This window comes from Schistocerca americana, chromosome 10 (assembly GCF_021461395.2).
Source record: "Schistocerca americana isolate TAMUIC-IGC-003095 chromosome 10, iqSchAmer2.1, whole genome shotgun sequence".
NCBI classification, from domain to species: Eukaryota; Metazoa; Arthropoda; class Insecta; order Orthoptera; family Acrididae; genus Schistocerca; species Schistocerca americana.
The window spans coordinates 6,769,675-6,841,763 of NC_060128.1; positions in this window are offsets into that span (position 1 = coordinate 6,769,675).

Sequence of the window (72,089 nt, forward strand, 5' to 3'; positions counted from 1 at the left end):
ATGCAATTTCTGTGTTTCATCGTCAATAAGAAGGTCCAAGGGATACAGTAAACCTGAAGTGAAGCATCGGAATCTAAAACTGGACGCACAGGAGAGGTTCAAATCATAGAAAGTGAGTGTGTCAGTCCTCTTGTACTTAAGTCGACATTGTGCCATTTGTATTAAATTCGGATTCAGTTTCTAGGTTTCATCGTGAATAAGAAGGTCCAAGGGATACAGTAAACCTGAAGTGAAGCATCGGAATCTAAAACTGGACTCACAGGAGTGGTTCAAGTCATAGAAAGATAGAGTGTCAGTCCTCTTGTACTTAAGTTGCCATTGTGATTTTTGTATTAAATTCGGATGCAATTTCTGTGTTTCATCGTCAATAAGAAAGTTAAAGGGATACAATAAACCTGAAGTGAAGCATCGGAATCTAAAACTGGACTCATTGGAGAGGTTCAAATCATAGTAAGTTTGTGTGTCAGTCCTCTTGTACTTAAGTCGGCATTGTACCTTTTGTATTAAATTCGGATGCAAACTCTGTGTTTCATCGTCAATTAGAAGGTCCAAGGGATACAGTAAACCTGAAGTGAAGCATCGGAATCTAAAACTGGACACACAGCAGAGATGCAAATCAGAGAAAGTGAGAGTGTCAGTCTTCTTGTACTTAAGTCGGAATTATGAATTTTGAATTTAATTCCGATGCAATTTCTGTGTTTCATCGTCAATAAGAAGGTGCAAGGTATACTGTAAACCTGAAGTGAAGCATCGGAATCTAAATCTGACCTCACAGGAGAAGTTCGAACGATGGAAAGTGAGAGTGTCAGTGGTCTTGTACTTAAGTCGGCATTGTGCCATTTGTATTAAATTCGGATGCAATTTCTGTGTTTCATCGTCAATAAGAAGGTCCAAGGGATACAGTAAACCTGAAGTGAAGCATCGGAATCTAAAACTAGACTCACAGGAGAGGTTCAAATCATAGAAAGTGAGAGTGTCAGTCCTCTTGTACTTAAGTCGACATTGTGTCATTTGTATTAAATTCGGATGCAATTTCTGTGTTTCATCGTGAATAAGAAGGTCCAAGGGATACAGTAAACCTGAAATGAAGCATCGGAATCTAAAACTGGACTCACAGGAGAGGTTCAAATCATAGAAAGTGAGAGTGTTAGTCCTCTTGTACTTAAGTCGCCATTGTGCCTTTTGTATTAAATTCGGATGCAATCTCTGTGTTTCGTCGTCAATAAGAAGGTCCAAGGGATACAGTAAACCTGAAGAGAAGCATCGGAATCTAAAACTGGACTCACAGGAGACGTTAAAATCTTAGAAAGTTAGAGTGTCAGTCCTCTTGTACTTCAGTCGGCATTGTGCCATTTGAATTTAATTCCGATCCAATTTCTGTGTTTCATCGTCAACAATAAGGTCCAAGGGATACAGTAAACCTGAAGTGAAGCATCGGAATGTAAAACTGGACTCACAGGAGAGGTTCAAATCATAGGAAGTGAGAGTGTCAGTCCTCTTTTGCTTAAGTCGGCATTGTGCGTTTTGAATTTAATTCCGATGCAATTTCTGTGTTTCATCGTCAATAAGAAGGTCCAAGGGATACAGTAAACCTGAAGTGAAGCATCGGAATCTAAAACTGGACTCACACGAGATGTTCAAATCATAGAGAGTGAGAGTGTCACTAATCATGTACTTAAGTCGCCATTGTGATTTAGGTATTAAATTCGGATGCAATTTCTTTGTTTCATCGTCAATAAGAAGGTCCAAGGGATACAGTAAACCTGAAGTGAAGCATCGGAATCTAAAACTGGACTCACAGGAGAGGTTCAAATCATAGAAAGTTAGAGTGTCAGTCCTCTTGTACATACGTCGGCATTGTACCTTCTGTATTAAATTCGGATGCCAACTCTGTGTTTCATCGTCAATTAGACGGTCCAAGGGATACAGTTAACCTGAAGTGAAGCATCGGAATCTAAAACCGGACTCACAGGAGAGGTTCAAATCATAGAAAGTGAGAGTGTCAGTCCTCTTGTACTTAAGACGGCGTTGTGCGTTTTGAATTTAATTGCGATGCAATTTCTGTGTTTCATCGTCAATAACAAGGTGCAAGGTATACAGTAAACCTGAAGTGCAGCATCGGAATCTAAAGCTGACCTCACAGGACAGGTTCGAATGATGGAAAGTGAGAGTGTCAGTGCTCTTGTACTTAAGTGGCATTGTGCCATTTGTACTAAATTCGGATGCAATTTCTGTGTTTCATCGTCAATAAGAAGGCCCAAGGGATACAGTAAACCTGAAGTGAAGCTTCGGAATCTAAAACTGGACTCACAGGAGAGGTTCAAATCATAGAAAGTGAGAGTTCTCTTGTACTTAAGACGACATTGTGCCATTTGTATTAAAATCGGATGCAGTTTCTGTGTTTCATCGTGAATAAGAAGGTGCAAGGTATACAGTAAACCGGAAGTGAAGTATCGGAATCTAAAACTGGACTCACAGGAGAGGTTCAAATCATAGAAAGTGAGAGTGTCAGTCCTCTTGTACTTAAGTCGCCATTGTGCCTTTTGTATTAAATTCGGATGCAAACTCTGTGTTTCATCGTCAACAATAAGGTCCAAGGGTTACAGTAAACCTGAAGTGAAGCATCGGAATCAAAAACTGGACTCACACGAGATGTTCAAATCATAGAAAGTGAGAGTGTCACTAATCATGTACTTAAGTCGCCATTGTGATTTTGGTATTAAATTCGGATGCAATTTCTTTGTTTCATCAACAATAAGAAGGTCCAAGTGATACAGTAAACCTGAAGTGAAGCATCGGAATCTAAAACTGGACTCACAGGAGAGGTTCAAATCATAGAAAGTTAGAGTGTCAGTCCTCTTGTACATACGTCGGCATTGTACCTTCTGTATTAAATTCGGATGCCAACTCTGTGTTTCATCGTCAATTAGACGGTCCAAGGGATACAGTTAACCTGAAGTGAAGCATCGGAATCTAAAACTGGACTCACAGGAGAGGTTCAAATCATAGAAAGTGAGAGTGTCAGTTCTCTTGTACTTAAGTTGACATTGTGCCATTTGTATTAAATTCGGATGCAGTTTCTGTGTTTCATCGTGAATAAGAAGGTCCAAGGGATACAGTAAACCTGAAGTGAAGTATCGCAATCTAAAACTGGACTCAAAGGAGGGGTTCAAATCATAGAAAGTGAGAGTGTCAGTCCTCTTGTACTTAAGTCGCCATTGTGCCTTTTGTATTAAATTCGGATGCCATTTCTGTGTTTCATCGTCAATAAGAAGGTCCAAGGGTTACAGTAAACCTGAAGTGAAGCATCGGAATCTAAAACAGGACTCACACGAGATGTTCAAATCATAGAAAGTGAGAGTGTCACTAATATTGTACTTAAGTCGCCATTGTGATTTTGGTATTAAATTCGGATGCAATTTCTGTGTTTCATCGTCAATAAGAAGGTCCAAGGGATACAGTAAACCTGAAGTGAAGCATCGGAATCTAAAACTGGACTCACAGGAGATTTTCAAATCATAGAAAGTGAGAGTGTCAGTCCTCTTGTACGTAAGTCGGCATTGTGCCTTTTGTATTAAATATCGGATGCAAACTCTGTGTTTCATCGTCAATAAGAAGGTCCTAGGGATACAGTAAACCTGAAGTGAAGCATCGGAATCTAAAACTGGACTCACAGGAGAGGTTGAAATCATAGAAAGTTAGAGTGTCAGTCCACTTGTACTTAAGTCGGCATTGTGCTTTTTGAATTTAATTCCGATGCTATTTCTGTGTTTCATTGTCAATAAGAAGGTCCAAGGTATACAGTAAACCTGAAGTGAAGCTCGGAAGCTAAAACTGGACTCACAGGAGTGGTTCAAATCATAGAAAGTGAGAGTGTCAGTCCTCTTTTACTTAAGTCGTCATTATGCGTTTTAAATTCATTTCCGATGCAATATCTATGTTTCATCGTCAATAAGAAGGTCCAAGGGATACAGTAAACCTGAAGTGAAGCATCGGAATCTAAAACTGGGCTCACAGGAGATGTTAAAATGATAGAAAGTGAGATTGTCGGTCCTCTTGTACTAAAGTCGCCATTGTGATTTTTGCATTAAATTCGGTTGCAATTTCTGTGTTTCATCGTCAATAAGAAGGTACAAGGGATACAGTAAACCTGAAGTGAGGCATCGGAATCTAAAACTGGACTCACTGGAGAGGTTCAAATCATAGAAAGTTAGAGTGTAAGTCCTCTTGTACTTAAGTCGGCATTATACCTTTTGTATTAAATTCGGATGCAAACTCTGTGTTTCATGGTCAATTAGAAGGTCCAAGGGATACAGTAAACCTGAAGTGAAGCATCGGAATCTAAAACTGGACTCACAGCAGAGGTTCAAATCAGAGAAATTTAGAGTGTCAGTCCTCTTGTACTTAAGTCGGAATTGTGCCTTTTGAATTTAATTCCGATGCAATTTCTGTGTTTCATCGTCAATAAGAAGGTGCAAGGTATACAGTAAACCTGAAGTGAAGCATCGGAATCTAAATCTGACCTCACAGGAGAAGTTCGAATGATTGAAAGTGATAGTGTCAGTGCTCTTGTACTTAAGTCGGCATTGTGCCATTTGTATTACATTCGGATGCAATTTCTGTGTTTCATCGTCAATAAGAAGGTCCAAGGGATACAGTAAACCTGAAGTGAAGCATCGGAATCTAAAACAGGACGCACAGGAGAGGTTCAAATCATAGAAAGTGAGTGTGTCAGTCCTCTTGTACTTAAGTCGACATTGTGCCATTTGTATTAAATTCGGATTCAGTTTCTAGGTTTCATCGTGAATAAGAAGGTCCAAGGGATACAGTAAACCTGAAGTGAGGCATCGGAATCTAAAACTGGACTCACAGGAGTGGTTCAAATCATAGAAAGATAGAGTGTCAGTCCTCTTGTACTTAAGTTGCCATTGTGATTTTTGTATTAAATTCGGATGCAATTTCTGTGTTTCATCGTCAATAAGAAAGTTAAAGGGATACAATAAACCTGAAGTGAAGCATCGGAATCTAAAACTGGACTCACAGGAGAGGTTCAAATCATAGAAAGTGAGAGTGTCAGTCCTCTTGTACTTAAGTCGACATTGTGTCATTTGTATTAAATTCGGATGCAATTTCTGTGTTTCATCGTGAATAAGAAGGTCCAAGGGATACAGTAAACCTGAAATGAAGCATCGGAATCTAAAACTGGACTCACAGGAGAGGTTCAAATCATAGAAAGTGAGAGTGTCAGTCCTCTTGTACTTAAGTCGCCATTGTGCCTTTTCTATTAAATTCGGATGCAATTTCTGTGTTTCATCGTCAATAAGAAGGTCCAAGGGACACAGTAAACCTGAAGTGAAGCATCGGAATCCAAAACTGGACTCACAGGAGAGGTTCAAATCATAGAAAGTTAGAGTGTCAGACCTCTTGTACTTAAGTCGGCATTGTGGCTTTTGTATTAAATTCGGATGCAATCTCTGTGTTTCGTCGTCAATAAGAAGGTCCAAGGGATACAGTAAACCTGAAGAGAAGCATCGGAATCTAAAACTGAACTCACAGGAGAAGTTAAAATCTTAGAAAGTTAGAGTGTCAGTCCTCTTGTACTTCAGTCGGCATTGTGCCATTTGAATTTAATTCCGATCCAATTTCTGTGTTTCATCGTCAACAATAAGGTCCAAGGGATACAGTAAACCTGAAGTGAAGCATCGGAATGTAATACTGGACTCACAGGAGAGGTTCAAATCATAGGAAGTGAGAGTGTCAGTCCTCTTTTGCTTAAGTCGGCATTGTGCGTTTTGAATTTAATTCCGATGCAATTTCTGTGTTTCATCGTCAATAAGAAGGTCCAAGGGATACAGTAAACCTGAAGTGAAGCATCGGAATCTAAAACTGGACTCACAGGAGAGGTTCAAATCATAGAAAGTTAGAGTGTCAGTCCTCTTGTACATACGTCGGCATTGTACCTTCTGTATTAAATTCGGATGCCAACTCTGTGTTTCATCGTCAATTAGACGGTCCAAGGGATACAGTTAACCTGAAGTGAAGCATCGGAATCTAAAACTGGACTCACAGGAGAGGTTCAAATCATAGAAAGTGAGAGTGTCAGTCCTCTTGTACTTAAGACGGCATTGTGCGTTTTGAATTTAATTGCGATGCAATTTCTGTGTTTCATCGTCAATAAGAAGGTGCAAGGTATACAGTAAACCTGAAGTGAAGCATCGGAATCTAAATCTGACCTCACAGGACAGGTTCGAATGATGGAAAGTGAGAGTGTCAGTGCTCTTGTACTTAAGTGGCATTGTGCCATTTGTATTAAATTCGGATGCAATTTCTGTGTTTCATCGTCAATAAGAAGGCCCAAGGGATACAGTAAACCTGAAGTGAAGCTTCGGAATCTAAAACTGGACTCACAGGAGAGGTTCAAATCATAGAAAGTGAGAGTTCTCTTGTACTTAAGACGACATTGTGCCATTTGTATTAAATTCGGATGCAGTTTCTGTGTTTCATCGTGAATAAGAAGGTGCAAGGTATACAGTAAACCGGAAGTGAAGTATCGGAATCTAAAAGTGGACTCACAGGAGAGGTTCAAATCATAGAAAGTGAGAGTGTCAGTCCTCTTGTACTTAAGTCGCCATTGTGCCTTTTGTATTAAATTCGGATGCAAACTCTGTGTTTCATCGTCAACAATAAGGTCCAAGGGTTACAGTAAACCTGAAGTGAAGCATCGGAATCAAAAACTGGACTCACACGAGATGTTCAAATCATAGAAAGTGAGAGTGTCACTAATCATGTACTTAAGTCGCCATTGTGATTTTGGTATTAAATTCGGATGCAATTACTTTGTTTCATCGTCAATAAGAAGGTCCAAGTGATACAGTAAACCTGAAGTGAAGCATCGGAATCTAAAACTGGACTCACAGGAGAGGTTCAAATCATAGAAAGTTAGAGTGTCAGTCCTCTTGTACATACGTCGGCATTGTACCTTCTGTATTAAATTCGGATGCCAACTCTGTGCTTCATCGTCAATTAGACGGTCCAAGGGATACAGTTAACCTGAAGTGAAGCATCGGAATCTAAAACTGGACTCACAGGAGAGGTTCAAATCATAGAAAGTGAGAGTGTCAGTTCTCTTGTACTTAAGTTGACATTGTGCCATTTGTATTAAATTCGGATGCAGTTTCTGTGTTTCATCGTGAATAAGAAGGTCCAAGGGATACAGTAAACCTGAAGTGAAGTATCGCAATCTAAAACTGGACTCAAAGGAGGGGTTCAAATCATAGAAAGTGAGAGTGTCAGTCCTCTTGTACTTAAGTCGCCATTGTGCCTTTTGTATTAAATTCGGATGCCATTTCTGTGTTTCATCGTCAATAAGAAGGTCCAAGGGTTACAGTAAACCTGAAGTGAAGCATCGGAATCTAAAACAGGACTCACACGAGATGTTCAAATCATAGAAAGTGAGAGTGTCACTAATATTGTACTTAAGTCGCCATTGTGATTTTGGTATTAAATTCGGATGCAATTTCTGTGTTTCATCGTCAATAAGAAGGTCCAAGGGATACAGTAAACCTGAAGTGAAGCATCGGAATCTAAAACTGGACTCACAGGAGAGGTTCAAATCATAGAAAGTGAGAGTGTCAGTCCTCTTGTACGTAAGACGGCATTGTGCCTTTTGTATTAAATATCGGATGCAAACTCTGTGTTTCATCGTCAATAAGAAGGTCCTAGGGATACAGTAAACCTGAAGTGAAGCATCGGAATCTAAAACTGGACTCACAGGAGAGGTTCAAATCATAGAAAGTTAGAGTGTCAGTCCACTTGTACTTAAGTCGGCATTGTGCTTTTTGAATTTAATTCCGATGCTATTTCTGTGTTTCATTGTCAATAAGAAGGTCCAAGGGATACAGTAAACCTGAAGTGAAGCTCGGAAGCTAAAACTGGACTCACAGGAGTGGTTCAAATCATAGAAAGTGAGAGTGTCAGTCCTCTTTTACTTAAGTCGTCATTATGCGTTTTAAATTCATTTCCGATGCAATATCTATGTTTCATCGTCAATAAGAAGGTCCAAGGGATACAGTAAACCTGAAGTGAAGCATCGGAATCTAAAACTGGGCTCACAGGAGATGTTAAAATGATAGAAAGTGAGATTGTCGGTCCTCTTGTACTAAAGTCGCCATTGTGATTTTTGCATTAAATTCGGTTGCAATTTCTGTGTTTCATCGTCAATAAGAAGGTACAAGGGATACAGTAAACCTGAAGTGAGGCATCGGAATCTAAAACTGGACTCACTGGAGAGGTTCAAATCATAGAAAGTTAGAGTGTCAGTCCTCTTGTACTTAAGTCGGCATTATACCTTTTGTATTAAATTCGGATGCAAACTCTGTGTTTCATGGTCAATTAGAAGGTCCAAGGGATACAGTAAACCTGAAGTGAAGCATCGGAATCTAAAACTGGACTCACAGCAGAGGTTCAAATCAGAGAAAGTTAGAGTGTCAGTCCTCTTGTACTTAAGTCGGAATTGTGCCTTTTGAATTTAATTCCGATGCAATTTCTGTGTTTCATCGTCAATAAGAAGGTGCAAGGTATACAGTAAACCTGAAGTGAAGCATCGGAATCTAAATCTGACCTCACAGGAGAAGTTCGAATGATTGAAAGTGAGAGTGTCAGTGCTCTTGTACTTAAGTCGGCATTGTGCCATTTGTATTACATTCGGATGCAATTTCTGTGTTTCATCGTCAATAAGAAGGTCCAAGGGATACAGTAAACCTGAAGTGAAGCATCGGAATCTAAAACTGGACGCACAGGAGAGGTTCAAATCATAGAAAGTGAGTGTGTCAGTCCTCTTGTACTTAAGTCGACATTGTGCCATTTGTATTAAATTCGGATTCAGTTTCTAGGTTTCATCGTGAATAAGAAGGTCCAAGGGATACAGTAAACCTGAAGTGAAGCATCGGAATCTAAAACTGGACTCACAGGAGTGGTTCAAATCATAGAAAGATAGAGTGTCAGTCCTCTTGTACTTAAGTTGCCATTGTGATTTTTGTATTAAATTCGGATGCAATTTCTGTGTTTCATCGTCAATAAGAAAGTTAAAGGGATACAATAAACCTGAAGTGAAGCATCGGAATCTAAAACTGGACTCATTGGAGAGGTTCAAATCATAGTAAGTTTGAGTGTCAGTCCTCTTGTACTTAAGTCGGCATTATACCTTTTGTATTAAATTCGGATGCAAACTCTGTGTTTCATCGTCAATTAGAAGGTCCAAGGGATACAGTAAACCTGAAGTGAAGCATCGGAATCTAAAACTGGACTCACAGCAGAGATGCAAATCAGAGAAAGTGAGAGTGTCAGTCTTCATGTACTTAAGTCGGAATTGTGCCTTTTGAATTTAATTCCGATGCAATTTCTGTGTTTCATCGTCAATAAGAAGGTGCAAGGTATACAGTAAACCTGAAGTGAAGCATCGGAATCTAAATCTGACCTCACAGGAGAAGTTCGAACGATGGAAAGTGAGAGTGTCAGTGCTCTTGTACTTAAGTCGGCATTGTGCCATTTGTATTAAATTCGGATGCAATTTCTGTGTTTCATCGTCAATAAGAAGGTCCAAGGGATACAGTAGACCTGAAGTGAAGCATCGGAATCTAAAACTGGACTCACAGGAGAGGTTCAAATCATAGAAAGTGAGAGTGTCAGTCCTCTTGTACTTAAGTCGACATTGTGTCATTTGTATTAAATTCGGATGCAATTTCTGTGTTTCATCGTGAATAAGAAGGTCCAAGGGATACAGTAAACCTGAAATGAAGCATCGGAATCTAAAACTGGACTCACAGGAGAGGTTCAAATCATAGAAAGTGAGAGTGTCAGTCCTCTTGTACTTAAGTCGCCATTGTGCCTTTTCTATTAAATTCGGATGCAATTTCTGTGTTTCATCGTCAATAAGAAGGTCCAAGGGATACAGTAAACCTGAAGTGAAGCATCGGAATCCAAAACTGGACTCACAGGAGAGGTTCAAATCATAGAAAGTTAGAGTGTCAGTCCTCTTGTACTTAAGTCGGCATTGTGCCTTTTGTATTAAATTCGGATGCAATCTCTGTGTTTCGTCGTCAATAAGAAGGTCCAAGGGATACAGTAAACCTGAAGAGAAGCATCGGAATCTAAAACTGGACTCACAGGAGAAGTTAAAATCTTAGAAAGTTAGAGTGTCAGTCCTCTTGTACTTCAGTCGGCATTGTGATATTTGAATTTAATTCCGATCCAATTTCTGTGTTTCATCGTCAACAATAAGGTCCAAGGGATACAGTAAACCTGAAGTGAAGCATCGGAATGTAAAACTGGACTCACAGGAGAGGTTCAAATCATAGGAAGTGAGAGTGTCAGTCCTCTTTTGCTTAAGTCGGCATTGTGCGTTTTGAATTTAATTCCGATGCAATTTCTGTGTTTCATCGTCAATAAGAAGGTCCAAGGGATACAGTAAACCTGAAGTGAAGCATCGGAATCTAAAACTGGACTCACAGGAGAGGTTCAAATCATAGAAAGTTAGAGTGTCAGTCCTCTTGTACATACGTCGGCATTGTACCTTCTGTATTAAATTCGGATGCCAACTCTGTGTTTCATCGTCAATTAGACGGTCCAAGGGATACAGTTAACCTGAAGTGAAGCATCGGAATCTAAAACTGGACTCACAGGAGAGGTTCAAATCATAGAAAGTCAGAGTGTCAGTCCTCTTGTACTTAAGACGGCATTGTGCGTTTTGAATTTAATTGCGATGCAATTTCTGTGTTTCATCGTCAATAAGAAGGTGCAAGGTATACAGTAAACCTGAAGTGAAGCATCGGAATCTAAATCTGACCTCACAGGACAGGTTCGAATGATGGAAAGTGAGAGTGTCAGTGCTCTTGTACTTAAGTGGCATTGTGCCTTTTGTATTAAATTCGGATGCAAACTCTGTGTTTCATCGTCAACAATAAGGTCCAAGGGTTACAGTAAACCTGAAGTGAAGCATCGGAATCAAAAACTGGACTCACACGAGATGTTCAAATCATAGAAAGTGAGAGTGTCACTAATCATGTACTTAAGTCGCCATTGTGATTTTGGTATTAAATTCGGATGCAATTTCTTTGTTTCATCGTCAATAAGAAGGTCCAAGTGATACAGTAAACCTGAAGTGAAGCATCGGAATCTAAAACTGGACTCACAGGAGAGGTTCAAATCATAGAAAGTTAGAGTGTCAGTCCTCTTGTACATACGTCGGCATTGTACCTTCTGTATTAAATTCGGATGCCAACTCTGTGTTTCATCGTCAATTAGTCGGTCCACGGGATACAGTTAACCTGAAGTGAAGCATCGGAATCTAAAACTGGACTCACAGGAGAGGTTCAAATCATAGAAAGTGAGAGTGTCAGTTCTCTTGTACTTAAGTTGACATTGTGCCATTTGTATTAAATTCGGATGCAGTTTCTGTGTTTCATCGTGAATAAGAAGGTCCAAGGGATACAGTAAACCTGAAGTGAAGTATCGCAATCTAAAACTGGACTCAAAGGAGAGGTTCAAATCATAGAAAGTGAGAGTGTCAGTCCTCTTGTACTTAAGTCGCCATTGTGCCTTTTGTATTAAATTCGGATGCCATTTCTGTGTTTCATCGTCAATAAGAAGGTCCAAGGGTTACAGTAAACCTGAAGTGAAGCATCGGAATCTAAAACAGGACTCACACGAGATGTTCAAATCATAGAAAGTGAGAGTGTCACTAATATTGTACTTAAGTCGCCATTGTGATTTTGGTATTAAATTCGGATGCAATTTCTGAGTTTCATCGTCAATAAGAAGGTCCAAGGGATACAGTAAACCTGAAGTGAAGCATCGGAATCTAAAACTGGACTCACAGGAGAGGTTCAAATCATAGAAAGTTAGAGTGTCAGTCCTCTTGTACTTAAGTCACCATTGTGACTTTTGTATTAATTTCGGATGCAATTTCTGTGTTTCATCGTCAATAAGAAGGTCCAAGGGATACAGTAAACCTGAAGTGAAGCATCGGAATCTAAAACTGGACTCACAGGATAGGTTCAAATCATAGAAAGTGAGAGTGTCAGTCCTCTTAACTTAAGTCGCCATTGTGCCTTTTGTATTAAATTCGGATGCCATTTCTGTGTTTCATCGTCAATAAGAAGTTTCAAGGGATACAGTAAACCTGAAGTGAAGCATCGGAATCCAAAACTGGACTCACAGGAGAGGTTCAAATCATAGAAAGTTAGAGTGTCAGTCCTCTTGTACTTAAGTCGGCTTTGTGCCTTTTGTATTAAATTCGGATGCAAACTCTGTGTTTCGTCGTCAATAAGAAGGTCCAAGGGATACAGTAAACCTGAAGTGAAGCATCGGAATCTAAAACTGGACTCACAGGAGAGGTTCAAATCATAGAAAGTTAGAGTGTCAGTCCTCTTGTACTTAAGTCAGCATTTTGCCATTTGAATTTAATTCCGATCCAATTTCTGTGTTTCATCGTCAACAACAAAGTCCAAGGGTTACAGTAAACCTGAAGTGTAACATCGGAATCTAAAACTGGACTCACAGGAGAGGTTCAAATCATAGATAGTGAGAGTGTCAGTCCTCTTTGGCTTAAGTCGGCATTGTGCGTTTTGAATTTAATTCCGATGCAATTTCTGTGTTTCATCGTCAATAAGAAGGTCCAAGGGATACAGTAAACCTGAAGTGAAGCATCGGAATCTAAAACTGGACTAACACGAGATGTTCAAATCATAGAAAGTGAGAGTGTCACTCCTCTTGTACTTAAGTCGCCATTGTGATTTTGGTATTAAATTCGGATGCAATATCTGTGTTTCATCGTCAATAAGAAGGTCCAAGGGATACAGTAAACCTGAGGTGAAGCATCGGAATCTAAAACTGGACTCACAGGAGAGGTTCAAATCATTGAAAGTGAGAGTGTCAGTCCTCTTGTACTTAAGTCACCATTGTGACTTTTGTATTAATTTCGGATGCAATTTCTGTGTTTCATCGTCAATAAGAAGCTGCAAGGTATACAGTAAACCTGAAGTGAAGCATCGGAATCTAAAACTGGACTCACAGGAGAGGTTCAAATCATAGAAAGTGAGAGTGTTAGTCGTCTTCTACTTAGGTCGGCACTGTGCCTTTTGAATTTAATTCCGATGCAATTTCTGTGTTTCATCGTCAATAAGAACGTCCAAGGGATACAGTAAATCTGAAGTGAAGCATCGGAATCTAAAACTGGACTCACAGGAGAGGTTCGAATCATAGAAAGTGAGAGTGTCAGACCTCTTGTACTTAAGTCGGCATTGTGCCATTTGTATTAAATTCGGATGCAATTACTGTGTTTCATCGTCAATAAGAAGGTCCAAGGGATACAGTAAACCTGAGGTGAAGCATCGGAATCTAAAACTGGACTAACAGGTGAGGTTCAAATCATTGAAAGTGAGAGTGTCAGTCCTCTTGTACTTAAGTCACCATTGTGACTTTTGTATTAATTTCGGATGCAATTTCTGTGTTTCATCGTCAATAAGAAGGTCCAAGGGATACTGTAAACCTGAAGGGAAGCATCGGAATCTAAAACTGGACTCACAGGAGAGGTTCAAATCATAGAAAGTGAGAGTGTCAGTCCTCTTGTACTTAAGTCGCCATTGTGCCTTTTGTAATAAATTCAGATGCAATTTCTGTGTTTCATCGTCAATCAGAAGGTCCAAGGGATACAGTAAACCTGAAGTAAAGCGTTGGAATCTAAAACTGGACTCACAGGAGAGGTTCAAATCATAGAAAGTTAGAGTGTCAGTCCTCTTGTTCTGAAGTCGGCATTGTGCCTTTTGTATTAAATTCGGATGCAAACTCTGTGTTTCATCGTCAATAAGAAGGTCCAAGGGATACAGTAAACCTGACGTGAAACATCGGAATCTAAAACTGTACTCACAGGAGAGGTTCAAATCATAGAAAGTGAGAGTGTCACTCCTCTTGTACTTAAGTCGGTAATGTGCCTTTTGTATTAAATTCGGATGAAATTTCTGTGTTTCATCGGCAATTAGAAGGTCCAAGGGATACAGTAAACCTTAAGTGAAGCATCGGAATCTAAAACTGGACTTGCAGGAGAGGTTCAAATCATAGAATGTTAGATTGTCAGTCCTCTTTTACTTAAGACGGCATTGTGCCATTTGTATTAAATTCGGATGCGATTTCAGTGTTTTATCGTCAACAAGAAGGTCCAAGGGATACAGTAAATCTGAAGTGAGGTATCGGAATCTAAATCTGACTTCACAGGACAGGTTCGAATCATAGAAAGTGAGAGTGTAGTCCTCTTGTACTTAAGTCGGCATTGTGCCATTTGTAATAAATTCGGATGCAATTTCTGTGTTTCATCGTCAATAAGAAGGTCCAAGAGATACAGTAAACCTGAGGTGAAGCATCGGAATCTAGAACTGGACTCACAGGAGAGGTTCAAATCATAGAAAGTGAGTGTGTCACTCCTCTTGTACTTAAGTCGCCATTGTGATTTTTGTATTAAATTCGGATGCAATTTCTGTGTTTCATCGTCAATAAAAATGTCCAAGGGATACAGTAAACCTGAAGTGAAGCATCGGAATCTAAAACTGAACTCACAGGAGAGGTTCAAATCGTAGAAAGTTAGAGTGTCAGTCCTCTTGTACTTAAGTCGGCATTGTACCTTTTGTATTAAATTCGGATGCAAACTCTGTGTTTCCTCGTCAATTAGAAGGTCCAAGGGATACAGTAAACCTGAAGTGAAGCATCGGACTCTAAAACTGGACTCACAGGAGAGGTTCAAATCATAGAAAGTGAGAGTGTCAGTCCTCTTGTAATGAAGTCGGCATTGTGCCTTTTGTATTAAATTCGGATGCAAACTCTGTGTTTCATCGTCAATAAGAAGGTCCAAGAGATACAGTAAACCTGAGGTGAAGCATCGGAATCTAAAACTGGACTCACAGGAGAGGTTCAAATCATAGAAAGTGAGTGTGTCACTCCTCTTGTACTTAAGTCGCCATTGTGATTTTTGTATTAAATTCGGATGCTATTTCTGTGTTTCATCGTCAATAAAAATGTCCAAGGGATACAGTAAACCTGAAGTGAAGCATCGGAATCCAAAACTGGACTCACAGGAGTGGTTCAAATCATAGAAAGTTAGAGTGTCAGTCCTCTTGTACTTAAGTCGGCATTGTGCCTTTTGTATTAAATTCGGATGCAATCTCTGTGTTTCGTCGTCAATAAGAAGGTCCAAGGGATACAGTAAACCTGAAGAGAAGCATCGGAATCTAAAACTGGACTCACAGGAGAAGTTAAAATCTTAGAAAGTTAGAGTGTCAGTCCTCTTGTACTTCAGTCGGCATTGTGCCATTTGTATTAAATTCGTATGCAATTTCTGTGTTTCATCGTCAATAAGAAGGTCCAAGGGATACAGTAAACCTGAAGTGAAGCATCGGAATCTAAAACTGGACTCACAGGAGAGGTTCAAATCATAGAAAGTGAGAGTGTCAGTCCTCTTGTACTTAAGTCGACATTGTGTCATTTGTATTAAATTCGGATGCAATTTCTGTGTTTCATCGTGAATAAGAAGGTCCAAGGGATACAGTAAACCTGAAATGAAGCATCGGAATCTAAAACTGGACTCACAGGAGAGGTTCAAATCATAGAAAGTGAGAGTGTCAGTCCTCTTGTACTTAAGTCGCCATTGTGCCTTTTCTATTAAATTCGGATGCAATTTCTGTGTTTCATCGTCAATAAGAAGGTCCAAGGGATACAGTAAACCTGAAGTGAAGCATCGGAATCCAAAACTGGACTCACAGGAGAGGTTCAAATCATAGAAAGTTAGAGTGTCAGTCCTCTTGTACTTAAGTCGGCATTGTGCCTTTTGTATTAAATTCGGATGCAGTCTCTGTGTTTCGTCGTCAATAAGAAGGTCCAAGGGATACAGTAAACCTGAAGTGAAGCATCGGAATGTAAAACTGGACTCACAGGAGAGGTTCAAATCATAGGAAGTGAGAGTGTCAGTCCTCTTTTGCTTAAGTCGGCATTGTGCGTTTTGAATTTAATTCCGATGCAATTTCTGTGTTTCATCGTCTATAAGAAGGTCCAAGGGATACAGTAAACCTGAAGTGAAGCATCGGAATCTAAAACTGGACTCACAGGAGAGGTTCAAATCATAGAAAGTTAGAGTGTCAGTCCTCTTGTACATACGTCGGCATTGTACCTTCTGTATTAAATTCGGATGCCAACTCTGTGTTTCATCGTCAATTAGACGGTCCAAGGGATACAATTAACCTGAAGTGAAGCATCGGAATCTAAAACTGGACTCACAGGAGAGGTTCAAATCATAGAAAGTGAGAGTGTCAGTCCTCTTGTACTTAAGACGGCATTGTGCGTTTTGAATTTAATTGCGATGCAATTTCTGTGTTTCATCGTCAATAAGAAGGTGCAAGGTATACAGTAAACCTGAAGTGAAGCATCGGAATCTAAATCTGACCTCACAGGACAGGTTCGAATGATGGAAAGTGAGAGTGCCAGTGCTCTTGTACTTAAGTGGCATTGTGCCATTTGTATTAAATTCGGATGCAATTTCTGTGTTTCATCGTCAATAAGAAGGCCCAAGGGATACAGTAAACCTGAAGTGAAGCTTCGGAATCTAAAACTGGACTCACAGGAGAGGTTCAAATCATAGAAAGTGAGAGTTCTCTTGTACTTAAGACGACATTGTGCCATTTGTATTAAATTCGGATGCAGTTTCTGTGTTTCATCGTGAATAAGAAGGTGCAAGGTATACAGTAAACCGGAAGTGATGTATCGGAATCTAAAACTGGACTCACAGGAGAGGGTCAAATCATAGAAAGTGAGAGTGTCAGTCCTCTTGTACTTAAGTCGCCATTGTGCCTTTTGTATTAAATTCGGATGCAAACTCTGTGTTTCATCGTCAACAATAAGGTCCAAGGGTTACAGTAAACCTGAAGTGAAGCATCGGAATCAAAAACTGGACTCACACGAGATGTTCAAATCATAGAAAGTGAGAGTGTCACTAATCATGTACTTAAGTCGCCATTGTGATTTTGGTATTAAATTCGGATGCAATTTCTTTGTTTCATCGTCAATAAGAAGGTCCAAGTGATACAGTAAACCTGAAGTGAAGCATCGGAATCTAAAACTGGACTCACAGGAGAGGTTCAAATCATAGAAAGTTAGAGTGTCAGTCCTCTTGTACATACGTCGGCATTGTACCTTCTGTATTAAATTCGGATGCCAACTCTGTGTTTCATCGTCAATTAGACGGTCCAAGGGATACAGTTAACCTGAAGTGAGGCATCGGAATCTAAAACTGGACTCACAGGAGAGGTTCAAATCATAGAAAGTGAGAGTGTCAGTTCTCTTGTACTTAAGTTGACATTGTGCCATTTGTATTAAATTCGGATGCAGTTTCTGTGTTTCATCGTGAATAAGAAGGTCCAAGGGATACAGTAAACCTGAAGTGAAGTATCGCAATCTAAAACTGGACTCAAAGGAGAGGTTCAAATCATAGAAAGTGAGAGTGTCAGTCCTCTTGTACTTAAGTCGCCATTGTGCCTTTTGTATTAAATTCGGATGCCATTTCTGTGTTTCATCGTCAATAAGAAGGTCCAAGGGTTACAGTAAACCTGAAGTGAAGCATCGGAATCTAAAACAGGACTCACACGAGATGTTCAAATCATAGAAAGTGAGAGTGTCACTAATATTGTACTTAAGTCGCCATTGTGATTTTGGTATTAAATTCGGATGCAATTTCTGTGTTTCATCGTCAATAAGAAGGTCCAAGGGATACAGTAAACCTGAAGTGAAGCATCGGAATCTAAAACTGGACTCACAGGAGAGGTTCAAATCATAGATAGTGAGAGTGTCAGTCCTCTTGTACTTAAGACGGCATTGTGCCTTTTCAATTTAATTCCGATGCAATTTCTGTGTTTCATCGTCAATAAGAAGGTGCAAGGTATACAGTAAACCTGAAGTGAAGCATCGGAATCCAAAATTGGACTCACAGGAGAGGTTCAAATCATAGAAAGTGAGAGTGTCAGTTCTCTTGTACTTAAGTCGACATTGTGCCATTTGTATTAAATTCGGATGCAGTTTCTGTGTTTCATCGTGAATAAGAAGGTCCAAGGGATACAGTAAACCTGAAGTGAAGTATCGGAATCTAAAACTGGACTCACAGGATAGGTTCAAATCATAGAAAGTGAGAGTGTCAGTCCGCTTAACTTAAGTCGCCATTGTGCCTTTTGTATTAAATTCGGATGCCATTTCTGTGTTTCATCGTCAATAAGAAGTTCCAAGGGATACAGTAAACCTGAAGTGAAGCATCGGAATCCAAAACTGGACTCACAGGAGAGGTTCAAATCATAGAAAGTTAGAGTGTCAGTCCTCTTGTACTTAAGTCGGCTTTGTGCCTTTTGTATTAAATTCGGATGCAAACTCTGTGTTTCGTCGTCAATAAGAAGGTCCAAGGGATACAGTAAACCTGAAGTGAAGCATCGGAATCTAAAACTGGACTCACAGGAGAGGTTCAAATCATAGAAAGTTAGAGTGTCAGTCCTCTTGTACTTAAGTCAGCATTTTGCCATTTGAATTTAATTCCGATCCAATTTCTGTGTTTCATCGTCAACAACAAGGTCCAAGGGTTACAGTAAACCTGAAGTGTAACATCGGAATCTAAAACTGGACTCACAGGAGAGGTTCAAATCATAGATAGTGAGAGTGTCAGTCCTCTTTTGCTTAAGTCGGCATTGTGCGTTTTGAATTTAATTCCGATGCAATTTCTGTGTTTCATCGTCAATAAGAAGGTCCAAGGGATACAGTAAACCTGAAGTGAAGCATCGGAATCTAAAACTGGACTCACACGAGATGTTCAAATCATAGAAAGTGAGAGTGTCACTCCTCTTGTACTTAAGTCGCCATTGTGATTTTGGTATTAAATTCGGATGCAATATCTGTGTTTCATCGTCAATAAGAAGGTCCAAGGGATACAGTAAACCTGATGTGAAGCATCGGAATCTAAAACTGGACTCACAGGAGAGGTTCAAATCATTGAAAGTGAGAGTGTCAGTCCTCTTGTACTTAAGTCACCATTGTGACTTTTGTATTAATTTCGGATGCAATTTCTGTGTTTCATCGTCAATAAGAAGCTGCAAGGTATACAGTAAACCTGAAGTGAAGCATCGGAATCTAAAACTGGACTCACAGGAGAGGTTCAAATCATAGAAAGTGAGAGTGTTAGTCGTCTTCTACTTAGGTCGGCACTGTGCCTTTTGAATTTAATTCCGATGCAATTTCTGTGTTTCATCGTCAATAAGAACGTCCAAGGGATACAGTAAACCTGAAGTGAAGCATCGGAATCTAAAACTGGACTCACACTAGAGGTTCGAATCATAGAAAGTGAGAGTGTCAGACCTCTTGTACTTAAGTCGGCATTGTGCCATTTGTATTAAATTCGGATGCAATTACTGTGTTTCATCGTCAATAAGAAGGTCCAAGGGATACAGTAAACCTGAGGTGAAGCATCGGAATCTAAAACTGGACTCACAGGTGAGGTTCAAATCATTGAAAGTGAGATTGTCAGTCCTCTTGTACTTAAGTCACCATTGTGACTTTTGTATTACTTTCGGATGCAATTTCTGTGTTTCATCGTCAATAAGAAGGTCCAAGGGATACTGTAAACCTGAAGGGAAGCATCGGAATCTAAAACTGGACTCACAGGAGAGGTTCAAATCATAGAAAGTGAGAGTGTCAGTCCTCTTGTACTTAAGTCGCCATTGTGCCTTTTGTATTAAATTCAGATGCAATTTCTGTGTTTCATCGTCAATCAGAAGGTCCAAGGGATACAGTAAACCTGAAGTAAAGCATTGGAATCTAAAACTGGACTCACAGGAGAGGTTCAAATCATAGAAAGTTAGAGTGTCAGTCCTCTTGTTCTGAAGTCGGCATTGTGCCTTTTGTATTAAATTCGGATGCAAACTCTGTGTTTCATCGTCAATAAGAAGGTCCAAGGGATACAGTAAACCTGACGTGAAACATCGGAATCTAAAACTGTACTCACAGGAGAGGTTCAAATCATAGAAAGTGAGAGTGTTAGTCGTCTTCTACTTAGGTCAGCACTGTGCCTTTTGAATTTAATACCGATGCAATTTCTGTGTTTCATCGTCAATAAGAACGTCCAAGGGATACAGTAAACCTAAAGTGAAGCATCGGAATCTAAAACTGGACTCAGAGGAGAGATTCAAATCATAGAAAGTTAGAGTGTCACTCCTCTTGTACTTAAGTCGGTAATGTGCCTTTTGTATTAAATTCGGATGGAATTTCTGTGTTTCATCGGCAATTAGAAGGTCCAAGGGATACAGTAAACCTTAAGTGAAGCATCGGAATCTAAAACTGGACTTGCAGGAGAGGTTCAAATCATAGAATGTTAGATTGTCAGTCCTCTTTTACTTAAGACGGCATTGTGCCATTTGTATTAAATTCGGATGCAATTACTGTGTTTCATCGTCAATAAGAAGGTCCAAGGGATACAGTAAACCTGAGGTGAAGCATCGGAATCTAAAACTGGACTCACAGGTGAGGTTCAAATCATTGAAAGTGAGATTGTCAGTCCTCTTGTACTTAAGTCACCATTGTGACTTTTGTATTAATTTCGGATGCAATTTCTGTGTTTCATCGTCAATAAGAAGGTCCATGGGATACTGTAAACCTGAAGGGAAGCATCGGAATCTAAAACTGGACTCACAGGAGAGGTTCAAATCATAGAAAGTGAGAGTGTCAGTCCTCTTGTACTTAAGTCGCCATTGTGCCTTTTGTATTAAATTCAGATGCAATTTCTGTGTTTCATCGTCAACAAGAAGGTCCAAGGGATACAGTAAATCTGAAGTGAGGTATCGGAATCTAAATCTGACTTCACAGGACAGGTTCGAATCATAGAAAGTGAGAGTGTAGTCCTCTTGTACTTAAGTCGGCATTGTGCCATTTGTAATTAATTCGGATGCAATTTCTGTGTTTCATCGTCAATAAGAAGGTCCAAGAGATACAGTAAACCTGAGGTGAAGCATCGGAATCTAGAACTGGAGTCACAGGAGAGGTTCAAATCATAGAAAGTGAGTGTGTCACTCCTCTTGTACTTAAGTCGCCATTGTGATTTTTGTATTAAATTCGGATGCAATTTCTGTGTTTCATCGTCAATAAAAATGTCCAAGGGATACAGTAAACCTGAAGTGAAGCATCGGAATCTAAAACTGAACTCACAGGAGAGGTTCAAATCGTAGAAAGTTAGAGTGTCAGTCCTCTTGTACTTAAGTCGGCATTGTAGCTTTTGTATTAAATTCGGATGCAAACTCTGTGTTTCCTCGTCAATTAGAAGGTCCAAGGGATACAGTAAACCTGAAGTGAAGCATCGGAATCTAAAACTGGACTCACAGGAGAGGTTCAAATCATAGAAAGTGAGTGTGTCACTCCTCTTGTACTTAAGTCGCCATTGTGATTTTTGTATTAAATTCGGATGCTATTTCTGTGTTTCATCGTCAATAAAAATGTCCAAGGGATACAGTAATTCTTAAGTGATGCATCGGAATCTAAAACTGGACTCGCAGGAGAGGTTCAAATCATAGAATGTTAGAGTGTCAGTCCTCTTGTACTTAAGTCGGCATTGTGCCTTTTGAATTTAATTCCGATGCTATTTCTGTGTTTCATTGTCAATAAGAAGGTCCAAGGGATACAGTAAACCTGAAGGGAAGCATCGGAATCTAAAATTGTACTCACAGGAGAGGTTCAAATCATAGAAAGTGAGAGTGTCAGTCCTCTTGTACTTAAGTCGGAATTGTGCCTTTTGAATATAATTCCGATGCAATTTCTGTGTTTCATCGTCAATGAGAAGGTGCAAGGTACACAGTAAACCTGAAGTGAAGCATCGGAATCTAAATCTGACCTCACAGGAGAAGTTCGAATCATGGAAAGTGAGAGTGTCAAAGCCCTTGTACTTAAGTCGGCATTGTGCCATTTGTATTAAATTCGGATGCAATTTATGTGTTTAATCGTCAATAAGAAGGTCCAAGGGATACAGTAAACCTGAAGTGAAGCATCGGAATCTAAAACTGGACTCACAGGATAGGTTCAAATCATAGAAAGTGAGAGTGTCAGTCCCCTTGTACTTAAGTCGCCATTGTCCCTTTTGTATTAAATTCGGATGCAATTTCTGTGTTTCATCGTCAATAAGAAGGTTCAAGGGATACAGTAAACCTGAAGTGAAGCATCGGAATCTAAAACAGGACTCACACTAGTGGTTCAAATCATAGAATGTTAGAGCTTCAGTCCTCTTGTAATTAAGTCGGCATTGTGCCTTTTGTATTAAATTCGGATGCAAACTCTGTGTTTCATCGTTAATAAGAAGGTCCAAGGGAAACAGTAAACGTGAAGTGAACATCGGAATCTAAAACTGGACTCACTGGTGAATTCAAATTATAGAAAGTTAGAGTCTCAGTCCTCTTGTACTTGAGTTGGCATTGTGCCTTTTGAATTTAATTCTGATGCAATTTCTGGATTTCATCGTCAATAAGAAGGTCCAAGGGATACAGTAAACCTGAAGTGAAGCATCGGAATCTAAAACTGGACTCAGAGGAGAGATTCAAATGGTAGAAAGTTAGAGTGTCACTCCTCTTGTACTTAAGTCGGTAATGTGCCTTTTGTATTAAAATCGGATGCAATTTCTGTGTTTCATCGGCAATAAGAAGGTCCAAGGGATACAGTAAACCTTAAGTGATGCATCGGAATCTAAAACTGGACTCGCAGGAGAGGTTCAAGTCATAGAATGTTAGAGTGTCAGTCCTCTTTTACTTAAGACGGCATTGTGCCATTTGTATTAAATTCGGATGCGATTTCTGTGTTTTATCGTCAACAAGAAGGTCCAAGGGATACAGTAAATCTGAAGTGAGGTATCGTAATCTAAATCTGACCTCACAGGACATGTTCGAATCATAGAAAGTGAGAGTATCAGTCCTCTTGCACTTAAGTCGGCATTGTGCCATTTGTAATAAATTCGGATGCAATTTCTGTGTTTCATCGTCAATAAGAAGGTGCAAGGTATACAGTAAACCTGAACTGAAGCATCGGAATCTAAGTCTGACCACACAGGAGAAGTTCGAATCATGGAAAGTGAGAGTGTCAGTGCCCTTGTACTTAAGTCAGCATTGTGCCATTTGTATTAAATTCGGATGCAATTTCTGTGTTTCATCGTCAATAAGAAGGTCCAAGGGATACAGTAAACCTGAAGTGAAGCATCGGAATCTAAAATTGTACTCACAGGAGAGGTTCAAATCATAGAAAGTGAGAGTGTCAGTCCTCTTGTACTTAAGTCGCCATTGTGCCTTTTGTATTAAATTCGGATGCCATTTCTGTGTTTCATCGTCAATAAGAAGGTCCAAGGGTTACAGTAAACCTGAAGTGAAGCATCGGAATCTAAAACAGGACTCACACGAGATGTTGAAATCATAGAAAGTGAGAGTGTCACTAATATTGTACTTAAGTCGCCATTGTGATTTTGGTATTAAATTCGGATGCAATTTCTGTGTTTCATCGTCAATAAGAAGGTCCAAGGGATACAATAAACCTGAAGTGAAGCATCGGAATCTAAAACTGGACTCACAAGAGGTTCAAATCATAGAAAGTGAGAGTGTCAGTCCTCTTGTACTTAAGACGGCATTGTGCCTTTTCAATTTAATTCCGATGCAATTGCTGTGTTTCATCGTCAATAAGAAGGTGCAAGGTATACAGTAAACCTGAAGTGAAGCATCGGAATCTAAATCTGACCTCACAGGAGAGGTTCAAATCACAGAATGTTAGAGTGTCAGTGCTCTTGTACTTAAATGGCATTCTGCCATTTGTATTAAATTCGGATGCAATTTCTGTGTTTCATCGTCAATAAGAAGGCCCAAGGGATACAGTAAACCTGAAGTGAAGCATCGGAATCCAAAATTGGACTCACAGGAGAGGTTCAAATCATAGAAAGTGAGAGTGTCAGTTCTCTTGTACTTAAGTCGACATTGTGCCATTTGTATTAAATTCGGATGCAGTTTCTGTGTTTCATCGTGAATAAGAAGGTCCAAGGGATACAGTAAACCTGAAGTGAAGTATCGGAATCTAAAACTGGACTCACAGGATAGGTTCAAATCATAGAAAGTGAGAGTGTCAGTCCTCTTGACTTAAGTCGCCATTGTGCCTTTTGTATTAAATTCGGATGCCATTTCTGTGTTTCATCGTCAATAAGAAGTTCCAAGGGATACAGTAAACCTGAAGTGAAGCATCGGAATCCAAAACTGGACTCACAGGAGAGGTTCAAATCATAGAAAGTTAGAGTGTCAGTCCTCTTGTACTTAAGTCGGCTTTGTGCCTTTTGTATTAAATTCGGATGCAAACTCTGTGTTTCGTCGTCAATAAGAAGGTCCAAGGGATACAGTAAACCTGAAGTGAAGCATCGGAATCTAAAACTGGACTCACAGGAGAGGTTCAAATCATAGAAAGTTAGAGTGTCAGTCCTCTTGTACTTAAGTCAGCATTTTGAGATTTGAATTTAATTCCGATCCAATTTCTGTGTTTCATCGTCAACAACAAGGTCCAAGGGTTACAGTAAACCTGAAGTGTAACATCGGAATCTAAAACTGGACTCACAGGAGAGGTTCAAATCATAGATAGTGAGAGTGTCAGTCCTCTTTGGCTTAAGTCGGCATTGTGCGTTTTGAATTTAATTCCGATGCAATTTCTGTGTTTCATCGTCAATAAGAAGGTCCAAGGGATACAGTAAACCTGAAGTGAAGCATCGGAATCTAAAACTGGACTAACACGAGATGTTCAAATCATAGAAAGTGAGAGTGTCTCTCCTCTTGTACTTAAGTCGCCATTGTGATTTTGGTATTAAATTCGGATGCAATATCTGTGTTTCATCGTCAATAAGAAGGTCCAAGGGATACAGTAAACCTGAGGTGAAGCATCGGAATCTAAAACTGGACTCACAGGAGAGGTTCAAATCATTGAAAGTGAGAGTGTCAGTCCTCTTGTACTTAAGTCACCATTGTGACTTTTGTATTAATTTCGGATGCAATTTCTGTGTTTCATCGTCAATAAGAAGCTGCAAGGTATACAGTAAACCTGAAGTGAAGCATCGGAATCTAAAACTGGACTCACAGGAGAGGTTCAAATCATAGAAAGTGAGAGTGTTAGTCGTCTTCTACTTAGGTCGGCACTGTGCCTTTTGAATTTAATTCCGATGCAATTTCTGTGTTTCATCGTCAATAAGAACGTCCAAGGGATACAGTAAACCTGAAGTGAAGCATCGGAATCTAAAACTGGACTCACAGGAGAGGTTCGAATCATAGAAAGTGAGAGTGTCAGACCTCTTGTACTTAAGTCGGCATTGTGCCATTTGTATTAAATTCGGATGCAATTACTGTGTTTCATCGTCAATAAGAAGGTCCAAGGGATACAGTAATCCTGAGGTGAAGCATCGGAATCTAAAACTGGACTCACAGGTGAGGTTCAAATCATTGAAAGTGAGAGTGTCAGTCCTCTTGTACTTAAGTCACCATTGTGACTTTTGTATTAATTTCGGATGCAATTTCTGTGTTTCATCGTCAATAAGAAGGTCCAAGGGATACTGTAAACCTGAAGGGAAGCATCGGAATCTAAAACTGGACTCACAGGAGAGGTTCAAATCATAGAAAGTGAGAGTGTCAGTCCTCTTGTACTTAAGTCGCCATTGTGCCTTTTGTATTAAATTCAGATGCAATTTCTGTGTTTCATCGTCAATCAGAAGGTCCAAGGGATACAGTAAACCTGAAGTAAAGCATTGGAATCTAAAACTGGACTCACAGGAGAGGTTCAAATCATAGAAAGTTAGAGTGTCAGTCCTCTTGTTCTGAAGTCGGCATTGTGCCTTTTGTATTAAATTCGGATGCAAACTCTGTGTTTCATCGTCAATAAGAAGGTCCAAGGGATACAGTAAACCTGAAGTGAAGCATCGGAATCTAAAACTGTACTCACAGGAGAGGTTCTAATCATAGAAAGTGAGAGTGTTAGTCGTCTTCTACTTAGGTCAGCACTGTGCCTTTTGAATTTAATTCCGATGCAATTTCTGTGTTTCATCGTCAATAAGAACGTCCAAGGGATACAGTAAACCTAAAGTGAAGCATCGGAATCTAAAACTGGACTCAGAGGAGAGATTCAAATCATAGAAAGTTAGAGTGTCACTCCTCTTGTACTTAAGTCGGTAATGTGCCTTTTGTATTAAATTCGGATGGATTTTCTGTGTTTCATCGGCAATTAGAAGGTCCAAGGGATACAGTAAACCTTAAGTGAAGCATCGGAATCTAAAACTGGACTTGCAGGAGAGGTTCAAATCATAGAATGTTAGATTGTCAGTCCTCTTTTACTTAAGACGGCATTGTGCCATTTGTATTAAATTCGGATGCGATTTCTGTGTTTTATCGTCAACAAGAAGGTCCAAGGGATACAGTAAATCTGAAGTGAGGTATCGGAATCTAAATCTGACTTCACAGGACAGGTTCGAATCATAGAAAGTGAGAGTGTAGTCCTCTTGTACTTAAGTCGGCATTGTGCCATTTGTAATAAATTCGGATGCAATTTCTGTGTTTCATCGTCAATAAGAAGGTCCAAGAGATACAGTAAACCTGAGGTGAAGCATCGGAATCTAGAACTGGACTCACAGGAGAGGTTCAAATCATAGAAAGTGAGTGTGTCACTCCTCTTGTACTTAAGTCGCCATTGTGATTTTTGTATTAAATTCGGATGCAATTTCTGTGTTTCATCGTCAATAAAAATGTCCAAGGGATACAGTAAACCTGAAGTGAAACATCGGAATCTAAAACTGAACTCACAGGAGAGGTTCAAATCGTAGAAAGTTAGAGTGTCAGTCCTCTTGTACTTAAGTCGGCATTGTACCTTTTGTATTAAATTCGGATGCAAACTCTGTGTTTCCTCGTCAATTAGAAGGTCCAAGGGATACAGTAAACCTGAAGTGAAGCATCGGAATCTAAAACTGGACTCACAGGAGAGGTTCAAATCATAGAAAGTGAGTGTGTCACTCCTCTTGTACTTAAGTCGCCATTGTGATTTTTGTATTAAATTCGGATGCTATTTCTGTGCTTCATCGTCAATAAAAATGTCCAAGGGATACAGTAATTCTTAAGTGATGCATCGGAATCTAAAACTGGACTCGCAGGAGTGGTTCAAATCATAGAATGTTTGAGTGTCAGTCCTCTTGTACTTAAGTCGGCATATTGCCTTTTGAATTTAATTCCGATGCTATTTCTGTGTTTCATTGTCAATAAGAAGGTCCAAGGGATACAGTAAACCTGAAGTGAAGCATCGGAATCTAAAATTGTACTCACAGGAGAGGTTCAAATCATAGAAAGTGAGAGTGTCAGTCCTCTTGTACTTAAGTCGGAATTGTGCCTTTTGAATATAATTCCGATGCAATTTCTGTGTTTCATCGTCAATGAGAAGGTGCAAGGTATACAGTAAACCTGAAGTGAAGCATCGGAATCTAAATCTGACCTCACAGGAGAAGTTCGAATCATGGAAAGTGAGAGTGTCAAAGCCCTTGTACTTAAGTCGGCATTGTGCCATTTGTATTAAATTCGGATGCAATTTATGTGTTTAATCGTCAATAAGAAAATCCAAGGGATACAGTAAACCTGAAGTGAAGCATCGGAATCTAAAACTGGACTCACAGGATAGGTTCAAATCATAGAAAGTGAGAGTGTCAGTCCCCTTGTACTTAAGTCGCCATTGTCCCTTTTGTATTAAATTCGGATGCAATTTCTGTGTTTCATCGTCAATAAGAAGGTTCAAGGGATACAGTAAACCTGAAGTGAAGCATCGGAATCTAAAACAGGACTCACACTAGTGGTTCAAATCATAGAAAGTTAGAGTGTCACTCCTCTTGTACTTAAGTCGGTAATGTGCCTTTTGTATTAAAATCGGATGCAATTTCTGTGTTTTATCGGCAATAAGAAGGTCCAAGGGATACAGTAAACCTTAAGTGATGCATCGGAATCTAAAACTGGACTCGCAGGAGAGGTTCAAGTCATAGAATGCTAGAGTGTCAGTCCTCTTTTACTTAAGACGGCATTGTGCCATTTGTATTAAATTCGGATGCGATTTCTGTGTTTTATCGTCAACAAGAAGGTCCAAGGGATACAGTAAATCTGAAGTGAGGCATCGTAATCTAAATCTGACCTCACAGGACATGTTCGAATCATAGAAAGTGAGAGTGTCAGTCCTCTTGTACTTAAGTCGGCATTGTGCCATTTGTAATAAATTCGGATGCAATTTCTGTGTTTCATCGTCAATAAGAAGGTGCAAGGTATACAGTAAACCTGAACTGAAGCATCGGAATCTAAATCTGACCACACAGGAGAAGTTCGAATCATGGAAAGTGAGAGTGTCAGTGCCCTTGTACTTAAGTCGGCATTGTGCCATTTGTATTAAATTCGGATGCAATTTCTGTGTTTCATCGTCAATAAGAAGGTCCAAGGGATACAGTAAACCTGAATTGAAGCATCGGAATCTAAAACTGGACTCACAGGATAGGTTCAAATCATAGAAAGTGAGAGTGTCAGTCCCCTTGTACTTAAGTCGCCATTGTCCCTTTTGTATTAAATTCAGATGCAACTTCTGTGTTTCATCGTCAATAAGAAGGTCCAAGGGATACAGTAAACCTGAAGTGAAGCATCGGAATCTAAAACTGGACTCACAGGAGAGGTTCAAATCATAGAAAGTTAGAGTGTCAGTCCACTTGTAATTAAGTCGGCATTGTGCCTTTTGTATTAAATTCGGATGTAAACTCTATGTTTCATCGTCAATAAGAAGGTCCAAGGGATACAGTAAACCTGAAGTGAAGCATCGGAATCTAAAACTGAACTCACAGGAGAGATTCAAATCATAGAATGTGAGAGTGTCAGTCCTCTTTTACTTAAGTCGGCATTGTGCGTTTTAAATTTAATTCCGATGCAATTTCTGTGTTTCATCGTCAATAAGAAGGTCCAACGGATACAGTAAACCTGAAGTGAAGCATCGGAATCTAAAAATGGACTCACAGGAGAGTTTCAAATCATAGAAAGTGAGAGTGTCAGTCCTCTTGTACTTAAGTCGGCATTATGCCTTTTGTATTAAATTCGGATGCAAACTCTGTGTTTCATCGTCAATAAGAAGGTCCAAGGGATACCGTAAACCTGAAGTGAAGCATCGGAATCTAAAACTGGACTCACAGGAGAGGTTTAAATCATAGAAAGTTAGAGTGTCAGTCCTCTTGTACTTAAGTCGGCATTATGCCTTTTGTATTAAATTCGGATGCAAACTCTGTGTTTCATCGTCAATAAGAAGGTCCAAGGGATACCGTAAACCTGAAGTGAAGCATCGGAATCTAAAACTGGACTCACAGGAGAGGTACAAATCATAGAAAGTTGGAGTGTCAGTCTTCGTGTACTTAAGTCGGCATTGTGCCTTTTGAATTTAATTCCGGTGCAATTTCTGATGTTCATTGTCAATAAGAAGGTCCAAGGGATACAATAAACCTGAAGTGATGCATCGCAATCTAAAACTGGACTCACAGGAGAGTTTCAAACCACAGAAAGTGAGAGTGTCAGTCCTCTTTTACTTAAGTCGGCATTGTGCGTATTAAATTTAATTCCGATGCAATATCTGTGTTTCATCGTCTATAAGAAGGTCCAAAGGATACACTAAACCTGAAGTGAAGCATCGGAATCTAAAACTGGACATACAGGAGAGGTTCAAATCATAGAAAGTGAGAGTGTCAGTCCTCTTGTACTTAAGTCAGCATTGTGCCTTTTGAATTTAATTCCGATGCAATTTCTGTGTTTCATCGACAATAAGAAGGTGCAAGGTATACAATAAACCTGAAGTGAAGCATCGGAATCTAAAACTGGACTCACAGGATAGGTGCAATTCATAGAAAATTAGAGTGTCAGTCCTCTTGTACTTAAGTCGGCATTGTGCAATTTGTATTAAATTCGGATGCGATTTCTGTGTTTTATCGCCAACAAGACGGTCCAAGGGATAGAGTAAATCTGAACTGAGGCATCGGAATCTAAATCTGACCTCACAGGACAGGTTCGAATCATAGAAAGTGAGAGTGTCAGTCCTCTTGTACTTAAATCGGCATTGTACCATTTGTAATAAATTCGGATGCAATTTCTATGTTTCAACGTCAATTAGAAGGTCCAAGAGGTACAGTAAACCTGAGGTGAAGCATCGGAATCTAAAACTGGACTCACAGGAGAGGTTCAAATCATAGAAAGTGAGTGTGTCACTCCTCTTGTACTTAAGTCGCCATTGTGATTTTTGTATTAAATTCGGATGCAATTTCTGTGTTTCATCGTCAATAAAAATGTCCAAGTGATACAGTAAACCTGAAGTGAAGCATCGGAATCTAAAACTGGACTCACAGGAGAGTTTCAAATCATAGAAAGTTAGAGTGTCAGTACTCTTGTACTTAAGTCGGCATTGTACATTTGGTATTAAATTCAGATGCAATCTCTGTGTTTCATCGTCAATTAGAAGGTCCAAGGGACACAGTAAACCTGAAGTGAAGCATCGGAATCAAAAACTGGACTCACAGGAGAGGTTGAAATCATAGAAAGTGAGAGTGTCAGACCTCTTGTACTTAAGTCGGAATTGTGCCTTTTGAATATAATTCCGATGCAATTTCTGTGTTTCATCGTCAATGAGAAGTTGCAAGGTATACAGTATACTTGAAGTGAAGCATCGGAATCTAAATCTGACCTCACAGGAGAAGTTCGAATCATGGAAAGTGAGAGTGTCAGTGCCCTTGTACTTAAGTCGGCATTGTGCCATTTGTATTAAATTCGGATGCAATTTATGTGTTTCATCGTCAATAAGAAGGTCCAAGGGATACAGTAAACCTGTAGTGAAGCATCGGAATCTAAAACTGGACTCACAGGATAGGTTCAAATCATAGAAAGTGAGAGTGTCAGTCCCCTTGTACTTAAGTCGCCATTGTCCCTTTTGTATTAAATTCGGATGCAATTTCTGTGTTTCATCGTCAATAAGAAGGTCCAAGGTATACAGTAAACCTGAGGTGAAGCATCGGAATCTAAAACTGGACTCACAGGAGAGGTTCAAATCATAGAAAGTTAGAGTGTCAGTCCTCTTGTAATTAAGTCGGCATTGTGCCTTTTGTATTAAATTCGGATGCAAACTCTGTGTTTCGTCGTCAATAAGAAGGTCCAAGGGAAACAGTAAACCTGAAGTGAACATCGGAATCTAAAACTGGACTCACTTGTGAATTCATATCATAGAAAGTTAGAGTGTCAGTCCTCTTGTACTTAAGTTGGCATTGTGCCTTTTGAATTTAATTCTGATGCAATTTCTGGGTTTCATCGTCAATAAGAAGGTCCAAGGGATACAGTAAACCTGAAGTGAAGCATCGAAATCTAAAACTGTACTCTCAGGAGAGGTTCAAATCATAGAAAGTGAGAGTGTCAGTCCTCTTGTACTTAAGTCAGCATTGTGCCTTTTGAAATTAATTCCGATGCAATTTCTGTGTTTCATCGTCAATAAGAAGGTGCAAGGTATACAGTAAACCTGAAGTGAAGCATCGGAATCTAAAACTGGACTCACCTGAGAGGTTCAAATCATAGAAAGTGAGAGTGTTAGTCGTCTTCTACTTAGGTCAGCACCGTGCCTTGTGAATTTAATTCCGATGCAATTTCTGTGTTTCATCATCAATAAGAACGTCCAAGGGATACAGTAAACCTAAAGTGAAGCATCGGAATCTAAAACTGGACTCAGAGGAGAGATTCAAATGATAGAAAGTTAGAGTGTCACTCCTCTTGTACTTAAGTCGGTAATGTGCCTTTTGTATTAAAATCGGATGCAATTTCTGTGTTTCATCGGCAATAAGAAGGTCCAAGGGATACAGTAAACCTTAAGTGATGCATCGGAATCTAAAACTGGACTCGCAGGAGAGGTTCAAGTCATAGAATGTTAGAGTGTCAGTCCTCTTTTACTTAAGACGGCATTGTGCCATTTGTGTTAAATTCGGATGCGATTTCTGTGTTTTATCGTCAACAAGAAGGTCCAAGGGATACAGTAAATCTGATGTGAGGCATCGGAATCTAAATCTGACCTCACAGGACATGTTCTAATCATAGAAAGTGAGAGTGTCAGTCCTCTTGTACTTAAGTCTGCATTTTGCCATTTGTAATAAATTCGGATGCAATTTCTGTGTTTTATCGTCAATAAGAAGGTCCAAGAGATACATTAAACCTGAGGAGAAGCATCGGAATCTAAAACTGGACTCGCAGGAGAGGTTCAAATCATAGAAAGTTAGAGTGTCAGTCCTCTTGTAATTAAGTCGGCATTGTGCCTTTTGTATTAAATTCGGATGTAAACTCTATGTTTCATCGTCAATAAGAAGGTCCAAGGGATACAGTGAACCTGAAGTGAAGCATCGGAATCTAAGACTGGACTCACAGGAGAGATTCAAATCATAGAAAGTGAGTGTGTCAGTCCTCTTTTACTTAAGTCGGCATTGTGCGTTTTAAATTTAATTCCGATGCAATTTCTGTGTTTCATCGTCAATAAGAAGGTCCAACGGATACAGTAAACCTGAAGTGAAGCATCGGAATCTAAAAATGGACTCACAGGAGAGGTTCAAATCATAGAAAGTGAGAGTGTCAGTCCTCTTGTACTTAAGTCGGCATTGTGCCTTTTGTATTAAATTCGGATGCAGTTTCTGTGTTTAATCGTCAATAAGAAGGTCCAAGGGATACAGTAAACCTGAAGTAAAGCATCGGAATCTAAAACTGGACTCACAGGAGAGGTTTAAATCATAGAAAGTTAGAGTGTCAGTCCTCTTGTACTTAAGTCGGCATAATGCCTTTTGTATTAAATTCGGATGCAAACTCTGTGTTTCATCGTCAATAAGAAGGTCCAAGGGATACCGTAAACCTGAAGTGAAGCATCGGAATCTAAAACTGGACTCACAGGAGAGGTACAACTCATAGAAAGTTAGAGTGTCAGTCTTCGTGTACTTAAGTCGGCATTGTGCCTTTTGAATTCAATTCCGGTGCTATTTCTGATGTTCATTGTCAATAAGAATGTCCAAGGGATACAATAAACCTGAAGTGATGCATCGGAATCTAAAACTGGACTCACAGGAGAGGTTCAAACCACAGAAAGTGAGAGTGTCAGTCCTCTTTTACTTAAGTCGGCATTTTGCGTATTAAATTTAATTCCGATGCAATATCTGCGTTTCATCGTCTATAAGAAGGTCCAAAGGATACAGTAAACCTGAAGTGAAGCATCGGAATCTAAAACTGGACTCACAGGAGATGTTCAAATCATAGAAAGTGAGATTGTCGGTCCTCTTGTACTAAAGTCGCCATCGTGATTTTTGTATTAAATTCGGATGCAATTTCTGTGTTTCATCGTCAATAAGAAGGTCCAAGGGATACAGTAAACCCGAAGTGAAGCATCGGAATCTAAAACTGGACTCACAGGAGAGGTGCAAATCATAGAAAGTTAGAGTGTCAGTCCTCTTGTACTTAAGTCGGCATAGTGCCTTTTGAATTTAATTCCGATGCAATTTCTGTGTTTAATCGTCAATAAGAAGGTGCAAGATATACAGTAACCCTGAAGTGAAGCATCGGAATCTAAAACTGGACTCACAGGAGAGGTTCAAATCATAGAAAGTTAGAGTGTCACTCCGCTTGTACTTAACTCGGTATTGTGCTTTTTGTATTAAATTCGGATGCAATTTCTGTGTTTCATCGTCAATAAGAAGGTCCAAGGGGTACAGTAAACATTAAGTGAAGCTTCGGAATCTAAAACTGGACTCGCAGGAGAGGTTCAAATCACAGAATGTTAGAGCGTCAGTCCTCTTTTACTTAAGACGGCATTGTGCTATTTGTATTAATTTCGGATGCGATTTCTGTGTTTTATCATCAATAAGAAGGTCCAACAGATACAGTAAACCTGAGGTGAAGCATCGGAATCTAAAACTGGACTCACAGAAGAGGTTCAAATCATAGAAAGTGAGAGTGTCAGTCCTCTTGTACTTAAGTCACCATTGTGAATTTTGTATTAATTTCGGATGCAATTTCTGTGTTTCATCGTCAATAAGAAGGTCCAAGGGATACAGTAAACCTGAAGTGAAGCATCGGAATCTAAAACTGGACTCACAGCAGAGGTTCAAATCATAGAAAGTTAGAGTGTCAGTCCTCTTGTAATTAAGTCGGCATTGTAACTTTTGTATTAAATTTGGATACAATTTCTGTGTTTCATCGTCAATAAGAAGGTCCAACAGATACAGAAATCCTGAGGAGAAGCATCGGAATCTAAAACTGGACTCACAGGAGCGGTTCAAATCATAGAAAGTGAGAGCGTCAGTACTCTTGTACTTAAGTCGGAATTGTGCCTTTTGAATTTAATTCCAATGCAATTTCTGTGGTTCATCGTCCATAAGAAGGTGCAAGGTATACAGTAAACCTGAAGTGAAGCATCGGAATCTAAATCTGACCTCACAGGAGAAGTTCGAATCATGGAAACTGAGAGTGTCAGTGCCCTTGTACATAAGTCAGCATTGTGCCATTTGTTTTAAATTCGGATGCAATTTCTGTGTTTCATCGTCAATAAGAAGGTCCAAGGGATACAGTAAACCTGAAGTGAAGCATCGGAATCTAAAACTGGACTCACAGGAGAGGTACAAATCATAGAAAGTTGGAGTGTCAGTCTTCGTGTACTTAAGTCGGCATTGTGCCTTTTGAATTTAATTCCGGTGCTATTTCTGATGTTCATTGTCAATAAGAAGGTCCAAGGGATACAATAAACCTGAAGTGATGCATCGCAATCTAAAACTGGACTCACAGGAGAGTTTCAAACCACAGAAAGTGAGAGTGTCAGTCCTCTTTTACTTAAGTCGGCATTGTGCGTATTAAATTTAATTCCGATGCAATATCTGTGTTTCATCGTCTATAAGAAGGTCCAAAGGATACACTAAACCTGAAGTGAAGCATCGGAATCTAAATCTGACCTCACAGGACAGGTTCGAATCATAGAATGTGAGAGTGTCAGTCCTCTTGTACTTAAATCGGCATTGTACCATTTGTAATAAATTCGGATGCAATTTCTATGTTTCAACGTCAATTAGAAGGTCCAAGAGGTACAGTAAACCTGAGTTGAAGCATCGGAATCTAAAACTGGACTCACAGGAGAGGTTCAAATCATAGAAAGTGAGTGTGTCACTCCTCTTGTACTTAAGTCGATATTGTGATTTTTGTATTAAATTCGGATGCAATTTCTGTGTTTCATCGTCAATAAAAATGTCCAAGGGATACAGTAAACCTGAAGTGAAGCATCGGAATCTAAAACTGGACTCACAGGAGAGTTTCAAATCATAGAAAGTTAGAGTGTCAGTACTCTTGTACTTAAGTCGGCATTGTACATTTGGTATTAAAATCAGATGCAATCTCTGTGTTTCATCGTCAATTAGAAGGTCCAAGGGATACAGTAAACCTGAAGTGAAGCATCGGAATCAAAAACTGGACTCACAGGAGAGGTTGAAATCATAGAAAGTGAGAGTGTCAGACCTCTTGTACTTAAGTCGGAATTGTGCCTTTTGAATATAATTCCGATGCAATTTCTGTGTTTCATCGTCAATGAGAAGTTGCAAGGTATACAGTATACTTGAAGTGAAGCATCGGAATCTAAATCTGACCTCACAGGAGAAGTTCGAATCATGGAAAGTGAGAGTGTCAGTGCCCTTGTACTTAAGTCGGCATTGTGCCATTTGTATTAAATTCGGATGCAATTTATGTGTTTCATCGTCAATAAGAAGGTCCAAGGGATACAGTAAACCTGTAGTGAAGCATCGGAATCTAAAACTGGACTCACAGGATAGGTTCAAATCATAGAAAGTGAGAGTGTCAGTCCCCTTGTACTTAAGTCGCCATTGTCCCTTTTGTATTAAATTCGGATGCAATTTCTGTGTTTCATCGTCAATAAGAAGGTCCAAGGTATACAGTAAACCTGAGGTGAAGCATCGGAATCTAAAACTGGACTCACAGGAGAGGTTCAAATCATAGAAAGTTAGAGTGTCAGTCCTCTTGTAATTAAGTCGGCATTGTGCCTTTTGTATTAAATTCGGATGCAAACTCTGTGTTTCGTCGTCAATAAGAAGGTCCAAGGGAAACAGTAAACCTGAAGTGAACATCGGAATCTAAAACTGGACTCACTTGTGAATTCATATCATAGAAAGTTAGAGTGTCAGTCCTCTTGTACTTAAGTTGGCATTGTGCCTTTTGAATTTAATTCTGATGCAATTTCTGGGTTTCATCGTCAATAAGAAGGTCCAAGGGATACAGTAAACCTGAAGTGAAGCATCGAAATCTAAAACTGTACTCACAGGAGATGTTCAAATCATAGAAAGTGAGAGTGTCAGTCCTCTTGTACTTAAGTCAGCATTGTGCCTTTTGAAATTAATTCCGATGCAATTTCTGTGTTTCATCGTCAATAAGAAGGTGCAAGGTATACAGTAAACCTGAAGTGAAGCATCGGAATCTAAAACTGGACTCACCTGAGAGGTTCAAATCATAGAAAGTGAGAGTGTTAGTCGTCTTCTACTTAGGTCAGCACCGTGCCTTTTGAATTTAATTCCGATGCAATTTCTGTGTTTCATCATCAATAAGAACGTCCAAGGGATACAGTAAACCTAAAGTGAAGCATCGGAATCTAAAACTGGACTCAGAGGAGAGATTCAAATGATAGAAAGTTAGAGTGTCACTCCTCTTGTACTTAAGTCGGTAATGTGCCTTTTGTATTAAAATCGGATGCAATTTCTGTGTTTCATCGGCAATAAGAAGGTCCAAAGGATACAGTAAACCTTAAGTGATGCATCGGAATCTAAAACTGGACTCGCAGGAGAGGTTCAAGTCATAGAATGTTAGAGTGTCAGTCCTCTTTTACTTAAGACGGCATTGTGCCATTTGTATTAAATTCGGATGCGATTTCTGTGTTTTATCGTCAACAAGAAGGTCCAAGGGATACAGTAAATCTGATGTGAGGCATCGGAATCTAAATCTGACCTCACAGGACATGTTCTAATCATAGAAAGTGAGAGTGTCAGTCCTCTTGTACTTAAGTCTGCATTTTGCCATTTGTAATAAATTCGGATGCAATTTCTGTGTTTTATCGTCAATAAGAAGGTCCAAGAGATACATTAAACCTGAGGAGAAGCATCGGAATCTAAAACTGGACTCACAGGAGAGGTTCAAATCATAGAAAGTTAGAGTGTCAGTCCTCTTGTAATTAAGTCGGCATTGTGCCTTTTGTATTAAATTCGGATGTAAACTCTATGTTTCATCGTCAATAAGAAGGTCCAAGGGATACAGTGAACCTGAAGTGAAGCATCGGAATCTAAGACTGGACTCACAGGAGAGATTCAAATCATAGAAAGTGAGTGTGTCAGTCCTCTTTTACTTAAGTCGGCATTGTGCGTTTTAAATTTAATTCCGATGCAATTTCTGTGTTTCATCGTCAATAAGAAGGTCCAACGGATACAGTAAACCTGAAGTGAAGCATCGGAATCTAAAAATGGACTCACAGGAGAGGTTCAAATCATAGAAAGTGAGAGTGTCAGTCCTCTTGTACTTAAGTCGGCATTGTGCCTTTTGTATTAAATTCGGATGCAGTTTCTGTGTTTAATCGTCAATAAGAAGGTCCAAGGGATACAGTAAACCTGAAGTAAAGCATCGGAATCTAAAACTGGACTCACAGGAGAGGTTTAAATCGTAGAAAGTTAGAGTGTCAGTCCTCTTGTACTTAAGTCGGCATAATGCCTTTTGTATTAAATTCGGATGCAAACTCTGTGTTTCATCGTCAATAAGAAGGTCCAAGGGATACCGTAAACCTGAAGTGAAGCATCGGAATCTAAAACTGGACTCACAGGAGAGGTACAACTCATAGAAAGTTAGAGTGTCAGTCTTCGTGTACTTAAGTCGGCATTGTGCCTTTTGAATTCAATTCCGGTGCTATTTCTGATGTTCATTGTCAATAAGAATGTCCAAGGGATACAATAAACCTGAAGTGATGCATCGGAATCTAAAACTGGACTCACAGGAGAGGTTCAAACCACAGAAAGTGAGAGTGTCAGTCCTCTTGTACTTAAGTCACCATTGTGAATTTTGTATTAATTTCGGATGCAATTTCTGTGTTTCATCGTCAATAAGAAGGTCCAAGGGATACAGTAAACCTGAAGTGAAGCATCGGAATCTAAAACTGGACTCACAGGAGATGTTCAAATCATAGAAAGTGAGATTGTCGGTCCTCTTGTACTAAAGTCGCCATCGTGATTTTTGTATTAAATTCGGATGCAATTTCTGTGTTTCATCGTCAATAAGAAGGTCCAAGGGATACAGTAAACCCGAAGTGAAGCATCGGAATCTAAAACTGGACTCACAGGAGAGGTGCAAATCACAGAAAGTTAGAGTGTCAATCCTCTTGTACTTAAGTCGGCATAGTGCCTTTTGAATTTAATTCCGATGCAATTTCTGTGTTTAATCGTCAATAAGAAGGTGCAAGATATACAGTAACCCTGAAGTGAAGCATCGGAATCTAAAACTGGACTCACAGGAGAGGTTCAAATCATAGAAAGTTAGAGTGTCACTCCGCTTGTACTTAACTCGGTATTGTGCTTTTTGTATTAAATTCAGATGCAATTTCTGTGTTTCATCGTCAATAAGAAGGTCCAAGGGGTACAGTAAACATTAAGTGAAGCTTCGGAATCTAAAACTGGACTCGCAGGAGAGGTTCAAATCACAGAACGTTAGAGCGTCAGTCCCCTTTTACTTAAGACGGCATTGTGCTATTTGTATTAATTTCGGATGCGATTTCTGTGTTTTATCATCAATAAGAAGGTCCAACAGATACAGTAAACCTGAGGTGAAGCATCGGAATCTAAAACTGGACTCACAGAAGAGGTTCAAATCATAGAAAGTGAGAGTGTCAGTCCTCTTGTACTTAAGTCACCATTGTGAATTTTGTATTAATTTCGGATGCAATTTCTGTGTTTCATCGTCAATAAGAAGGTCCAAGGGATACAGTAAACCTGAAGTGAAGCATCGGAATCTAAAACTGGACTCACAGCAGAGGTTCAAATCATAGAAAGTTAGAGTGTCAGTCCTCTTGTAATTAAGTCGGCATTGTAACTTTTGTATTAAATTTGGATACAATTTCTGTGTTTCATCGTCAATAAGAAGGTCCAACAGATACAGAAATCCTGAGGAGAAGCATCGCAATCTAAAACTGGACTCACAGGAGCGGTTCAAATCATAGAAAGTGAGAGCGTCAGTACTCTTGTACTTAAGTCGGAATTGTGCCTTTTGAATTTAATTCCAATGCAATTTCTGTGGTTCATCGTCCATAAGAAGGTGCAAGGTATACAGTAAACCTGAAGTGAAGCATCGGAATCTAAATCTGACCTCACAGGAGAAGTTCGAATCATGGAAACTGAGAGTGTCAGTGCCCTTGTACATAAGTCAGCATTGTGCCATTTGTTTTAAATTCGGATGCAATTTCTGTGTTTCATCGTCAATAAGAAGGTCCAAGGGATACAGTAAACCTGAAGTGAAGCATCGGAATGTAAAACTGGACTCACAGGAGAGATTCAAATCATAGAAAGTGAGAGTGTCAGTCCTCTTTTACTTAAGTCGGCATTGTGCGTTTTAAATTTAATTCCGATGCAATTTCTGTGTTTCATCGTCAATAAGAAGGTCCAACGGATACAGTAAACCTGAAGTGAAGCATCGGAATCTAAAAATGGACTCACAGGAGAGGTTTAAATCATAGTAAGTGAGAGTGTCAATCCTCTTGTACTTAAGTCGCCATTGTGCCGTTTGTATTAAATTCGGATGCAGTTTCTGTGTTTAATCGTCAATACGAAGGTCCAAGGGATACAGTAAACCTGAAGTAAAGCATCGGAATCTAAAACTGGACTCACAGGAGAGGTTTAAATCATAGAAAGTTAGAGTGTCAGTCCTCTTGTACTTAAGTCGGCATTATGCCTTTTGTATTAAATTCGGATGCAAACTCTGTGTTTCATTGTCAACAAGAAGGTCCAAGGGATACAATAAACCGGAAGTGATGCATCGGAATCTAAAACTGGACTCACAGGAGAGGTTCAAACCACAGAAAGTGAGAGTGTCAGTCCTCTTTTACTTAAGTCGGCATTGTGCGTATTAAATTTAATTCCGATGCAATATCTGTGTTTCATCGTCTATAAGAAGGTCCAAAGGATACAGTAAACCTGAAGTGAAGCATCGGAATCTGAAACTGGACTCACAGGAGATGATCAAATCATAGAAAGTGAGATTGTCGGTCCTCTTGTACTAAAGTCGCCATTGTGATTTTTGTATTAAATTCGGATGCAATTTCTGTGTTTCATCGTCAATAAGAAGGTCCAAGGGATACAGTAAACCTGAAGTGAAGCATCGGAATCTAAAACTGGACTCACAGGAGAGGTGCAAATCATAGAAAGTTAGAGTGTCAGTCTTCTTGTACTTAAGTCGGCATTGTACCTTTTGTATTAAATACGGATGCAATTTCTGTGTTTCATCGTCAATAAGAAGGTCCAAGGGATACAGTAAACCTGAGGTGAAGCATCGGAATGTAAAACTGGACTCACAGGAGAGGTTCAAACCATAGAAAGTGAGAGTGTCAGTCCTCTTTTACTTAAGTCGGCATTGTGCGTATTAAATTTAATTCCGATGCAATATCTGTGTTTCATGGTCTATAAGAAGGTCCAAGGGATACAGGAAACCTGAAGTGAAGCATCGGAATCTAAAACTGGACTCACAGGAGATGTTCAAATCATAGAAAGTGAGATTGTCGGTCCTCTTGTACTAAAGTCGCCATTGTGATTTTTGTAATAAATTCGGATTCAATTTCTGTGTTTCGTCGTCAATAAGAAGGTCCAAGGGATACAGTAAACCTGAAGTGAAGCATCGGAATCTAAAACTGGACTCACAGGAGAGGTGCAAATCATAGAAAGTTAGAGTGTCAGTCTTCTTGTACTTAAGTCGGCATTGTACCTTTTGTATTAAATACGGATGCAATTTCTGTGTTTCATCGTCAATAAGAAGGTCCAAGGGATACAGTAAACCTGAGGTGAAGCATCGGAATGTAAAACTGGACTCACAGGAGAGGTTCAAATCATAGAAAGTTAGAGTGCCTCTCCTCTTGTACTTAAGTCGGCATAGTGCCTTTTGAATTTAATTCCGATGCAATTTCTGTGTTTAATCGTCAATAAGAAGGTGCAAGGTATACAGTAACCCTGAAGTGAAGTATCGGAATCTAAAACTGAACTCACAGGAGAGGTTCAAATCATAGAAAGTTAGAGTGTCACTCCGCTTGTACTTAACTCGGTAATGTGCCTTTTGTATTAAATTCGGATGCAATTTCTGTGTTTCATAGTCAATAAGAAGGTCCAAGGGGTACAGTAAACCTTAGGTGAAGCATCGGAATCTAAAACTGGACCCGCAGGAGAGGTTCAAATCACAGAATGTTAGAGCGTCAGTCCTCTTTTACTTAAGACGGCATTGTGCTATTTGTATTAATTTCGGATGCGATTTCTGTGTTTTATCGTCAACAAGAAGGTCTAAGGGATACAGTAAACCTGAAGTGAAACATCGTAATGTAAAACTGGACTCACAGGAGAGGTTCGAATCATAGAAAATGAGGGTGTCAGTCCTCTTGTATTTAAGTCAGCATTGTGCCATTTGTATTAAATTCGGATGCAATTTCTGTGTTTCATCGTCAATAAGAAGGTCCAACAGATACAGTAAACCTGAGGTGAATCATCGGAATCTAAAACTGGACTCACAGAAGAGGTTCAAATCATAGAAAGCGAGAGTGTCGGTCCTCTTGTACTTAAGTCACCATTGTGACTTTTGTATTAATTTCGGATGCAATTTCTGTGTTTCATCGTCAATAAGAAGGTCCAAGGGATACAGTTAACCTGAAGTGAAGCATCGGAATCTAAAACTGGACTCACAGGAGAGGTTCAAATCATAGAAAGTTAGAGTGTCAGTCCTCTTGTAATTAAGTCGGCATTGTGCTTTTTGTATTAAATTCGGATGCAATTTCTGTGTTTCATCGTCAATAAGAAGGTCCAACAGATTCAGTAAACCTGAGGAGAAGCATCGGAATCTAAAACTGGACTCACAGGAGAGGTTCAAATCATAGAAAGTGAGAGTGTCAGTTCTCTTGTACTTAAGTCGGAATTGTGCCTTTTGAATTTCATTCCAATGCAATTTCTGTGTTTCATCGTCAATAAGAAGGTGCAAGGTATACAGTAAACCTGAAGTGAAGCATCGGAATCTAAATCTGACCTCACAGGAGAAGTTCGAATCATGGAAAGTGAGAGTGTCAGTGCCCTTGTACTTAAGTCGGCATTGTGCCATTTGTTTTAAATTCGGATGCAATTTCTGTGTTTCATCGTCAATAAGATGGTCCAGGGGATACAGTAAACCTGAAGTGAAGCATCGGAATCTAAAACTGGAGTCACAGGAGAGGTTCAAAACATAGAAAGTTAGAGTGTCAGTCCTCTTCTAATTATGTCGGCATTGTGCCTTTTGTATTAAATTCGGATGCAATTTCTGTGTTTCATCGTCAATAAGAAGGTCCAAGGGATACAGTAAACCTGAAGTGAAGCATCGGAATGTAAAACTGTACTCACAGGAGAGGTTCAAATCATAGAAAGTGAGAGTGACAGTCCTCTTGTACTTAAGTCGGCATTGTGCCTGTTGAATTTAATTCCGATGCAATTTCTGTGTTTAATCGTCAATAAGAAGGTGCAAGGTATACAGTAACCACGAAGTGAAGCATCGGAATCTAAAACTGGACTCACAGGAGAGGTTCAAATCATAGAAAGTTAGAGTGTCACTCCGCTTGTACTTAACTTGGTAATGTGCTTTTTGTATTAAATTCGGATGCAATTTCTGTGTTTCATCGTCAATAAGAACGTCCAAGGGGTACAGTAAACCTTAAGTGAAGCATCGGAATCTAAAACTGGACTCGCAGGAGAGGTTCAAATCACAGAATGTTAGAGCGTCAGTCCTCTTTTACTTAAGACGGCATTGTGCTATTTGTATTAATTTCGGATGCAATTTCTGTGTTTTGTCGTCAACAAGAAAGTCCAAGGGATACAGTAAACCTGAAGTGAAACATCGTAATCTAAATCTGACCTCACAGGAGAGGTTCGAATCATAGAAAGTGAGGGTGTCAGTCCTCTTGTATTTAAGTCGGCATTGTGCCATTTGTATTAAATTCGGATGAAATTTCTGTGTTTCATCGTCAATAAGAAGGTCCAACAGATACAGTAAACCTGAGGTGAAGCATCGGAATCTAAAACTGGACTCACAGAAGAGGTTCAAATCATAGAAAGCGAGAGTGTCGGTCCTCTTGTACTTAAGTCACCATTGTGACTTTTGTATTAATTTCGGATGCAATTTCTGTGTTTCATCGTCAATAAGAAGGTCCAAGGGATACAGTAAACCTGAAGTGAAGCATCGGAATCTAAAACTGGACTCACAGGAAGGGTTCAAATCATAGAAAGTTAGAGTGTCAGTCCTCTTGTAATTAAGTCGGCATTGTGCCTTTTGTATTAAATTCGGATGCAAACTCTGTGTTACATCGTCAATAAGAAGGTCCAAGGGAAACAGTAAACCTGAAGTGAAGCATCGGAATCTAAAACTGGACTCACTGGAGAAGTTCAAATCATAGAAAGTTAGAGTGTCGGTCCACTTGTACTTAAGTCGGCATTGTGCCTTTTGAATATAATTCTGATGCAATTTCTGTGTTTCATCGACAATAAGAAGGTCAAAGGGATACAGTAAACCTGAAGTGAAGCATCGAAATCTAAAACTGGACTCACAGGAGAGGTTCAAAACAAAGAAAGTGAGAGTGTCAGTCCTCTTTTGCTTAAGTCGGCATTGTGCGTTTTGAATTTAATTCCGATGCAATTTCTATGTTTCATCGTCAATAAGAAGGTCCAAGGGATACAGTAAACCTGAAGAGAAGCATCGGAATCTAAAACTGGACTCACAGGAGAGGTGCAAATCATAGAAAGTTAGAGTATCAGTATTCTTGTACTTAAGACGGCATTGAGCCTTTTGAATTTAATTCCGATGCAATTTCTGTGTTTCATCGTCAATAAGAAGGTGCAAGGTATACAGTAAACCTGAAGTGAAGCATCGGAATCTAAATCTGACCTCACAGGAGAGGTTCGAATCATAGAAGGTGAGAGTGTCAGTCCTCTTGTACTTAAGTCGGCATTGTGCCATTTGTATTAAATTAGCATGCAATTTCTGTGTTTCGTCGTCAATAAGAAGGTCCAAGGGATACAGTAAACCTGAAGTAAAGCATCGGAATCTAAAACTGGACTCACAGGAGAGGTTCAAATCATAGAAAGTGAGAGTGTCAGTCCTCTTGTACTTAAGTCGGCATTGTACTTTTTGTATTAAATCCGGATGCAAACTCTCTGTTTCATCGTCAATAAGAAGGTCCAAGGGATACAGTTAGCCTGGAGTGAAGCATCGGAATCTTAAACCTGGACTCACAGGAGAGGTTCAAATCATAGAAAGTGAAAAGGTTAATCGTCTTCTACTTAGGTCGGCACTGTGCCTTTTGAATTTAATTCCGATGCAATTTGTGTGTTTCATCGTCAATAAGAACGACCAAGGGATACAGTAAACCTGAAGTGAAGCATCGGAATCTAAAACTGGACTCACAGGAGAGGTTCGAATCATAGAAAGTGAGAGTGTCAGTCCACTTGTACTTAAGTCGGCATTGTGCCATTTGTATTAAATTCGGATGTAATTTCTGTGTTTCATCGTCAATAAGAAGGTCCAACAGATACAGTAAACCTGAGGTGAAGCATCGGAATCTAAAACTGGACTCACAGGAGAGGTTCAAATCATAGAAAGTGAGAGTGTCAGTCCTCTTGTACTTAAGTCACCATTGTGACTTTTGTATTAATTTCGGATGCAATTTCTGTGTTTCATCGTCAATAAGAAGGTCCAAGGGATACAGGAAACCTGAAGTGAAGCATCGGAATCTAAAACTGGACTCACAGGAGAGGTTCAAATCATAGAAAGTGAGAGTGTCAGTCCTCTTGTACTTAAGTCGCCATTGCGCCTTTTGTATTAAATTCAGATGCAATTTCTGTGTTTCATCGTCAATCAGAAGGTCCAAGGGATACAGTAAACCTGAAGTAAAGCATCGGAATCTAAAACTGGACTCACAGGAGAGGTTCAAATCATAGAAAGTGAGAGTGTCAGTCCTCTTGTACTTAAGTCGGCATTGTGCCATTTGTATTAAATTCGGATGCAATTTCTGTCTTTCATCGTCAATAAGAAGGTCCAAGGGATACAGTAAACCTGAAGTGAAGCATCGGAATCTAAACCTGGACTCACAGGAGAGGTTCAAATCATAGAAAGTTAGAGTGTCAGTCCTCTTGTACTTAAGTCGCCATTGTGATTTTTGTATTAAATTCGGACGCAATTTCTGTGTTTCATCGTCAATAAGAAGGTCTAAGGGATACAATAAACCTGAAGTGAAGCATCGGAATCTAAAACTGGACTCACAGGAGAGCTTCAAATCATAGAAAGTGAGAGTGTTAGTCCTCATGTACTTAAGTCGGCATTGTTCATTTTGTATTAAATTCGGATGCAATTTCTGTGTTTCATCGTCAATAAGAATGTCCAACAGATACAATAAACCTGAGGTGAAGCATCGGAATCTAAAACTGGACTCACAGGAGAGGTTCAAATCATAGAAAGTGAGCGTGTCAGTCCTCTTGTACTTAAGTCGGCATTGTGCCTTTGGAATTTAATTCCGATGCAATTTCTGTGTTTCATCGTCAATAAGAAGCTGCAAGGTATACAGTAAACCTGAAGTGAAGCATCGGAATCTAAAACTGGACTCACAGGAGAGGTTCAAATCATAGAAAGTGAGAGTGTTAGTACTCATGTACTTAAGTCGGCATTGTTCATTTTGTATTAAATTCGGATGCAATTTCTGTGTTTCATCGTCAATAAGAAGGTCCAACAGATAGAATAAACCTGAGGTGAAGCATCGGAATCTAAAACTGGACTCACAGGAGAGGTTCAAATCATAGAAAGTGAGCGTGTCAGTCCTCTTGTACTTAAGTCGGCATTGTGCCTTTGGAATTTAATTCCGATGCAATTTCTGTGTTTTATCGTCAATAAGAAGCTGCAAGGTATACAGTAAACCTGAAGTGAAGCATCGGAATCTAAAACTGGACTCACAGGAGAGGTTCAAATCATAGAAAGTGAGAGTGTTAGTCGTCTTCTACTTAGGTCGGCACTGTGCCTTTTGAATTTAATTCCGATGCAATTTCTGTGTTTCATCGTCAATAAGAACGTCCAAGGGATACGGTAAACCTGATGTGAAGCATCGGAATCTAAAACTGGACTCTCAGGAGAGGTTCGAATCATAGAAAGTGAGAGTGTCAGTCCTCTTGTACTTAAGTCGGCGTTGTGCCATTTGTATTAAATTCGGATGCAATTTCTGTGTTTCATCGTCAATAAGAAGGTCTAAGGGATACAGTAAACCTGAGGTGAAGCATCGGAATCTAAAACTGAACTCACAGGAGAGGTTCAAATCATAGAAAGTGAGAGTGTCAGTCCTCTTGTACTTAAGTCACCATTGTGACTTTTGTATTAATTTCGGATGCAATTTCTGTGTTTCATCGTCAATAAGAAGGTCCAAGGGATACAGTAAACCTGAAGTGAAGCATCGGAATCTAAAACTGGACTCACAGGAGAGGTTCAAATCATAGAAAGTGAGAGTGTCAGTCCTATTGTACTTAAGTCGCCATTGTGCCTTTTGTATTAAATTCAGATGCAATTTCTGTATTTCATCGTCAATCAGAAGGTCCAAGGGATACAGTAAACCTGAAGTAAAGCATCGGAATCTAAAACTGGACTCACAGGAGTGGTTCAAATCATAGAAAGTTAGAGTGACAGTCCTCTTGTACTTAAGTCGGCATTGTGCCTTTTGTATTAAATTCGGATGCAAACTCTGTGTTTCATCGTCAATAAGAAGGTCCAAGGGATACAGTAAACCTGAAGTGAATCATCGGAATCTAAACCTGGACTCACAGGAGAGGTTCAAATCATAGAAAGTTAGAGTGTCAGTCCTCTTGTACTTAAGTCGGCATTGTGCCTTTTGAATTTAATTCCGATGCTATTTCTGTGTTTCATTGTCAATAAGAAGGTCCAAGGGATACAGTAAACCTGAAGTGGGCATCGGAATCTAAGACTGGACGCACAGGAGAGGTTCAAATCATAGAAAGTGAGAGTGTCAGTCCTATTTTACTTAAGTCAGCATTGTGCCTCTTGAATTTATTTCCGATGCAATTTCTGTGTTTCATCGTCAATAAGAAGGTGCAAGGTATACAGTAAACCTGAAGTGAAGCATCGGAATCTAAAACTGGACTCGCAGGAGAGGTTCAAATCATAGAATGTTAGAGTGTCAGTCCTCTTTTACTAATGACGGCATTGTGCCATTTGTATTAAATTCGGATGCGATTTCTGTGTTTTATTGTCAACAAGAAGGTCCAAGGGATACAGTAAACCTGAAGTGAGGCATCGGAATCTAAATCTGACCTCACAGGACAGGTTCGAATCATAGAAAGTGAGAGTGTCAGTCCTCTTGTACTTAAGTCGGCATTGTGCCATTTGTAATAAATTCGGATGCAATTTCTGTGTTTCATAGTCAAAAAGAAGGTCCAAGAGATACAGTAAACCTGAGGTGAAGCATCGGAATCTAAATCTGACCCCACAGGAGAAGATCGAATCATGGAAAGTGAGAGTGTCAGTGGCCTTGTACTTAAGTCGGCTTTGTGCCATTTGTATTTAATTCGGATGCAATTTCTGAGTTTCATCGTCAATAAGAAGGTCCAAGGGATACAGTAAACCTGAAGTAAAGCATCGGAATCTAAAACTGGACTCACAGGATAGGTTCAAATCGTAGAAAGTGAGAGTTTCAGTCCCCTTGTACGTAAGTCGCCATTGTCCCTTTTGTATTAAATTCGGATGCAATTTCTGTGTTTCATCGTCAGTAAGAAGGTCCAAGGGATACAGTAAACCTGAAGTGAAGCATCGGAATCTAAAACTGGACTCACAGGTGAGGTTCAAATCATAGAAAGTTAGAATGTCAGTCCTCTTGTAATTAAGTCGGCATTGTGCCTTTTGTATTAAATTCGGATGCAAACTCTGTGTTTTATCGTCAATAAGAAGGTCCAAGGGAAACAGTAAACCTGAAGTGAAGCATCGGAATCTAAAACTGGACTCAGTGGAGAAGTTCAAATCATAGAAAGTTAGAGTGTCAGTCCTCCTGTAGTTAAGTCGGCATTGTGCCTTTTGAATTTAATTCTGATGCAATTTCTGTGTTTCATCGTCAATAAGAAGGTCCAAGGGATACAGTAAACCTGAAGGGAAGCATCGGACTCTAAAACTGGACTCACAGGAGAGGTGCAAATCATAGAAAGTTAGAATGTCAGTATTCTTGTACTTAAGACGGCATTGTGCCTTATGAATTTAATTCCGATGCAATTTCTGTGTTTCATCGTCAATAAGAAGGTGCAAGGTATACAGTAAACCCGAATTGAAGCATCGGAATCTAAAACTGGACTCACAGGAGAGATTCAAATCATAGAAAGTGAGAGTGTCAGTCCTGTTTTACTTAAGTCGGCATTGTGCGTTTTAAATTTAATTCCGATGCAATTTCTGTGTTTCATCGCCAATAAGAAGGTCCAAGGGATACAGAAAACCTGAAGTGAAGCATCGGAATCTAAAACTGGACTCACAGGGGAGGTTCAAATCATAGAAAGTGAGAGTGTCAGTCCTCTTGTACTTAAGTCACCACTGTGACTTTTGTATTAATTTCGGATGCAATTTCTGTGTTTCATCGTCAATAAGAAGGTCCAACGGATACAGTAAACCTGAAGTGAAGCATCGGAATCTAAGACAGGACTCACAGGAGAGGTTCAAATCATAGAAAGTTAGAGTGTCAGTCCTCTTGTACTTAAGTCGGCATTGTGCCTTTTGTATTAAATCCGGATGCAAACTCTGTGTTTCATCGTCAATAAGAAGGTCCAAGAGATACAGTAAACCTGAAGTGAAGCATCGGAATCTAAATATGGACTCACAGGAGAGATTCAAATCATAGAATGTGAGAGTGTCAGTCCTCTTTTAGTTAAGTCGGCATTGTGCGTTTTAAATTTAATTCCGATGCAATTTCTGTGTTTCATCGTCAATAAGAAGGTCCAAGGGATACAGAAAACCTGAAGTGAAGCATCGGAATCTAAAACTGGACTCACAGGAGAGGTTCAAATCATAGAAAGTGAGAATGTCAGTCCTCTTGTACTTAAGTCACCATTGTGACTTTTGTATTAATTTCGGATGCAATTTCTGTGTTTCATCGTCAATAAGAAGGTCCAACGGATACAGTAAACCTGAAGTGAAGCATCGGAATCTAAAACTGGACGCACAGGATAGGATCAAATCATAGAAAGTGAGAGTGTCAGTCCTCTTGTACTTAAGTCGCCATTGTGCCTTTTGTATTAAATTCGGATGCAGTTTCTGTGTTTAATCGTCAATAAGAAGGTGCAAGGTATACAGTAAACCTGAAGTGAAGCATCGGAATCTAAATCTGACCTCACAGGAGAGGTTCGAATCATAGAAAGTGAGAGTGTCAGTCCTCTTGTACTTAAGTCGGCATTGTGCCATTTGTATTATATTCGGATGCAATTTCTGTGCTTCGTCGTCAATAAGAAGGTCCAAGGGATAGAGTAAATCTGAAGTGAAGCATCGGAATCTAAAACTGGACTCACAGGAGAGGTTCAAAGCATAGAAAGTTAGAGTGTCAGTCCTCTTTTACTTAAGTCGGCATTGTGCATATTAAATTTAATTCCGATGCAATATCTGTGTTTCATCGTCTATAAGAAGGTCCAAGGGATACAGTAAACCTGAAGTGAAGCATCGGAATCTAAAACTGGACTCACAGGAGAGATTCAAATCATAGAAAGTGAGATTGTCGGTCCTCTTGTACTAAAGTCGCCATTGTGATTTTTGTATTAAATTCGGATGTAATTTCTGCGTTTCATCGTCAATAAGAAGCTGCAAGGTATACAGTAAACCTGAAGTGAAGCATCGGAATCTAAAACTGGACTCACAGGAGAGGTTCAAATCATAGAAAGTGAGAGTGTTAGTCCTCACGTACTTAAGTCGGCATTGTTCATTTTGTATTAAATTCGGATGCAATTTCTGTGTTTCATCGTCAATAAGAAGGTCCAACAGATACAATAAACCTGAGGTGAAGCATCGGAATCTAAAACTGGACTCACAGGAGAGGTTCAAATCATAGAAAGTGAGCGTGTCAGTCCTCTTGTACTTAAGTCGGCATTGTGATTTTGGAATTTAATTCCGATGCAATTTCTGTGTTTTATCGTCAATAAGAAGCTGCAAGGTATACAGTAAACCTGAAGTGAAGCATCGGAATCTAAAACTGGACTCACAGGAGAGGTTCAAATCATAGAAAGTGAGAGTGTTAGTCGTCTTCTACTTAGGTCGGCACTGTGCCTTTTGAATTTAATTCCGATGCAATTTCTGTGTTTCATCGTCAATAAGAACGTCCAAGGGATACGGTAAACCTGATGTGAAGCATCGGAATCTAAAACTGGACTCTCAGGAGAGGTTCGAATCATAGAAAGTGAGAGTGTCAGTCCTCTTGTACTTAAGTCGGCGTTGTGCCATTTGTATTAAATTCGGATGCAATTTCTGTGTTTCATCGTCAATAAGAAGGTCCAAGGGATACAGTAAACCTGAGGTGAAGCATCGGAATCTAAAACTGAACTCACAGGAGAGGTTCAAATCATAGAAAGTGAGAGTGTCAGTCCTCTTGTACTTAAGTCACCATTGTGACTTTTGTATTAATTTCGGATGCAATTTCTGTGTTTCATCGTCAATAAGAAGGTCCAAGGGATACAGTAAACCTGAAGTGAAGCATCGGAATCTAAAACTGGACTCACAGGAGAGGTTCAAATCATAGAAAGTGAGAGTGTCAGTCCTATTGTACTTAAGTCGCCATTGTGCCTTTTGTATTAAATTCAGATGCAATTTCTGTATTTCATCGTCAATCAGAAGGTCCAAGGGATACAGTAAACCTGAAGTAAAGCATCGGAATCTAAAACTGGACTCACAGGAGTGGTTCAAATCATAGAAAGTTAGAGTGACAGTCCTCTTGTACTTAAGTCGGCATTGTGCCTTTTGTATTAAATTCGGATGCAAACTCTGTGTTTCATCGTCAATAAGAAGGTCCAAGGGATACAGTAAACCTGAAGTGAAGCATCGGAATCTAAAACTGGACTCACAGGAGAGGTTCAAATCATAGAAAGTGAGAGTGTCACTCCTATTGTACTTAAGTCGCCATTGTGCCTTTTGTATTAAATTCAGATGCAATTTCTGTATTTCATCGTCAATCAGAAGGTCCAAGGGATACAGTAAACCTGAAGTAAAGCATCGGAATCTAAAACTGGACTCACAGGTGTGGTTCAAATCATAGAAAGTTAGAGTGACAGTCCTCTTGTACTTAAGTCGGCATTGTGCCTTTTGTATTAAATTCGGATGCAAACTCTGTGTTTCATCGTCAATAAGAAGGTCCAAGGGATACAGTAAACCTGAAGTGAAGCATCGGAATCTAAACCTGGACTCACAGGAGAGGTTCAAATCATAGAAAGTTAGAGTGTCAGTCCTCTTGTACTTAAGTCGGCATTGTGCCTCTTGAATTTAATTCCGATGCTATTTCTGTGTTTCATTGTCAATAAGAAGGTCCAAGGGATACAGTAAACCTGAAGTGGGCATCGGAATCTAAGACTGGACGCACGGGAGAGGTTCAAATCATAGAAAGTGAGAGTGTCAGTCCTATTTTACTTAAGTCAGCATTGTGCCTCTTGAATTTAATTCCGATGCAATTTCTGTGTTTCATCGTCAATAAGAAGGTGCAAGGTATACAGTAAACCTGAAGTGAAGCATCGGAATCTAAAACTGGACTCGCAGGAGAGGTTCAAATCATAGAATGTTAGAGTGTCAGTCCTCTTTTACTTAAGTCGGCATTGTGCCATTTGTAATAAATTCGGATGCAATTTCTGTGTTTCATAGTCAAAAAGAAGGTCCAAGAGATACAGTAAACCTGAGGTGAAGCATCGGAATCTAAATCTGACCCCACAGGAGAAGATCGAATCATGGAAAGTGAGAGTGTCAGTGGCCTTGTACTTAAGTCGGCATTGTGCCATTTGTATTAAATTCGGATGCAATTTCTGTGTTTCATCGTCAATAAGAAGGTCCAAGGGATACAGTAAACCTGAAGTGAAGCATCGGAATCTAAAACTGGACTCACAGGATAGGTTCAAATCGTAGAAAGTGAGAGTTTCAGTCCCCTTGTACTTAAGTCGCCATTGTCCCTTTTGTATTAAATTCGGATGCAATTTCTGTGTTTCATCGTCAATAAGAAGGTCCAAGGGATACAGTAAACCTGAAGTGAAGCATCGGAATCTAAAACTGGACTCACAGGAGAGGTTCAAATCATAGAAAGTTAGAATGTCAGTCCTCTTGTAATTAAGTCGGCATTGTGCCTTTTGTATTAAATTCGGATGCAAACTCTGTGTTTTATCGTCAATAAGAAGGTCCAAGGGAAACAGTAAACCTGAAGTGAAGCATCGGAATCTAAAACTGGACTCAGTGGAGAAGTTCAAATCATAGAAAGTTAGAGTGTCAGTCCTCTTGTACTTAAGTCGGCATTGTGCCTTTCGAATTTAATTCTGATGCAATTTCTGTGTTTCATCGTCAATAAGAAGGTCCAAGGGATACAGTAAACCTGAAGGGAAGCATCGGACTCTAAAACTGGACTCACAGGAGAGGTGCAAATCATAGAAAGTTAGAATGTCAGTATTCTTGTACTTAAGACGGCATTGTGCCTTATGAATTTAATTCCGATGCAATTTCTGTGTTTCATCGTCAATAAGAAGGTGCAAGGTATACAGTAAACCCGAATTGAAGCATCGGAATCTAAAACTGGACTCACAGGAGAGATTCAAATCATAGAAAGTGAGAGTGTCAGTCCTGTTTTACTTAAGTCGGCATTGTGCGTTTTAAATTTAATTCCGATGCAATTTCTGTGTTTCATCGCCAATAAGAAGGTCCAAGGGATACAGAAAACCTGAAGTGAAGCATCGGAATCTAAAACTGGACTCACAGGGGAGGTTCAAATCATAGAAAGTGAGAGTTTCAGTCCTCTTGTACTTAAGTCACCATTGTGACTTTTGTATTAATTTCGGATGCAATTTCTGTGTTTCATCGTCAATAAGAAGGTCCAACGGATACAGTAAACCTGAAGTGAAGCATCGGAATCTAAAACTGGACTCACAGGAGAGGTTCAAATCATAGAAAGTTAGAGTGTCAGTCCTCTTGTACTTAAGTCGGCATTGAGCCTTTTGTACTAAATCCGGATGCAAACTCTGTGTTCAATCGTCAATAAGAAGGTCCAAGAGATACAGTAAACCTGAAGTGAAGCATCGGAATCTAAATATGGACTCACAGGAGAGATTCAAATCATAGAATGTGAGAGTGTCAGTCCTCTTTTAGTTAAGTCGGCATTGTGCGTTTTAAATTTAATTCCGATGCAATTTCTGCGTTTCATCGTCAATAAGAAGGTCCAAGGGATACAGAAAACCTGAAGTGAAGCATCGGAATCTAAAACTGGACTCACAGGAGAGGTTCAAATCATAGAAAGTGAGAATGTCAGTCCTCTTGTACTTAAGTCACCATTGTGACTTTTGTATTAATTTCGGATGCAATTTCTGTGTTTCATCGTCAATAAGAAGGTCCAACGGATACAGTAAACCTGAAGTGAAGCATCGGAATCTAAAACTGGACGCACAGGATAGAATCAAATCATAGAAAGTGAGAGTGTCAGTCCTCTTGTACTTAAGTCGCCATTGTGCCTTTTGTATTAAATTCGGATGCAGTTTCTGTGTTTAATCGTCAATAAGAAGGTGCAAGGTATACAGTAAACCTGAAGTGAAGCATCGGAATCTAAATCTGACCTCACAGGAGAGGTTCGAATCATAGAAAGTGAGAGTGTCATTCCTCTTGTACTTAAGTCGGCATTGTGCCATTTGTATTATATTCGGATGCAATTTCTGTGCTTCGTCGTCAATAAGAAGGTCCAAGGGATAGAGTAAACCTGAAGTGAAGCATCGGAATCTAAAACTGGACTCACAGGAGAGGTTCAAAGCATAGAAAGTTAGAGTGTCAGTCCTCTTTTACTTAAGTCGGCATTGTGCATATTAAATTTAATTCCGATGCAATATCTGTGTTTCATCGTCTATAAGAAGGTCCAAGGGATACAGTAAACCTGAAGTGAAGCATCGGAATCTAAAACTGGACTCACAGGAGAGATTCAAATCATAGAAAGTGAGATTGTCGGTCCTCTTGTACTAAAGTCGCCATTGTGATTTTTGTATTAAATTCGGATGCAATTTCTGTGTTTCATCGTCAATAAGAAGGTCCAAGGGATACAGTAAACCTGAAGTGAAGCATCGGAATCTAAAACTGGACTCACAGGAGAGGTGCAAATCATAGAAAGTTAGAGTGTCAGTCCTCTTGTACTTAAGTCAGCATTGTACCTTTTGTATTAAATTCGGATGCAATTTCTGTGCTTCATCGTCAATAAGAAGGTCCAAGGGATACAGTAAACCTGAAGTGAAGCATCAGAATGTAAAACCGGACTCACAGGAGTGGTTCAAATCATAGAAAGTGAGACTGTCAGTCCTCTTGTACTTAAGTCGGCATTGTGCCTTTTGAAATTATTTCCGATGCAATTTCTGTGTTTCATCGTCAATAAGAAGGTGCAAGGTATACAGTAACCCTGAAGTGAAGCATCGGAATCTAAAACTGGACTCACAGGAGAGGTGCAAATCATAGAAAGTTAGAAAGTCAGTATTCTTGTACTTAAGACGGCATTGTGCCTTTTGAATTTAATTCCGATGCAATTCCTGTGTTTCATCGTCAATAAGAAGGTGCAAGGTATACAGTAAACCTGAAGTGAAGAATCGGAATCTAAATCTGACCTCACAGGAGAGGTTCGAATCATAGAAAGTGAGAGTGTCAGTCCTCTTTTACTTAAGTCGGCATTGTGCATATTAAATTTAATTCCGATGCAATATCTGTGTTTCATCGTCTATAAGAAGGTCCAAGGGATACAGTAAACCTGAAGTGAAGCATCGGAATCTAAAACTGGACTCACAGGAGAGATTCAAATCATAGAAAGTGAGATTGTCGGTCCTCTTGTACTAAAGTCGCCATTGTGATTTTTGTATTAAATTCGGATGCAGTTTCTGTGTTTAATCGTCAATACGAAGGTCCAAGGGATACAGTAAACCTGAAGTAAAGCATCGGAATCTACAACTGGACTCACTGGAGAGGTACAAATCATAGAAAGTTAGAGTGTCAGTCCTCTTGTACTTAAGTCGGCATTATGCGTTTTGTATTAAATTCGGATGCAAACTCTGTGTTTCATCGTCAATAAGAAGGTCCAAGGGATACAGTAATCCTGAAGTGAAGCATCGGAATCTAAAACTGGACTCACAGGAGAGGTTCGAACCACAGAAAGTGAGAGTGTCAGTCCTCTTTTACTTAAGTCGGCATTGTGCATATTAAATTTAATTCCGATGCAATATCTGTGTTTCATCGTCTATAAGAAGGTCCAAGGGATACAGTAAACCTGAAGTGAAGCATCGGAATCTAAAACTGGACTCACTGGAGAGATTCAAATCATAGAAAGTGAGATTGTCGGTCCTCTTGTACTAAAGTCGCCATTGTGACTTTTGTATTAAATTCGGATGCAATTTCTGTGTTTCATCGTCAATAAGAAGGTCCAAGGGATACAGTAAACCTGAAGTGAAGCATCGGAATCTAAAACTGGACTCACAGGAGTGGTGCAAATCATAGAACGTTAGAGTGTCAGTCCTCTTGTACTTAAGTCAGCATTGTACCTTTTGTTTTAAATTCGGATGCAATTTCTGTGTTTCATCGTCAATAAGAAGGGCCAAGGGATACAGTAAACCTGAGGTGAAGCATCGGAATGTAAAACCGGACTCACAGGAGAGGTTCAAATCATAGAAAGTGAGAGTGTCAGTCCTCTTGTACTTAAGTCGGCATTGTGCCTTTTGAATTTAATTCTGATGCAATTTCTGTGTTTCATCTTCAATAAGAAGGTCAAAGGGATACAGTAAACCTGAAGTGGAGCATCGAAATCTAAAACTGGACTCACAGGAGAGGTTCAAAACAAAGGAAATGAGAGTGTCAGTCCTCTTTTGCTTAAGTCGGCATTGTGCGTTTTGAATTTAATTCCGATGCAATTTCTTTAATTCATCGTCAATACGAAGGTCCAAGGGATACAGTAAACCTGAAGTGAAGCATCGGAATCTAAAACTGGACTCACAGGAGAGGTGCCAATCATAGAAAGTTAGAGTGTCAGTATTCTTGTACTTAAGACGGCATTGTGCCTTTTGAATTTAATTCCGATGCAATTCCTGTGTTTCATCGTCAATAAGAAGGTGCAAGGTATACAGTAAACCTGAAGTGAAGAATCGGAATCTAAATCTGACCTCACAGGAGAGGTTCGAATCATAGAAAGTGAGAGTGTCAGTCCTCTTGCACGTAAGTCGGCATTGTGCCATTTGTATTAAATTCGGATGCAATTTCTGTGTTTCGTCGTCAATAAGAAGGTCCAAGGGATACAGTAAACCTGAAGTGAAGCATCGGAATCTAAAACTGGACTCACAGGGCAGGTTCAAATCATAGAAAGTGAGAGTGTCAGTCCTCTTGTACTTAAGTCGGCATTGTGCCTTTTGTATTAAATTCGGATGCAATTTATGTTTTCATCGTCAATAAGAAGGGCAAAGGGATACAGTAAACCTGAAGTAAAGCATCGGAATCTAAAACTGGACTCACAGGAGAGGTTCAAATCATAGAAAGTTAGAGTGTCAGTCCTCTTGTACTTAAGCCGGCATTGTGCCTTTTGTATTAAATCCGGATGCAAACTCTGTGTTTCATCGTCAATAAGATGGTCCAAGGGATACAGTAAACCTGAAGTGAAGCATCGGAATCTAAAACTGGACTCACAGGAGAGATTCAAATCATAGAAAGTGAGAGTGTCAGTCTTCTTTTACTTAAGTCGGCATTGTGCGTTTTAAATTTAATTCCGATGCAATTTCTGTGTTTCATCGTCAATAAGAAGGTCCAAGGGATACAGAAAACCTGAAGTGAAGCATCGGAATCTAAGACTGGACTCACAGGAGAGGTTCAAATCATAGAAAGTGAAAGTGTCAGTCCTCTTGTACTTAAGTCGCCATTGTGCCTTTTGTTTTAAATTCGGATGCAGTTTCTGTGTTTAATCGTCAATACGAAGGTCCAAGGGATACAGTAAACCTGAAGTAAAGCATCGGAATCTACAACTGGACTCACTGGAGAGGTACAAATCATAGAAAGTTAGAGTGTCAGTCCTCTTGTACTTAAGTCGGCATTATGCGTTTTGTATTAAATTCGGATGCAAACTCTGTGTTTCATCGTCAATAAGAAGGTCCAAGGGATACAGTAATCCTGAAGTGAAGCATCGGAATCTAAAACTGGACTCACAGGAGAGGTTCGAACCATAGAAAGTGAGAGTGTCAGTCCTCTTTTACTTAAGTCGGCATTGTGCATATTAAATTTAATTCCGATGCAATATCTGTGTTTCATCGTCTATAAGAAGGTCCAAGGGATACAGTAAACCTGAAGTGAAGCATCGGAATCTAAAACTGGACTCACAGGAGAGATTCAAATCGTAGAAAGTGAGATTGTCGGTCCTCTTGTACTAAAGTCGCCATTGTGACTTTTGTATTAAATTCGGATGCAATTTCTGTGTTTCATCGTCAATAAGAAGGTCCAAGGGATACAGTAAACCTGAAGTGAAGCATCGGAATCTAAAACTGGACTCACAGGAGTGGTGCAAATCATAGAACGTTAGAGTGTCAGTCCTCTTGTACTTAAGTCAGCATTGTACCTTTTGTTTTAAATTCGGATGCAATATCTGTGTTTCATCGTCAATAAGAAGGGCCAAGGGATACAGTAAACCTGAGGTGAAGCATCGGAATGTAAAACCGGACTCACAGGAGAGGTTCAAATCATAGAAAGTGAGAGTGTCAGTCCTCTTGTACTTAAGTCGGCATTGTGCCTTTTGAATTTAATTCTGATGCAATTTCTGTGTTTCATCTTCAATACGAAGGTCAAAGGGATACAGTAAACCTGAAGTGGAGCATCGAAATCTAAAACTGGACTCACAGGAGAGGTTCAAAACAAAGAAAATGAGAGTGTCAGTCCTCTTTTGCTTAAGTCGGCATTGTGCGTTTTGAATTTAATTCCGATGCAATTTCTGTAATTCATCGTCAATACGAAGGTCCAAGGGATACAGTAAACCTGAAGTGAAGCATCGGAATCTAAAACTGGACTCACAGGAGAGGTGCCAATCATAGAAAGTTAGAGTGTCAGTATTCTTGTACTTAAGACGGCATTGTGCCTTTTGAATTTAATTCCGATGCAATTTCTGTGTTTCATCGTCAATAAGAAGGTGCAAGGTATACAGTAAACCTGAAGTGAAGCATCGGAATCTAAATCTGACCTCACAGGAGAGGTTCGAATCATAGAAGATGAGAGTGTCAGTCCTCTTGTACTTTAGTCGGCATTGTGCCATTTGTATTACATTAAGATGCAATTTCTGTGTTTCGTCGTCAATAAGACGGTCCAAGGGATACAGTAAACCTGAAGTAAAGCATCGGAATCTAAAACTAGACTCACAGGGGAGGTTCAAATCATAGAAAGTGAGAGTGTCAGTCCTCTTGTACTTAAGTCGGCATTGTGCCATTTGTATGAAATTAAGATGCAATTTCTGTGTTTCGTCGTCAATAAGAAGGTCCAAGGGATACAGTAAACCTGAAGTAAAGCATCGGAATCTAAAACTGGACTCACAGGAGAGGTTCAAATTATAGAAAGTTAGAGTGTCAGTCCTCTTGTACTTAAGTAGGCATTGTACCTTTTGTATTAAATTCGGATGCAAACTCTGTGTTTCATCGTCAATAAGAAGGTCCAAGGGAAAGAGTAAACCTCAAGTAAAGCATCGGAATCTAAAACTAGACTCACTGGAGAAGTTCAAATCATAGAAATTTAGAGTGTCCGTCCTCTTGTACTTAAGTCGGCATTGTGCCTTTTGAATTTAATTCTGATGCAATATCTGTGTTTCATCGTCAATAAGAAGGTCAAAGGGATACAGTAAACCTGAAGTGAAGCATCGAAATCTAAAACTGGACGCACAGGAGAGGTTCAAAACAAAGAATGTGAGAGAGTCAGTCCTCTTTTGCATAAGTCGGCATTGTGCGTTTTGAATTTAATTCCGATGCAATTTCTGTAATTCATCGTCAATAAGAAGGTCCAAGGGATACAGTAAACCTGAAGTGAAGCATCGGAATCTAAAACTGGACTCACAGGAGAGGTGCCAATCATAGAAAGTTAGAGTGTCAGTATTCTTGTACTTAAGACGGCATTGTGCCTTTTGAATTTAATTCCGATGCAATTTCTGTGTTTCATCGTCAATAAGAAGGTGCAAGGTGTACAGTAAACCTGAAGTGAAGCATCGGAATCTAAATCTGACCTCACAGGAGAGGTTCGAATCATAGAAGGTGAGAGTGTCAGTCCTCTTGTACTTAAGTCGGCATTGTGCCATTTGTATTAAATTAAGATGCAATTTCTGTGTTTCGTCGTCAATAAGAAGGTCCAAGGGATACAGTAAACCTGAAGTAAAGCATCGGAATCTAAAACTGGACTCACAGGGGAGGTTCAAATCATAGAAAGTGAGAGTGTCAGTCCTCTTGTACTTAAGTCGCCATTGTGCCTTTTGTATTAAAATCGGATGCAATTTCTGTTTTCATCGTCAATAAGAAGGTCCAAGGGATACAGTAAACCTGAAGTGAAGCATCGGAATCTAAAACTGGACTCACAGGAGAGGTTCAAATCATAGAAAGTTAGAGTGTCAGTCCTCTTGTACTTATGTCGGCATTGTGCCTTTTGTATTAAATCCGGATGCAAACTCTGTGTTTTATCGTCAATAAGAAGGTCCAACGGATACAGTAAACCTGAAGTGAAGCATCGGAATCTAAAACTGGACTCACAGGAGAGGTTCAAATCATAGAAAGTTAGAGTGTCAGTCCTCTTGTACTTATGTCGGCATTGTGCCTTTTGTATTAAATCCGGATGCAAACTCTGTGTTTTATCGTCAATAAGAAGGTCTAAGGGATACAGTAAACCTGAAGTGAAGCATCGGAATCTAAAACTGGACTCACAGGAGAGATTCAAATCATAGAAAGTGAGAGTGTCAGTCCTCTTTTACTTAAGTCGGCATTGTGCGTTTTAAATTTAATTCCGATGCAATTTCTGTGTTTCATCGTCAATAAGAAGGTCCAACGGATACAGAAAACGTGAAGTGAAGCATCGGAATCTAAAACTGGACTCACAGGAGAGGTTCAAATCATAGAAAGTGAGAATGTCGGTTTTCTTGTACTTAAGTCACCATTGTGACTTTTGTATTAATTTCGGATGCAATTTCTGTGTTTCATCGTCAATAAGAAGGTCCAACGGATACAGTAAACCTGAAGTGAAGCATCGGAATCTAAAACTGGACGCACAGGATAGGTTCAAATCATAGAAAGTGAGAGTGTCAGTCCTCTTGTACTTAAGTCGCCATTGTGCCTTTTGTATTAAATTCGGATGCAGTTTCTGTGTTTAATCGTCAATAAGAAGGTGCAAGGTATACAGTAAACCTGAAGTGAAGCATCGGAATCTAAATCTGACCTCACAGGAGAGGTTCGAATCATAGAAAGTGAGAGTGTCAGTCCTCTTGTACTTAAGTCGGCATTGTGCCATTTGTATTATATTCGGATGCAATTTCTGTGCTTCGTCGTCAATAAGAATGTCCAAGGGATACAGTAAACCTGAAGTGAAGCATCGGAATCTAAAACTGGACTCACAGGAGAGGTTCAAACCATAGAAAGTTAGAGCGTCAGTCCTCTTTTACTTAAGTCGGCATTGTGCATATTAAATTTAATTCCGATGCAATATCTGTGTTTCATCGTCTATAAGAAGGTCCAAGGGATACAGTAAACCTGAAGTGAAGCATCGGAATCTAAAACTGGACTCACAGGAGAGATTCAAATCATAGAAAGTGAGATTGTCGGTCCTGTTGTACTGAAGTCGCCATTGTGATTTTTGTATTAAATTCGGATGAAATTTCTGTGTTTCATCGTCAATATGAAAGGTCCAAGGGATACAGTAAACCTGAAGTGAAGCATCGGAATCTAAAACTGGACTCACAGGAGAGGTGCCAATCATAGAAAGTTAGAGTGTCAGTATTCTTGTACTTAAGACGGCATTGTGCCTTTTGAATTTAATTCCGATGCAATTTCTGTGTTTCATCGTCAATAAGAAGGTGCAAGGTATACAGTAAACCTGAAGTGAAGCATCGGAATCTAAATCTGACCTCACAGGAGAGGTTCGAATCATAGAAGGTGAGAGTGTCAGTCCTCTTGTACTTAAGTCGGCATTGTGCCATTTGTATTAAATTAAGATGCAATTTCTGTGTTTCGTCGTCAATAAGAAGGTCCAAGGGATACAGTAAACCTGAAGTAAAGCATCGGAATCTAAAACTGGACTCACAGGGGAGGTTCAAATCATAGAAAGTGAGAGTGTCAGTCCTCTTGTACTTAAGTCGCCATTGTGCCTTTTGTATTAAATTCGGATGCAATTTCTGTTTTCATCGTCAATAAGAAGGTCCAAGGGATACAGTAAACCTGAAGTGAAGCATCGGAATCTAAAACTGGACTCACAGGAGAGGTTCAAATCATAAAAAGTTAGAGTGTCAGTCCTCTTTTACTTTAGTCGGCATTGTGCGTTTTAAATTTAATTCCCATGCAATATCTGTGATTCATCGTCAATAAGAAGGTCCAAGGGATAAAGTAAACCTGAAGTGAAGCATCGGAATCTAGAACTGGACTCACAGGAGATGTTCAAATCATAGAAAGTGAGAGTGTCAGACCACTTGTACTTAAGCCGCCATTGAGGATTTTGTATTAAATTCGGACGCAATTTCTGTGTTTCATCGTCAATAAGAAGGTCCAAGGGATACAGTAAACCTGAAGTGAAGCATCGGAATCTAAAACTGGACTCACAGGAGAGATTCAAATCATAGAAAGTGAGAGTGTCAGTCCTCTTGTACTTAAGTCACCATTGTGACTATTGTATTACTTTCGGATGAAATTTCTGTGTTTCATCGTCAATAAGAAGGTCCAACGGATACAGTAAACCTGAAGTGAAGCATCGGAATCTAAAACTGGACTCACAGGAGAGGTTCAAATCATAGAAAGTTAGAGTGTCAGTCCTCTTGTACTTATGTCGGCATTGTGCCTTTTGTATTAAATCCGGATGCAAACTCTGTGTTTTATCGTCAATAAGAAGGTCTAAGGGATACAGTAAACCTGAAGTGAAGCATCGGAATCTAAAACTGGACTCACAGGAGAGATTCAAATCATAGAAAGTGAGAGTGTCAGTCCTCTTTTACTTAAGTCGGCATTGTGCGTTTTAAATTTAATTCCGATGCAATTTCTGTGTTTCATCGTCAATAAGAAGGTCCAACGGATACAGAAAACGTGAAGTGAAGCATCGGAATCTAAAACTGGACTCACAGGAGAGGTTCAAATCATAGAAAGTGAGAATGTCGGTTTTCTTGTACTTAAGTCACCATTGTGACTTTTGTATTAATTTCGGATGCAATTTCTGTGTTTCATCGTCAATAAGAAGGTCCAACGGATACAGTAAACCTGAAGTGAAGCATCGGAATCTAAAACTGGACGCACAGGATAGGTTCAAATCATAGAAAGTGAGAGTGTCAGTCCTCTTGTACTTAAGTCGCCATTGTGCCTTTTGTATTAAATTCGGATGCAGTTTCTGTGTTTAATCGTCAATAAGAAGGTGCAAGGTATACAGTAAACCTGAAGTGAAGCATCGGAATCTAAATCTGACCTCACAGGAGAGGTTCGAATCATAGAAAGTGAGAGTGTCAGTCCTCTTGTACTTAAGTCGGCATTGTGCCATTTGTATTATATTCGGATGCAATTTCTGTGCTTCGTCGTCAATAAGAATGTCCAAGGGATACAGTAAACCTGAAGTGAAGCATCGGAATCTGAAACTGGACTCACAGGAGAGGTTCAAACCATAGAAAGTTAGAGCGTCAGTCCTCTTTTACTTAAGTCGGCATTGTGCATATTAAATTTAATTCCGATGCAATATCTGTGTTTCATCGTCTATAAGAAGGTCCAAGGGATACAGTAAACCTGAAGTGAAGCATCGGAATCTAAAACTGGACTCACAGGAGAGATTCAAATCATAGAAAGTGAGATTGTCGGTCCTGTTGTACTGAAGTCGCCATTGTGATTTTTGTATTAAATTCGGATGAAATTTCTGTGTTTCATCGTCAATATGAAAGGTCCAAGGGATACAGTAAACCTGAAGTGAAGCATCGGAATCTAAAACTGGACTCACAGGAGAGGTGCCAATCATAGAAAGTTAGAGTGTCAGTATTCTTGTACTTAAGACGGCATTGTGCCTTTTGAATTTAATTCCGATGCAATTTCTGTGTTTCATCGTCAATAAGAAGGTGCAAGGTATACAGTAAACCTGAAGTGAAGCATCGGAATCTAAATCTGACCTCACAGGAGAGGTTCGAATCATAGAAGGTGAGAGTGTCAGTCCTCTTGTACTTAAGTCGGCATTGTGCCATTTGTATTAAATTAAGATGCAATTTCTGTGTTTCGTCGTCAATAAGAAGGTCCAAGGGATACAGTAAACCTGAAGTAAAGCATCGGAATCTAAAACTGGACTCACAGGGGAGGTTCAAATCATAGAAAGTGAGAGTGTCAGTCCTCTTGTACTTAAGTCGCCATTGTGCCTTTTGTATTAAATTCGGATGCAATTTCTGTTTTCATCGTCAATAAGAAGGTCCAAGGGATACAGTAAACCTGAAGTGAAGCATCGGAATCTAAAACTGGACTCACAGGAGAGGTTCAAATCATAAAAAGTTAGAGTGTCAGTCCTCTTTTACTTTAGTCGGCATTGTGCGTTTTAAATTTAATTCCCATGCAATATCTGTGATTCATCGTCAATAAGAAGGTCCAAGGGATAAAGTAAACCTGAAGTGAAGCATCGGAATCTAGAACTGGACTCACAGGAGATGTTCAAATCATAGAAAGTGAGAGTGTCAGACCACTTGTACTTAAGCCGCCATTGAGGTTTTTGTATTAAATTCGGACGCAATATCTGTGTTTCATCGTCAATAAGAAGGTCCAAGGGATACAGTAAACCTGAAGTGAAGCATCGGAATCTAAAACTGGACTCACAGGAGAGATTCAAATCATAGAAAGTGAGAGTGTCAGTCCTCTTGTACTTAAGTCACCATTGTGACTATTGTATTTTTTTCGGATGAAATTTCTGTGTTTCATCGTCAATAAGAAGGTCCAACGGATACAGTAAACCTGAAGTGAAGCATCGGAATCTAAAACTGGACTCACAGGAGAGGTTCAAATCATAGAAAGTTAGAGTGTCAGTCCTCTTGTACTTATGTCGGCATTGTGCCTTTTGTATTAAATCCGGATGCAAACTCTGTGTTTTATCGTCAATAAGAAGGTCTAAGGGATACAGTAAACCTGAAGTGAAGCATCGGAATCTAAAACTGGACTCACAGGAGAGATTCAAATCATAGAAAGTGAGAGTGTCAGTCCTCTTTTACTTAAGTCGGCATTGTGCGTTTTAAATTTAATTCCGATGCAATTTCTGTGTTTCATCGTCAATAAGAAGGTCCAACGGATACAGAAAACCTGAAGTGAAGCATCGGAATCTAAAACTGGACTCACAGGAGAGGTTCAAATCATAGAAAGTGAGAATGTCGGTCCTCTTGTACTTAAGTCACCATTGTGACTTTTGTATTAATTTCGGATGCAATTTCTGTGTTTCATCGTCAATAAGAAGGTCCAACGGATACAGTAAACCTGAAGTGAAGCATCCGAATCTAAAACTGGACGCACAGGATAGGTTCAAATCATAGAAAGTGAGAGTGTCAGTCCTCTTGTACTTAAGTCGCCATTGTGCCTTTTGTATTAAATTCGGATGCAGTTTCTGTGTTTAATCGTCAATAAGAAGGTGCAAGGTATACAGTAAACCTGAAGTGAAGCATCGGAATCTAAATCTGACCTCACAGGAGAGGTTCGAATCATAGAAAGTGAGAGTGTCAGTCCTCTTGTACTTAAGTCGGCATTGTGCCATTTGTATTATATTCGGATGCAATTTCTGTGCTTCGTCGTCAATAAGATGGTCCAAGGGATACAGTAAACCTGAAGTGAAGCATCGGAATCTAAAACTGGACTCACAGGAGAGGTTCAAACCATAGAAAGTTAGAGCGTCAGTCCTCTTTTACTTAAGTCGACATTGTGCATATTAAATTTAATTCCGATGCAATATCTGTGTTTCATCGTCTATAAGAAGGTCCAAGGGATACAGTAAACCTGAAGTGAAGCATCGGAATCTAAAACTGGACTCACAGGAGAGATTCAAATCATAGAAAGTGAGATTGTCGGTCCTGTTGTACTAAAGTCGCCATTGTGATTTTTGTATTAAATTCGGATGAAATTTTTGTGTTTCATCGTCAATATGAAAGGTCCAAGGGATACAGTAAACCTGAAGTGAAGCATCGGAATCTAAAACTGGACTCACAGGAGCGGTGCAAATCATAGAAAGTTAGAGTGTCAGTCCTCTTGTACTTAAGTCAGCATTGTACCATTTGCATTAAATTCGGATGCAATTTCTGTGTTTCATCGTCAATAAGAAGGTCCAAGGGATACAGTAAACCTGAAGTGAAGCATCGGAATGTAAAACCGGACTCACAGGAGAGGTTCAAATCATAGAAAGTGAGACTGTCAGTACTCTTGTACTTAAGTCGGCATTGTGCCTTTTGAAATTATTTCCGATGAAATTTCTGTGTTTCATCGTCAATAAGAAGGTGGAAGGTATACAGTAACCCTGAAGTGAAGCATCGGAATCTGAAACTGGACTCACAGGAGAGGTGCAAATCATAGAAAGTTAGAATGTCAGTATTCTTGTACTTAAGACGGCCTTGTGCCTTTTGAATTTAATTCCGATGCAATTTCTGTGTTTCATCGTCAATAAGAAGGTGCAAGGTATACAGTAAACCTGAAGTGAAGCATCGGAATCTAAATCTGACCTCACAGGAGAGATTCGAATCATAGAAAGTGAGAGTGTCAGTTCTCTTGTACTTAAGTCGGCATTGTGCCATTTGTATTAAATTCGGATGCAATTTCTGTGTTTCGTCGTCAATAAGAAGGTCCAAGGGATACAGTAAACCTGAAGTGAAGCATCGGAATCTAAAACTGGACTCACAGGGGAGGTTCAAATCATAGAAAGTGAGAGTGTCAGTCCTCTTGTACTTAAGTCGGCATTGTGCCTTTTGTATTAAATTCGGATGCAATTTCTGCTTTCATCGTCAAAAAGAAGGTCCAAGGGATACAGTAAACCTGAAGTAAAGCATCGGAATCTAAAACTGGACTCACAGGAGAGGTTCAAATCATAGAAAGTTAGAGTGTCAGTCCTCTTGTACTTAAGCCGGCATTGTGCCTTTTGTATTAAATCCGGATGCAAACTCTGTGTTTCATCGTCAATAAGAAGGTCCAAGGGATACAGTAAACCTGAAGTGAAGCATCGGAATCTAAAACTGGACTCACAGGAGAGATTCAAATCATAGAAAGTGAAAGTGTCAGTCCTCTTTTACTTAAGTCGGCATTGTGCGTTTTAAATTTAATTCCGATGCAGTTTCTGTGTTTATTCGTCAATAAGAAGGTGCAAGGTATACAGTAAACCTGAAGTGAAGCATCGGAATCTAAATCTGACCTCACAGGAGAGGTTCGAATCATAGAAGGTGAGAGTGTCAGTCCTCTTATACTTAAGTCGGCATTGTGCCATTTGTATTAAATTAAGATGCAATTTCTGTGTTTCGTCGTCAATAAGAAGGTCCAAGGGATACAGTAAACCTGAAGTAAAGCATCGGAATCTAAAACTGGACTCACAGGGGAGGTTCAAATCATAGAAAGTGAGAGTGTCAGTCCTCTTGTACTTAAGTCGCCATTGTGCCTTTTGTATTAAATTCGGATACAATTTCTGTTTTCATCGTCAATAAGAAGGTCCAAGGGATACAGTATACCTGAAGTGAAGCATCGGAATCTAAAACTGGACTCACAGGAGAGGTTCAAATCATAAAAAGTTAGAGTGTCAGTCCTCTTTTACTTTAGTCGGCATTGTGCGTTTTAAATTTAATTCCCATGCAATATCTGTGATTCATCGTCAATAAGAAGGTCCAAGGGATAAAGTAAACCTGAAGTGAAGCATCGGAATCTAGAACTGGACTCACAGGAGATGTTCAAATCATAGAAAGTGAGAGTGTCAGACCACTTGTACTTAAGCCGCCATTGAGGATTTTGTATTAAATTCGGACGCAATTTCTGTGTTTCATCGTCAATAAGAAGGTCCAAGGGATACAGTAAACCTGAAGTGAAGCATCGGAATCTAAAACTGGACTCACAGGAGAGATTCAAATCATAGAAAGTGAGAGTGTCAGTCCTCTTGTACTTAAGTCACCATTGTGACTATTGTATTACTTTCGGATGAAATTTCTGTGTTTCATCGTCAATAAAAAGGTCCAACGGATACAGTAAACCTGAAGTGAAGCATCGGAATCTAAAACTGGACTCACAGGAGAGGTTCAAATCAGAGAAAGTTAGAGTGTCAGTCCTCTTGTACTTATGTCGGCATTGTGCCTTTTGTATTAAATCCGGATGCAAACTCTGTGTTTTATCGTCAATAAGAAGGTCTAAGGGATACAGTAAACCTGAAGTGAAGCATCGGAATCTAAAACTGGACTCACAGGAGAGATTCAAATCATAGAAAGTGAGAGTGTCAGTCCTCTTTTACTTAAGTCGGCATTGTGCGTTTTAAATTTAATTCCGATGCAATTTCTGTGTTTCATCGTCAATAAGAATGTCCAACGGATACAGAAAACCTGAAGTGAAGCATCGGAATCTAAAACTGGACTCACAGGAGAGGTTCAAATCATAGAAAGTGAGAATGTCGGTCCTCTTGTACTTAAGTCGCCATTGTGACTTTTGTATTAATTTCGGATGCAATTTCTGTGTTTCATCGTCAATAAGAAGGTCCAACGGATACAGTAAACCTGAAGTGAAGCATCGGAATCTAAAACTGGACGCACAGGATAGGTTCAAATCATAGAAAGTGAGAGTGTCAGTCCTCTTGTACTTAAGTCGCCATTGTGCCTTTTGTATTAAATTCGGATGCAGTTTCTGTGTTTAATCGTCAATAAGAAGGTGCAAGGTATACAGTAAATATGAAGTGAAGCATCGGAATCTAAATCTGACCTCACAGCAGAGGTCCGAATCATAGAAAGTGAGAGTGTCAGTCCTCTTGTACTTAAGTCGGCATTGTGCCATTTGTATTATATTCGGATGCAATTTCTGTGCTTCGTCGTCAATAAGAAGGTCCAAGGGATACAGTAAACCTGAAGTGAAGCATCGGAATCTAAAACTGGACTCACAGGAGAGGTTCAAACCATAGAAAGTTAGAGCGTCAGTCCTCTTTTACTTAAGTCGGCATTGTGCATATTAAATTTAATTCCGATGCAATATCTGTGTTTCATCGTCTATAAGAAGGTCCAAGGGACACAGTAAACCTGAAGTGAAGCATCGGAATCTAAAACTGGACTCACAGGAGAGATTCAAATCATAGAAAGTGAGATTGTCGGTCCAGTTGTACTAAAGTCGCCATTGTGATTTTTGTATTAAATTCGGATGAAATTTCTGTGTTTCATCGTCAATATGAAAGGTCCAAGGGATACAGTAAACCTGAAGTGAAGCATCGGAATCTAAAACTGGACTCACAGGAGCGGTGCAAATCATAGAAAGTTAGAGTGTCAGTCCTCTTGTACTTAAGTCAGCATTGTACCTTTTGCATTAAATTCGGATGCAATTTCTGTGTTTCATCGTCAATAAGAAGGTCCAAGGTATACAGTAAACCTGAAGGGAAGCATCGGAATGTAAAACCGGACTCACAGGAGAGGTTCAAATCATAGAAAGTGAGACTGTCAGTACTCTTGTACTTAAGTCGGCATTGTGCCTTTTGAAATTATTTCCGATGAAATTTCTGTGTTTCATCGTCAATAAGAAGGTGGAAGGTATACAGTAACCCTGAAGTGAAGCATCGGAATCTGAAACTGGACTCACAGGAGAGGTGCAAATCATAGAAAGTTAGAATGTCAGTATTCTTGTACTTAAGACGGCATTGTGCCTTTTGAATTTAATTCCGATGCAATTTCTGTGTTTCATCGTCAATAAGAAGGTGCAAGGTATACAGTAAACCTGAAGTGAAGCATCGGAATCTAAATCTGACCTCACAGGAGAGGTTCGAATCATAGAAAGTGAGAGTGTCAGTTCTCTTGTACTTAAGTCGGCATTGTGCCATTTGTATTAAATTCGGATGCAATTTCTGTGTTTCGTCGTCAATAAGAAGGTCCAAGGGATACAGTAAACCTGAAGTGAAGCATCGGAATCTAAAACTGGACTCACAGGGGAGGTTCAAATTAAAGAAAGTGAGAGTGTCAGTCGTCTTGTACTTAAGTCGGCATTGTGCCTTTTGTATTAAATTCGGATGCAATTTCTGCTTTCATCGTCAATAAGAAGGTCCAAGGGATACAGTAAACCTGAAGTAAAGCATCGGAATCTAAAACTGGACTCACAGGAGAGGTTCAAATCATAGAAAGTTAGAGTGTCGGTCCTCTTGTACTTAAGCCGGCATTGTGCCTTTTGTATTAAATCCGGATGCAAACTCTGTGTTTCATCGTCAATAAGAAGGTCCAAGGGATACAGTAAACCTGAAGTGAAGCATCGGAATCTAAAACTGGACTCACAGGAGAGATTCAAATCATAGAAGGTGAAAGTGTCAGTCCTCTTTTACTTAAGTCGGCATTGTGCGTTTTAAATTTAATTCCGATGCAATTTCTGTGTTTATTCGTCAATAAGAAGGTGCAAAATATACAGTAACCCTGAAGTGAAGCATCGGAATCTAAAACTGGACTCACAGGGAGTTTCAAATCATAGAAAGTGAGTGTGTTAGTCGTCTTCTACTTACGTCGGCACTGTGCCTTTTCAATTTAATTCCGAAGCAATTTCTGTGTTTCATAGTCAATAAGAACGTCCAAGGGATACAGTAAACCTGAAGTGAAGCATTGGAATCTAAAACTGGACTGACAGGAGAGATTCAAATCATAGAAAGTTAAGGTGTCACTCCGCTTGTACTTAAGTCGGTAATGTGCCTTTTGTATTAAATTCGGATTCAATTTCTGTGTTTCATCGTCAATAAGAAGGTCCAAGGGATACAGTAAACCTGAGGTGAAGCATCGGAATCTAAAACTGGACTCACAGGAGAGGTTGAAATCATAGAAAGTGAGAGTGTCAGTCCTCTTGTACTTAAGTCGGAATTGTGCCTTTTGAATTTAATTCCGATGCAATTTCTGTGTTTCATCGTCAATAAGAAGGTGCAAGGTATACAGTAAACCTGAAGTGAAGCATCGGAATCTAAATCTGACCTCACAGGAGAAGTTCGAATAATGGAAAGTGAGAGTGTCAGTGCCCTTGTACTTAAGTTGGCATTGTGCCATTTGTTTAAAATTCGGATGCAATTTCTGTGTTACATCGTCAATAAGAAGTTGCAAGGGATACAGTAAACCTGAAGTGAAGCATCGGAATCTAAAACTGGACTCACAGGAGAGGTTCAAATCATTGAAAGTTAGAGTGTCAGTCCTCTTGTAATTAAGTCGGCATTGTGCCTTTTGTATTAAATTCGGATGCAAACTCTGTGTTTCATCGTCAATAAGAAGGTCTAAGGGAAACAGTAAACCTGAAGTGAAGCATCGGAATCTAAAACTGGACTCACTGGAGAAGTTCAAATCATAGAAAGTTAGAGTGTCAGTCCTCTTTTGCTTAAGTCGGCATTGTGCGTTTTGAATTTAATTCCGATGCAATTTCTGTAATTCATCGTCAATAAGAAGGTCCAAGGGATACAGTAAACCTGAAGTGAAGCATCGGAATCTAAAACTGGACTCACAGGAGAGGTGCCAATCATAGAAAGTTAGAGTGTCAGTATTCTTGTACTTAAGACGGCATTGTGCCTTTTGAATTTAATTCCGATGCAATTTCTGTGTTTCATCGTCAATAAGAAGGTCCAAGGGATACAGTAAACCTGAAGTAAAGCATCGGAATCTAGAACTGGACTCACAGGAGAGGTTCAAAGTATAGAAAGTTTGAGTGTCAGTCCTCTTGTACTTAAGTAGGCATTGTACCTTTTGTATTAAATCCGGATGCAAACTCTGTGTTTCATCGTCAATAAGAAGGTCCAAGGGATACAGTAAACATGAAGTGAAGCATCGGAATCTAAAACTGGACTCACAGGAGAGGTTCAAATCATAAAAAGTTAGAGTGTCAGTCCTCTTTTACTTAAGTCGGCATTGTGTGTTTTAAATTTAATTTCCACGCAATATCTGTGATTCATCGTCAATAAGAAGGTCCAAGGGATAAAGTAAACCTGAAGTGAAGCATCGAAATCTAGAACTGGACACACAGGAGATGTTCAAATCATAGAAAGTGAGAGTGTCAGTCCTCTTGTACTTAA